A 72,089-nucleotide genomic window follows, 5' to 3' on the forward strand; every position below is an offset into this window, starting at 1 on the left:
ATGGGAGTCCAGCCTACTATGCTGGGAATGTAGTTCCATTGATGGGAGGGCAATATACACACATAGAAAGTGTATCATGGACTAATGGGACTTGCAGCAAACTTTTAAAGTTTATATCTGTAGCACGCCTCTAGAGAGGCCCGGAGCAAAACAGCAGGACATAGGCGCAGGGCCGGCCATGACGAGGTTAAAGAAAAACCCTGCCATGGTCTGGGGGGGAGTGGTCAGCAAGGAAGGAGAGCGGAGGGAGGGAGGTTATAAATTTCCCCTCCCACGCTTCCCGGGTCAACGCACGTGGGGCGAAGTTTGCTGCTGGGGACTCTGTGCTCTGCCAGATACGTCCGGGGAGAGGTAGGCCGTGACCGGGGACTTTATTTTTCGTCCGATCGGTGGTGCAGGTAGTCGCTGCTGGGGATCTGTGCTCTGCCAGAGAAGAAAAAAAAACTAGCGCTGCTAGGCCGCGGCCGGGGACTTGATTTTTTCTTGCACATCCATCTGCCTGCTACTATGGCTGGGGTTGAGGCGATGCTCGCCCAGCTCAGCCAGGAGGCGGATTGCCGCGGCGAGGGGTGGCTGCAGTCGATGCTGGGGCCACTCCTCCCGCCCGGGGACACTGGAAGCGATTCACCCATTTGGGGGGGGACCCCGCGAGCGGGGGGGGTCTCGGCCTGCAGATCGGGAAAGTACTGACAATTCACCCGTGGGGGGGGAGGGGTACACCCCGCGATCGCGGGTGTCCCGGCCTCCTGTCCGGTATTCCCCAGGACCATCCACCCGGTCCCATAGGAGGGAGGGCAGCCCCATCCGGGCCCCCCCCGCAAAACGGACAGCGTCAGCGGCGGCGGGGCGCCAGGAGAAGGCCTCCGATCGGCAGCGTGGGGCAGGGAGGGGGCGGCCAGGGGGCTCTAATGCGGCGGCCAAGTCCGCTCGGCGAGAAGATCGGAGGGATGCGGGCTCCAACCCCGGTTTTGCACCGGAGGGCCGAGAGCCTCGGCAATGCACATCTGTAACTGCGGTGGCTAGCTCTCCAGCATCCGCGGCTAGCCACCTCCAATCAAGCCCCGTGGTGAGGGAGCGAGGGGGAGGGGAAGACGGCAGAGTGTACGAGGCGCCACGGAAAGCAACGAGGAAGTCGGTGCACGGGTCCAGGGTGCGCAGCGAGAGCGAGTCCAGCTCTAAGCCCGCGGCTCCCAAGCCCGAGTCGCCTGGTGGGCTTTCATCTGGGGAGGAGGGTCGGCCTGGAGATCGATCGGAAGGGGAGCTGTCGGAGTCAAGCCGGACGGCTGGTGGGATTGCTTCCAGACAGCCCGGTGAGTCACTTTTGGCTTTTTCTTCTACTGTACAAAATGTGGGGGTGTCAGTGGGGGGACAGGGGGGGGTCGCCGTAGTCGGTTAGGGGTGCCCGCGGGGGTGAGTAGTGGTGGTTTGGGTGCACTGGGGGAACAGTCGGGAGAGGATGTGGGTTTGCACTGGTTTCTGGCTGGTCTGGAGGCATTGGTGAGCCAGCTGAAGGGTGGGGTCAGCCCCGCCGTTAGCCCGGCGGCAGCATGGGGTCAGGCGGGGGGATCCGGGGTGACGTCACCTGCAGTAGCAGTCGCTGTGTCGGGGGCTGTGGTGCCTGTGGACAAGGTGCAAGAGGTAGGGGCGGTGGTGGCAGGTACTGTGGTGCCGCCTACGGAGAAGGGGGATGAGGGGGTTGATTCCGCGAAGAAGATGGAGTTGGTCCGGTTGGCAGACGCGGTGAAAGGGGAGGTTTATACGTGTTATGAGGCTCCGCTGGGTTCGCATTTGAAGCCGGAGGTGCGGGAAAAGATTTGGAAGAGTGAATATGTAGAGATATTCGCGTTGTTACCGCTTGAGAAATTTAACCTGGATAGGGTTAAGCCGGAGGTGTCCAAGAAAGAGGACGAGGAGAAGAGGAGGTATAGGCTTATACCTAGGACGTTTGCGAACTGGTCGCAGGCCTACTCGATCATGGCGAGCGTGATCGGGGAGAAGAACCCCGAACATTGTTCGGCGCTTTTCAGTTACCAGGAGGCGATTAGCGAGGCCTACCGGTGTTACGGGGGCACGGGGTGGCTCCGGTATGATGAGCAGTTCCGGCAGTGCCGGGCTATCAGGCCGGATATTAGGTGGGACACTAAAGACATTGGCCTTTGGATGCGGCTTATGTCGGCCCCACGGACGTCCACGACGTTTTTTCAGGGGGGGGGGCAGTTCAATGAAGGAAACTGCAAGTTCGGAGGGTCTTGCCGGTTTATGCACGAGTGCTCCGGCTGTGGTGGCAACCACCCCTCTTCCCGGTGTTTTAAGCAAGGCAAGGGACGTCCTGGAGATTCTTCAGGTAAGAGGGAGGACTCCGGTGATGGTGGAAAGGATGCAACCGTTTCTCGGTAGATATCCTGACAGGGCGGCCGCCCTGTCGTTGGAAAGGGGATTCTCTGTGGGTTTTAGCATTCCATGTAAGTTGTCTGTGGTCCCCCTGGTGGCTAAGAATTTGCGTTCCGCGTTACAACACCCGGAGGTGGTTTCGGAGAAACTGCGGAAGGAAGTGGCGCTGGGTCGGATGGGGGGCCCATTTGTCTCACCTCCCTTGGACGACTTGGTGGTTTCCCCATTGGGGGTGGTGCCTAAGAAGGAGCCAAACAAATTCCGGCTCATTCATCATTTGTCGTTTCCAAAGGGGGGGTCGGTCAACGACGCTATCAGCATGGAGGAGTGCACAGTGAGTTACACCTCTTTTGATGCTGCAGTGGGCTGGGTTAGACGGTATGGCCGGGGGGCCTTGATGGCCAAGTCGGACATTGAGGCGGCATTTCGGCTCCTGCCGGTCCACCCGGATAGTTTTCGGCTTTTGGGCTGCCATTGGGGTGGGGAGTTCTACGTAGACAAGTGTCTGCCGATGGGCTGCTCCATTTCCTGTGTGCTGTTTGAACGGTTTAGTTCTTTCCTAGAGTGGGTGGTTCAGGATGTGTCCGGAGTGAGCTCCGTGATCCACTATCTGGATGACTTCCTCTGTGTTGGCCCAGCGGGGTCGCGGATTTGTGCAGTGTTGTTGGCCACATTGGAGCACGTTGTGGAGCGATTTGGTGTGCCGCTGGCACCCGAGAAAACGGAAGGACCGAGATCGGTCATCCAATTCTTGGGCATCGTGATAGATTCGGAGGTGATGGAATGTAGGTTACCGCTGGACAAGTTGGAGGGCCTCAAGGCTGAGATTCAGGAGATGGTGGGCTTGCGGAAAGTGCAACTCCGAGCGCTGCAGTCGCTCCTGGGGAAGCTCAATTTCACGTGCCGCATTCTCCCCATGGGGAGGGTCTTTTGCAGGCGCCTATCGGCGGCCACAGCGGGGGTTAGGTCACCCAGGCACTATGTGCGCCTGGGGAAGAAACATAGGGAGGATTTGTTGGTGTGGCACTCCTTTTTGGAATCTTTCAACGGCAGGGCCTTGTGGATGTCCGGTCCGGTTAGTAACTTTGACATGGAGTTGTTCACGGATGCAGCCGGAGGCGCGGGTTTTGGGGCATATTTTCAGGGGCAATGGAGTGCGGGCTCTTGGCCTCAGGCCTGGTTGGAGGCGGGGTTCACAAAGAACTTGGTGCTGTTGGAATTATTTCCGGTGGTGCTGGCAGTAGAGTTGTGGGGTTCGGCCTTCCGGGACCGGAAGGTGCGGTTCCACGGTGATAATATGGGGGTGGTCCAAGTGATCAACAGAGTGACGGCTTCCTCTCCTCCAGTTATTCGGTTGTTACGGCACCTGGTGCTGCGCTGTTTGCAGATGAACATCTTTGTATATGCGGTGCATTTACCGGGGGTGGAGAATGTAGTGGCTGACGCTCTGTCTCGCTTTCAGTGGGACAGGTTCCGGGAGCTGGTGCCGGAAGCAGAGGAGCAAGGGGTCCCATGTCCGTTGGAATCGTCTCCAGTTGGATCAGAAAGTCGGTAAGTGTGAGCACTTGGAGTGCGTATGAGCACTTGGAGTGCGTATGAGAAGGTTTGGGCGGAATGGCAGACTCTGGTTAGGGAGGCAGAGGTGGACCCGGCCGGCCCCGAGGTCAAGGGATTGGTGGTCTATTTCTTGGCTAGGAACATGGAGGCCGGGGTGTCTCAGTCCATGTTGGACAAAAAGTTGGCTGGCTTGGCTTTCCTGTTTAAGTGGCAAGGGTGTCCGGACTTTACTAAGGAATTTTGTGTCCGGCAGGCTCTTAAAGGTTATAGGAAGCAGGGGCGTCGGGCGGATTCCCGGCGCCCGGTGTCATTTGAAATATTGAGGGGTATTATGGGGGAGTTGGGGACATTGTGTTCGTCCTGGTTTGAGGTGTTGTTGTTTCGGGCGGCCTTTCTCGTTTGCGTTTTTTGGAGCTTTTCGAGTAGGGGAGTTGGTTAGCCCCTCGAAGACAGTACAGGGTGGTATGTTAGCGGGTGACGTGGTGTTTACACGAGAATGGGTCGCATTGTTGCTACGTCGGTCCAAGACGGATCAGAAGGGGAAGGGCAAAGTGGTGCGAGTTTTTCCTATCGAGGGGTCGGAATTATGCCCGGTTAGGGTGGTGCAGAAATTTTTGGAAGTACGGCCAAAGTTGGGCGGATCATTCTTGCTGCATGAGGATGGGTCAGCTTTGTCGCGGTATCAATTCGTGACGGTGTTCAGAAGGTGTCTGGGGGCTTTGGGCCTGGTGGCTCAGGAGTTCTCGGCGCATTCTTTTCGGATTGGGGCCGCGACGGAAACGGTACGTTGTGGCTTGGATGAGGAATTGGTGAAGAGAATTGGCAGATGGGAGTCAAGGAGGTTTCGGCTATATGTTAGACCTCAGCTCATGGTTGAATTAGGGGTGAGCGGGGGGGCAAGCAAATAGACGTCCCGGGAAAAGTTAAGGGGCCACCTCCGATGTTGGTGGGGAGTGGACCGGGGTTTTTGGTTAAGGGAACATGTTGGTGGTCGGGGATGGGAGCGTCTCCCGATGGGCTTGTTTGTGATGGATTTCTTACTTACTGTCTTTCAGGTGCGGGACAAGGACTGGTCTGGATAATGGGCCACTCCTTCGTTCATAGGGGGGCTGCTAGAGCGGATATGCGACCGGATGGTCGCCAGCTGGGGGTCCCAAGACAGGAAGCGACGGTGCGGTGGTTGGGGTTCCCGGGGATGTTGTGGAGCAGGGTGGTGCCGGAAGTGCACAAGTTTGCACGGTTGGATCGACCGCCGGACATTTTGTTGATCCATGCGGGGGGTAACGACCTTGGGGTTCGTACTATGTTGGATGTCGCACGAGATATCAAGTTTGATTTTTTAAGAATTCGCATGTCCTACCCGGAAACGGTAGTGATATGGTCTGACATTGTGGGTAGGTCATCATGGCGGATGGCTAGATCGTGGGAAGGTGTGAACAGGGCCAGGAGAAAGATCAATCGGGACGTGGCTAAATTTGTGATCAGGAATGGCGGGTTGGTGGTTAGGCACCCTGAGTTGGAGGTGGATACGTGGAGGTATCAGCTGAGAGATGGAGTTCATTTGACCGACGTGGGGATTGGCATGTGGGTGTTGGGCCTGCAGGATGGGATCCAGCGAGCATTGAGGGTGTGGAGGTGCGCCCAAAGGTAAGGAGTTACCTTTGGATGCTGGTGGCGGGTGTTTTGGACTTTGCAGGAGAAGAAATTACCCTAAAGTGGATGCCATTACCCAGAGGTGGTATGGGTTCTGAAGGGGCTGTTAGTCCAGTCTACCAAGGTGTAGCTGGGAAGTGGTTAATGGGGGCACTGCGGTCAGTTGGTCATCTCTGAGTCAGTTTGTCGGCTTGAGGCCTAAGACCAGAGTTAGGTACCGCAGTGCTCATAAAGGTTTAGAAGGGCCTGCAAAGTCCAGCACCAGTAGGGTTAAAATGGTATCGCAGGTATACATATGGTTATGTGTAAAAATGTTATTTAATGTTTATTTAATATTTAAAAAAAGGTTATTTAAAATAAATGGAGGCTGCTACGGCCAGTTTTTTACTCCAAAGATTACAGTAGTGGTTTCAGTTATTTATTAAGGTAAAGGTTGAGTAAAATATGGGGCTTAGCAGATAAGGGTTAATGTATGTATACCATAGTCAAGAGAGGCCCGGAGTAAAACAGCAGGACATAGGCGCAGGGCCGGCCATGACGGGGTTAAAGAAAAACCCTGCCATGGTCTGGGGGGAGTGGTCAGCAAGGAAGGAGAGCAGAGGGAGGGAGGTTATAAATTTCCCCTCCCACGCTTCCCGGGTCAACGCACGTGGGGCAAAGTTTCCCACCCACCCTACCTTTATTGGTATTTTAAGGGGGGCAATTGGTTTATTGGGGTGGTAACGGTATGTGATATGGTGTTTGTGGTTTGGGTGCTTTCCCGTTTTTTTGTTTCTCCACACAGGTGCGAACTTAAGGATGTCGTGGCAGCGGCGGGTGTTTTGGACTTTGCAGGAGAAGAAATTACCCTAAAGTGGATGCCATTACCCAGAGGTGGTATGGGTTCTGAAGGGGCTGTTAGTCCAGTCTACCAAGGTGTAGCTGGGAAGTGGTTAATTGGGGCACTGTGGTCAGTTGGTCGTCTCTGAGTCAGTTTGTCGGCTTGAGGCCTAATACCAGAGTTAGGTACCGCAGTGCTCATAAAGGTTTAGAAGGGTTACAAGTGTGTTAATGTGCCTGCAAAGTCCAGCACCAGTAGGGTTAAAATGGTATCGCAGGTATACATATGGTTATGTGTAAAAATGTTATTTAATGTTTATTTAATATTTAAAAAAAGGTTATTTAAAATAAATGGAGGCTGCTACGGCCATTTTTTTACTCCAAAGTTTACAGTAGTGGTTTCAGTTATTTATTAAGGTAAAGGTTGAGTAAAATGTGGGGCTTAGCAGATAAGGGTTAATGTATGTATACCATAGTCATGCACCATTATGTGTATTTGTCCAATCTAACTGGTTGATTTTTATTCACACAGTTCACTATCAATACTGTTTGTTTCAACTGTTTTATTTTTGTCTGTGAAGTATTAGAAATATGTACCATTGTGCACTAGGTTTTTTCCTTTAGCACTGATCACCAATACATTCAGCCCACTGCTGGCCTGCACAAGATCCTGACCTTGCACATAGCAGCACACCAGAAAACGTACACATTTATCACTTTTATGTTTTTTCTTTTCTCACGTGGCACATGATACCTGGAAACCAGCGGATCCAGATGTAGCCACCACTTCCTGGTACATATACATATAAATATTTTTGTTCACCATTATTATTAATAGGGTATCCACACACCCATTTTTACGCAGTGGGTGCGTATAGGGAATCCATAACCCATTGGATTGGGCCCTACTATAGGATACCCGACACAGGCACTTCTGTCCTTGGGAACCGCCCCTTTCTCTCTGCACTTGGCATCCCTTCCGCCAACCAGCAGCGCCAACTACCCCTTATTTTCAGTGGGGTAGATTCAGGTAGCTTTGCGCAGTTTTTACGGAGGCGCAGGGCACCGTTTTTGCCCTGCGCCCCCGCAAATTATCTGCGCTACCCTTGATTGACGGAGCAGTAGCTCTGTAAATTGTGTGGGCGCTCCGGCAAAATGCCCGGCGTAAGCGCGTGCAATTTAAATGATCCCGTAGGGGGCGGGAATCATTTAAATTAGGCGCGTTCCCGCGCCGAGCGTAGGGCGCATGCTCCTTCGGGAAACTTTCCCGACGTGCATTGCGGCAAATGACGTCGCAAGGACGTCATTTGCTTCAAAGTGAACGTGAATGGCGTCCAGCGCCATTCACGATTCACTTACACAAACGACGTAAAATTTAAACTTTGTGACGCATGAACGACGGGTATACGTAGCATTGGCTGCCCCTGCTATTAGCAGGAGCAGCCTTACGCGAAACCCGACGGACGGAAATGACGTAAACTGCGTACGCAGGGCTCGCGTAAAGCTGTGAATCGGCGTTAGTATGCAATTTGCATACTATACGCTGACCACAACGGGAACGCCACCTAGCGGCCTGCGTAAGAATGCAGCCTAAGATATGACGGCATAAGGAGCTGCAGTCGGCGGTCAGCGTAACGAGGTTCCTGAATCAGGAGCATTCGTAACGCCGGCGCAGGTAAGCAATTGCGCTGCGTAACTATGGTTACTCAGACGCAATTGCTCTTTGAATCTACCCCACTGTTATCTTATTCAGTTTCGTTATTGGAATTGCTCAGGGAGGCAGCAGCTTTGTTCAACTACCCTTAGCGCGGATTGATCTAACTTTTCTTTTTTCAATATACACACATACTGGGCAAGGGGACTGGTCATATAGAGTAAAATATTCTGTGTTGTGAGGGGCTGCTATGGCTGACCTGACCTTAAAGGGCGCACGGGCGCCGCCCCCTCTCTCCTGCCACCTGTCTATCACCATAGATAGATTCATGCATTGCATGAATCTATCTATGGTCACCGCTGCTGCCCCCTATTCAGGTGCCCGGACACTTTTTGGGCGCCAGGCACCTGAATTACAGCAGCAGGGTATTTTTTGGAAGCACCGGATTAGAGCCAAAGGCTCTAATAGGCGTCCAAAAGGGTGAATAGCGGGCGCCATGCTGGGCGCTTGCTGTTCACTCAGCGTTGTTTTAGGAAAGCGTTTGAATTTTCACTTTCCTAACACTGAACCGCCTCTCAGTCAATTAGGTGCTCAGGTCTGTTACCTGTCACCTGATTGGCTGAAACGACAGGCGCTGTGATTGGACTCCTATCAGGCATCCAATCATAGCAGAGGACAGGAGAAGACATCGAGGAGCGTGGAGGACACCTCTGCCCCACGAGACAAGGTAAGTGCTGGGTGGGGGATGCAGACTGCCAGCATTTGATGGGCACAGTAGCGGCAATTGATGGGTACAGTGGCTGTTTGATGGGCACAGTGGTGGCAATTGATGGCACAGTGACTGCGCTTGATGGCACCGTGACGGCAATTGATGGGCACAGTAGCTGTGTTTGATGGGCATAGTGGCTGCATTTGATGGCACCGTGACGGCAATTGATGGGCACAGTAGCTGTGTTTGATGGGAACAGTGGCTGCATTTGATGGCACCGTGACGGCAATTGATGGGCACAGTAGCTGCGTTTGATGGGCACAGTGGCTTCAATTTGATGGGTTTTCTTTTCATTTTTTTCGCGCCCCCCAAAAATTTTAGAAATACTTATTGTCTGGTTTAAAGGGGAACTCTGCAGACTCTGGGGTAAAAGGGAACTCTGATGTAAGTGGGATCTCAGTGGACTCTGTGGTAACCAGAGACCCCCTCACATCAGAGCCCCCTCCCTTTACATTACAGTCTGAAGAGCTTCCTTTTGTGTCAGAGCCCCCCCTTACAGTGTATATAAATGGGGAATTTGATCAAAGTGGGGAAATCCTGATATAAGAGGAAATGCTGGGGACTCTAGTGACCTAAGACCCCCTTATATGACAGTTCCCCTTTACACCACAGTCCACAGCATTCTTTACATCAGGTTTCCCAGTTTAAAGGGGAACTCTGGGGACTCTGATGTAAAAGGGGAAACTGTGAGATAAGATGTAACACCATTGATTCTGGTGTAAGGAGGAATGCTGTGGACTCTGATGTAATGGAGGACTCAGATTTGAGGGGGGAACTGTGACATATGTAGGGGCACATTCACAAATGCTTTGATTTCTGAAGAGCGATACGCAAACAAATCGCTCTTCATAGAGCATTTTAGAGGTGGCAAGGAGGTGTTGTATCGCCTCCACACCACCTGTTTTAACCCCTTGAACCCCACACTGCACATAGTTGCGGGGAGCTTGCAAAGTGCCGTCATTCACTTGACTGGATCAAAGTCAACGGGTGCTACACCTGCTGAAAGCAAAAAGGGGTATAATTGCAGCTGCTGCATTTGCCTCTACAGCTAAAAGGTGGTAGCGGTTGAGGGGTGGTAAAAGAATGGCTCCGCTGCAGAGTTTTCCTGCCCCTCAACCACCCAGTGTAAACAATTAAATGTTTTAATAAGTAAAAAATAAAGTGTTTTATTTTTATTTTTTAACATTGATAAGTGATTGTAACGGATCATGGACTATGCTGCCGGGACAGTTATAATCTTCATGAGGACTACAAGGAACTGCATGGCTTGTCACAATTGGATGTACCACATTGTATTCTGAGCTCAAAGGGTTAATTGGACAAGTCTCTTTCATGGCTGAATGCTAATGTACCCTTCGCATAGCTAATGAACTCTTTTGTGGAGGTAACAGCCTCCTGTGAGGTGTATGCTGATGGGGATTATGTGTGAGTGATAATTGTTTTAAAGGTTAATTGAATTCTATTGTCTGATCAAGTTAAGGAGCCAAAACGGCTAGCGGCTGATTGGCTCAAGGGAGTGTCATTGTTTCAAAGTGTGTGTATTGAAGTCCCCCCTGGGTGGGAGTGTCATTTGTTTCTGTACAGTTGTAACCAGATATAAGGAGGAAAAATGTGGCAAATAAAGTCAGTCTGCTTGACCCTTCAAACGTAGCCCGTCTCGTTTCTTGGAAGGGCGTTCGATGGGATATACCGGCGGTACCTGCATATCGTAGCTTGCCAGGGAAAAGGACGTCTCCAACGGCTGAGACCCTCACACTACATGGGTAGCCGTTACAGTGATAACATTGATAAAAATGCTTTAATGCATTTTAAAATGTTTGTTCACATTTATTTATAAGGTTGTGTGTGTGTGTGTGTATGTGTATGTGTATGTGTGTGTGTATATATATATAAAAATATATACACACACACGTGTGTTTGAGCTTTGGGGTGCACACCCTAATGCAATAGGCTGCGCACGCCTATGCGACCAGCCTAAGTCAGAGATACGACGGAGTATCTGGAGATACACCGTTGTATCTCTCTCTGAATCTAGCCCACTGTGTCTCTATCTATCTCTCTCTCTCTAACTGTCTGACTGATCTCTTTAACAAAGCCGTAACACACTACACGAGGCCGCCTTGCAGGCTGCCTTTTATAGTGTGGGGCGTGTACTAAACCCCCTGAGCCATAATTGGCCAAAGCCACCCTGTCGTTGGCCAATTATTGTTCTTCGTTTTTTGCACGTTGGGATTGGCCAAGCATGCAGGGTCAGGTGCATGCTTGACCAATCAATCATCAGTGCGCCATGCCGCAGTGAATTATGGGCCGTTTCGTTTCACTCGAACTTTGCCGCGAACGATCGTTTTTGTTCGAATTCGTCGAACGATCGAACGGCCGATGTTTGAGTCGAACATACGATCGTTTCGAACGCGAAGCTCACCCCTAGTAATGGATAATGGCCAACCGGCCCTCTTATCAGACCCAGCGAAATCGCAACAGTGATCCTTCTGGCTGGACGATCGCTGGCTTCTGATTAAACTGATTCCTGGCCCCCTTCGCACCCGGCGCGAGCCATTGCACTTGCACTACTAAGCAGTGATCGTAGCTCTGCGTGCGGGAGTCGGGCGCAAGTGCCATTTTCGTGAGGGGGAGGGGGGGCGGCCGCCCCCCGCAAAGTCCCGCCCTAGGCCTGGGCCTTGTCGACCTAGGCCAGAATACATCACTGCTCACCAGCCCTCTTGGCTGCCTCTGTGGTACTCCTGGAGACTTGCCCAGCAGTGTTATCCCACTGTCCTCAGTGGCTCCTCCTGTGCCTCCTGTCCAGGGTACTTCCACGTTTTCTTGGAGGGCCCCTTCTGCACCCAAGCCCAGGCCCAAGGTATCCCCCCAGACTGGGGAGCTCCCTCAAAGGCCCCAACAGCACTCCATCTCCATTCTTACATCCGATCAACTCCTACCCAGCTGAGCTGACTCTGCGTATTTAAGGAGGCCCGCCCCCTGCCAATCTATGTTGGCGATTGGTCAGGGCTAGGGATGAGCCAAAAACCCCCCGTTCAGTTCGCACCAGAACCTTCAAACGGACCGACCGTTCGCGCGAACATTTAGAATCCCATTGACGTCTATGGGACTCGAAAGTTTGAATTCAAAAGTGCTAATTTCAAAGCCTAATATGCAAATTATTGTCGTAAAACAGGTTTGAGAACCCGGGTCTTGCCCCAGGGAACATGTATCAATGGAAAAAAAGTTTTAAAAAAGGTAGTTTTTTATGGAGCAGTGATTTTAATGATGCTTAAAGTGGAAAAAAAGAAAAATTCCTTTAAATATCGTACCTGCTGGGTGTCTATAGTAGTGGCACATGTTTAGAACTGTCCCTGCACAAAATGAGATTACTATAAGAAAAAAGTAATTCAAAACTGCCTGCGGCTTTAATGTAATGTCTGGTCCCTGCATTATGGATGAAAATCATTGAGAAACATAGCACAGACAGTACACACACCACGTAGCTTTAGGTGCACACTACAGAGGACAATGGCAGTACACACACACCACGTAGCTTTAGGTGCACACTGCAGAGGACATGGGCAGTACACACACCACGTAGCTTTAGGTGCACACTGCAGAGAACACAGGCAGTACACACCACGTAGCTTTAGGTGAACACTGCAGAGGACACGGGCAGTACACACACCACGTAGCTTTAGGTGCACACTGCAGAGGACACAGGCAGTACACACCATGTAGCTTTAGGTGCACACTGCAGAGGACACGGGCAGTACACACACCACGTAGCTTTAGGTGCACACTGCAGAGGACACAGGCAGTACACCACGTGAGAATACTGCAGCTAGCACAATCACCTGCTAAACTATACAGTATATAAATATATATACAACACCTGGGATGCATATATATCCTCTACACACCTGCAGGCGGCCTTTTATAGTGTGGGGAGTGTACTAAACCCCCTGAGCCATAATTGGCCAAAGCATGCGCTTTACGATCGGCGCGGGAACGCGCCTAATTTAAATGATTCCCGCCCCCGACGGGATCATTTACATTGCGCACGCTTACGCCGGGCAATTTTGCCAGCGCGCCCTCGCAATTTACGGAGCTACTGCTCCGTGAATCGAGGGCAGCGCAAAATATTTGCGGGGGCGCAGGGCAAAATCGTTGCCCTGCGCCTCCGCAAATAGAGCGCAGATCTCTTTGAATCCGGGCCATTGTCTCTACTTCAGTTTCGCATCATTTGTGGTTATCTATACTGTTTTTTATATTTATCGTTTTACTTTTTTTTCTTCCCTCTCCTTTTTTCCTACTCTTCCTCTTCCTCCCCCCTCCCTTCCTCACCCCCCCCCCCAGTCTCCTAATGGTTTGTTCCTTTCTTTCTATTCCTCCATTATTTTCCCCAAATATTCCTCCGAAGTTTTAAAGTCTTTCCACTATCTCCATTTTTTATTATGTTTATTGAGTTGGCTCACGTCGCAGCTACATAGATATTCCATCCTGTTGTAGTTTTCAACTCTTTCAAACCATTCTTTTATGTCAGTTTTTTTTTTTATTTAGCCAATTTTTTGGTATTAGTCCTTTTGCGGCATTTATTAATGGTGGGATTAATGTTTTCCTGTATCTTGTATTTGATTTTTTTGGTTCATGGCAGAGGCGGCTCTCTCATTAGGCGGCCGCCTTAGGCCTCGCCCCCCCAGGGGCCTCGCGGCCTCCTAATTTGCCTAATGTGTGTGGGAGTTGGAGGGAATGTTCGCCAGTCGGTGTCCCCAGGGCCGTCTCTCTGCCCCACTATTACTTTTATTGTTGTCAGAGGCGGACTGTTCACTTTAGCACTGCACTGCCAGAGGTGACGTCCGGGATTCAGTGGGCGGCTGACCGTCGCTCCATGTACTTCCCTCCCCCGACTCCTCCTCTTCTACCGGGCTCTGCGGATCTCCTGCCATGTGCAGAGCCTGGATAATGCCAGCAGCGACCGAGCAGCTCTCACTAGTCTGATCCACTCTCTGGAATGGACATCTGTAATGGAGGACCTCACCTGCCAGACCACCAGGCACCTGGTGATTATCGGGGAAACTGTCTGCCGCCGAAGCTTCAAGGTACAGCATGCCCGCCGGTCCTGCCCGATACTGACACATCCTGCGACCGTGCAACGTAACCCCTGACCGAGGGCGCTTCAATAATTACTGCTGCCAGCCGCCCCACACACAGCCCTGATGCTATGTATGCCATCTGGCATATGATGGCAGCTACAGACCCCCTGTCATCACCATTATCCTCCTAATCCCTGTGCCTGACATCCCACCACCCCATCCCTGTCATCTTCAACCCCCTGCATCTGTCTGTCAGCTTCTCACCACCCCATCCCTGTTATCTTCATCCCTCCTGCACATGTCTGCCATCTTCCCACCCCCACCCCCGTCATCTTCATCCCCCTGCCCCTGTCTGCCAGCTTCCCACCACCTATCATCTTCATCCCCCTGCACCCGTCTGCCAGCTTCCCTCCACCCCATCCCTGTCATCTTCATCCCCCAGCATCTGTCTGTCAGCTTCTCACCACCCCATCCCTGTTATCTTCATCCCTCCTGCACATGTCTGCCAGCTTCCCACCCCCTGTCATCTTCATCCCCCTGCACCCATCTGCCAGCTTCCCACCACCTATCATCTTAATCCCTCCTGCACCCGTCTGCCAGCTTTCCACCCTCTGTCATCTTCATTCCCCTGCACCCGTCTGCCAGCTTCCCACCACCCCATCCCTGTCATCTTCATCCCCCAGCATCTGTCTGCCAGCTTCCCACCACCCCACCCCCGTCATCTTCATCCCCCTGCACCCATCTGTCAGCTTCCCACCACCCCATCCCTGTCATATTAATCCCCCTGCATCTGTCTGCCAGCTTCCCACCACCCCACCCCTGTTATCTTCATCCCTCCTGCACATGTCTGCCAGCTTCCCTCCCCCGTCATCTTCATCCCCCTGCATTTGTCTTCCAGCTTCCCAGCACCTATTTTCTTCATCCCCCCTGCACCTGTCTACCAGCTTCCCACCACCCCATCCCTGTCATCTTCATCCCCCTGTACCCATCTGCCAGCTTCCCACCACTCCATCCCTGTCATCTTCATCCCTCCTACACCCATCTGCCAGCTTTCCACCCGTTGTCATCTTCATCTCCCTGCACCCGTCTTCTAGCTTCCCACCCCCTGTCATCTTCACCCCCTGCACCCATCTGCCAGCTTTCTACCACCCCATCCCTGTCATCTTCATCCCTCCTGCATCTGTCTGCTAGCTTCCCACCACCCCATCCATGTCATCTTCATCCCTCCTGCACCTGTCTGCCAGCTTCCCACCACCCCACCCCTGTCATCTTCATCCCCCTGCACCCATCTGCCAGCTTTCCACCACCCCACCCCCTGTCATCTTCATTCCCCTGCACCCGTCTGCCAGCTTCCCACCACCCCATCCCTGTCATCTTCATCCCCCAGCATCTGTCTGCCAGCTTCCCACCACCCCACCCCCGTCATCTTCATCCCCCTGCACCCATCTGTCAGCTTCCCACCACCCCATCCCTGTCATATTCATCCCCCTGCATCTGTCTGCCAGCTTCCCACCACCCCACCCCTGTTATCTTCATCCCTCCTGCACATGTCTGCCAGCTTCCCACCCCCCGTCATTTTCATCCCCCTGCATCTGTCTTCCAGCTTCCCAGCACCTATTTTCTTCATCCCCCCTGCACCTGTCTACCAGCTTCCCACCACCCCATCCCTGTCATCTTCATCCCCCTGTACCCATCTGCCAGCTTCCCACCACTCCATCCCTGTCATCTTCATCCCTCCTACACCCATCTGCCAGCTTTCCACCCCCTGTCATCTTCATCTCCCTGCACCCGTCTTCTAGCTTCCCACCCCCTGTCATCTTCACCCCCTGCACCCATCTGCCAGCTTTCTACCACCCCATCCCTGTCATCTTCATCCCTCCTGCATCTGTCTGCCAGCTTCCCACCACCCCATCCATGTCATCTTCATCCCTCCTGCACCTGTCTGCCAGCTTCCCACCACCCCACCCCTGTCATCTTCATCCCCCTGCACCCATCTGCCAGCTTTCCACCACCCCACCCCCTGTCATCTTTATCCCCTCTGCACCCGTCTGCCAGCTTCCCACCACTCCATCCCTGTCATCTTCATCCCTCCTGTACCCATCTGCCAGCTTCCCACCACTCCATCCCTGTCATCTTCATCCCTCCTGTACGCATCTGCCAGCTTCCCACCACCCCATTCCTGTCATCTTTATCCCTCCTGCACACGTCTGCTAGAATCCCACCACCCCACCCCCTGTCATCTTCATCCCCCTGCACCCGTCTGCCAGCTTCCCACCACTCCATCCATGTCATTATCATCCCTCCTGCACCCGTCTGCCAGCTTTCCACCCCCTGTCATCTTCATTCCTCTGCACCCGTCTGCCAGCTTCCCACCACCCCACCCCCTGTCATCTTCACCCCCATGCACCCATCTGCCAGCTTCCCACTACCCCACCCCCTGTCATCTTTACCCCCTGCACCCATCTGCCAGCTTCCCACCACCCCATCCCTGTCATCTTCATCCCCCTGCACCCGTCTGCCAGCTTCCCACCCCCCATCATCTCCATTCCCCTCCACCCGTCTGCCAGCTTCCCACCACCCCACCTCCTGTCATCTTAATCCCCCTGTACCCATCTGCCAGCTTCCCACCACCCCATTCCTGTCATCTTCATCCCCCCTGCACCCATCTTCCAGCTTCCCACCACCCTAACTGCACCCATCTGCCAGCTTCCCACCACCCCACCCCTGTCATCTTCATTCCCCTGCACCCATCTGGCAGCTTCCCACCACCCTATTCCTGTCATCTTCATCTTCCCTGCACCCGTCTGCCAGCTTCCCACCACCCCACCTGCCAGCTTCCCACCCCCCATCATCCCCCTGCACCCTTCTGCCAGCTTCCCACCCTCCGTCATCTTCATCCCCCTGCACCCATCTGCCAGCTTCCCACCACCCCACCACCCGTCATCTTCACCCCCCCCCCCCTGCACCCGTAATTGGTAATTGTAAGAGTAATTGGTTAGAGAAAATTCTAGAAATTGCAAATGTATAGTTTATAGGATTTAAGGCTTTTAAAGTGGGGGTTCACCCTAAAAACAAATTTCTAACATTAGAGCCAGCATACTAAGGACATTTACTGTATGCAGGTCTTTTTTTTTTCTCCTTACATACCGTTATATTCTGATTTTGTCCAGGGCTTCCGGGTTCTGATGACTGTGGGACTGGGTGTTCCTATCCCTGCCTCAGGGTTCTGATGACTGCGGGACTGGGCATTCCGATCCTTGGGTTAGATGATTGACGGCTTGTGAAACAGTTCCCCTGTCGCACAACGCGCGTCACCAGATTTCCGGAAATAGCCGAGCTGCGAGTCGGAACTATACGGCGCCTGCGCAGTCAGCTCTACACGGCGGGCACCGTATAGTGCCGACTCACAGCTTGGCTATTTCCGGAAATCTGGTGATGCGCTTTGTGCGACAGGGGAACTGTTTCACAAGCCGTCAATCATGTAATCCAAAGATAGGAACGCCCAGTCCCGCAGTCATCAGAATCCGGAAGCCCTGGACAAAATGACAATATACCGGTATGTACGGAGAGAAAAAAAATGACCTGCATACAGTAAATGTCCTTAGTATGCTTAGTATGCTGGATGTAATGTTAATAAAAGAAATGTGGGTGAACCCCCGCTTTAATTTATGCAATTTATACAGTTATTTTTTTATCGCTTGATTTATTTTTCCCATTTTGAGCGTAAATGGGGCCTCATATCTAAGATTTGCCTAAGGCCTCACAAAGTCTAGAGCCGCCTCTGGTTCATGGAACACACAAGCTTGTATGCTATTAGCTATCTTTTCTCCAGATATTACTTCCACATATTCCCGAATTTCCTTCCAATATTCCTTTATCTTTGGGCAGTCCCACCATATATGTGTACCGTAGTTGTTCCAATCTGTCCACATTCTCTCCAACACAGTGGGGTTTTATCTTTATTAAATTTATGGATCACTTTGGGTGTCCTATGCCATCTTGAAATACATTTATAGTTCATTTCAATTGTATTCATATCAGTTGCGGTGTTATGTACGGATGCTATTATTCTTTCAACTTGTTGGTCCTCGAATTCCTTGCCTATTTCTTTTTCCCATTTCTCTATAAAATAAGGTTTTCCTTGTAGCTCATAACCGCAGTCGATCTTACTGCACGTTTGCTGTGTTTTTGCCCATAAATGCAGTCGATCTTACTGCATGTTTGCTGTGTTTTTGCCCATAAAAGCAGTCGATCTTACTGCACGTTTTCTGTGTTTTTGCCCATAAGTGCAGTCAATCTTACTGCACGTTTGCTGTGTTTTTGCCCATAAACGCAGTCGATCTCACTGCACGTTTGCTGTGTTTTTGCCCATACTGGACAGGTGCTATTTATTTCTGATTTTGTCCTGTGCAGGCAATAAAATGTCAGGAAGGACAACAAAGAAAGGCAAAGAGTCACGAGGGCAAGCAGGCTCTGCATCTAGAGGCAACGCTGGTGGTGGACACGGTGCATCCTCTTCAGGACGTGGCCATCTGACAAGCTCGTCCTTCTTTTCGGGAGCTGGCCGTGTTGAACCTCAACATGCAGAGAAATTAGTAGAGTGGATGACCAAGCCGTCCTCATCCTCCTCATCCTCTCTCACCCCTACTGAGCTTAGTTTATCTGGCAAAGCAGCTGCCAAGGCGTCCTCTTCCTTCTGCACAATGGCATCACACAATCCTTCCCTAGTCCCACCATGTCCTCCTGAGGAGTCCCCCGAACTGTTTCAACACAGTGTTGGGTACATGCTACAGATGCGCAGCGTTTTGAAGACTCCGATGACAGAACACAGATAGAGGAAGACATTGATGTGAGCCCAGAGAGAGCGGGTGCCCGAGAGGGACAGCAATCTGGCAGTCATGTTCCCCCAGCTGCAGCATACTGCCAGGTTTTCGACAGTGATGAGGAGGGAGGGGATGATGAGGTCACTGACTCTACCTGGGTGCCTGATAGGAGAGAGGAAGAGGAGGAGGAGGAGTAAAAGGCACAGGCACATCTCCAAAGAGGCAGGGTGCCCTCCAGGGGACAGCTTAAGGGTAGCACACCAACTGCATTACATCGCAGAGCTACGCCTGTGCAGGGCGCTGCTGCGTCTCAACGGTACTGCAAAAGTTCTTTGGTGTGGGCCTTTTTTTGAGACATGTGCATCAGATCGCACCGTTGCTATTTGCAACATATGTCTCAAGCCTATCTCGCGTGGCCAAAACATCACCCGCTTGGGCACCACATGCTTGACCAGACATATGTCGACCTGCCATGCAGTTCATTGGCAAGCATGCCAGAAAGACCCACACCAAAGAACAAAGCGGACCTCCCCTTGCCCCTCATCAGCTGGGAGCTCCAACCCCACTAGACCCTCAGTCCTCTCTGAAGCCTGCACTGATAGGACTGAAGGTGTAGAAATAGGTGTGTCACAACCTAGTAGTACATGCGGGAAATCTACTGATGGTAGCAGACAAATTTCCCTGCCCCAGCTGATGCAGCGCCGAAAGAAGTACTCTCCCAGCCATCCACGTGCCCAGCGGTTGAATGCTAGCTTAGCGAAATTGCTAGCACTTCAACTGCTACCTTTTCAGTTGGTAGATTCTGCCCCCTTCCGTGAGTTTGTGCAATGTGCGGTACCTCAGTGGCAAGTACCCAAACGCCAATTTTTCTCATGGAAGGGGATTCCCGCTCTCTACCGGCATGTGGAAGGCAATGTCCATGCCTCGCTGGACAGGGCGGTCAGTGGTAAGGTGCATCTTACCGCTGACTCATGGTCCAGCAGGCATGGACAGGGACGTTACCTCTCTTTCACGGCGCATTGGGTGACTCTGCTGGCAGCTGGGAAGGACGCAGGGCAAGGTACAGTAGTGTTGAAGGTTGTTCCGCCACCACGCCTCCAAAACACTACTACTGGTTGTGACACACCTCTCTCCTCCACCCCCTCCTCTTCTTCTTCCTCTGTGGCCTCTTACTGTGCTGATGTTTCCTCTGAACCAGCCGTGCTCCGTAGGCGTACGAGGGGCTACACAGGAATGCAGGCCAAGAGATGCCATGCGTTGCTAGAGCTGGTGTGCTTGGGAGACAGGAGCCACACTGGGTCAGAGGTTCTGTCAGCTCTACAGGGGCAGGCTCAGAGGTGGTTGATGCCATGCCAGCTTAAGCCAGGAATGGTGGTTTGCGACAATGGCACCAACTTCCTCTCCACCCTGCGACAGGGACAACTGACCCATGTGCCCTGTTTTGCTCATGTCCTTAACTTGGTGGTGCAGCGGTTCTTGGGCAGGTACCTGGGCTTACAGGATGTCCTGAAGCAGGCCAGGAAAGTCTTTGTGCATTTCCGATGGTCATATAATGCCAGTGCTCGGCTGGCAGACCTCCAAAAGGAATACAACCTGCCCAAGAACCGCCTAATCTGTGATATGCCCACCAGGTGGAACTCTACGTTGGCCATGCTGCAGCAGCTGCACACGCAGCAGAGGTCCATCAATGAGTATCTGTGCCAAAATGGCAGCAGGACAGGGTCAGGGGAGCTTGTTTTTTTTTTTCCTCAGGGATGCATGCACTGTCCTGTCACCATTTGAGTAGGCCACGAGGATGGTGAGCAGTGACAGTGCATGCATCAGTGAGACTGTCCCTCATATTCACAGTTTCCAGAATAGACACGATACTCCAGTCCTTGAAGTATTAAAAGAAAATTGGGGAGAATAAACTGAGCGGGTATTAGCCAGCTCCGAATAATTAGGACCTTATTGGAGAAAATGTGTCTATTGATAGGCGAGCATAGATAACACAGAGGTTTTTATACAAAAATAAAAATGTTATTAAATAAATTTAAAATTCCATAATAAAATCATTTTTGCCCTGATAGAATGCTGATGACAGAGTGATTAGACGGAAATAGACCAGCACTATTTCCGTCTAATCACTCTGTCATCAGCATTCTATCTGGGCAAAAATGATTTTATTATGGAATTTTTTTAACCTCTGTGTTATCTATGCTCGCCTATCAATAGACACATTTTCTCCAATAAGGTCCTAATTATTCGGAGCTGGCTAATATCCGCTCAGTTTATTCTCTCAAATGTCCTCTTATTCACTTGTTGGAGCACATGCTGCATGGAATAATGGACAGGGCCCTTGAGGCAGAACAGAGGGAGGAAGAGGAGGGCTTCCTTACCTCTCAAGGCCCCCTTTATCCAGACAGTGTTCCTGCTTGCCTGCCTATCACACAGGAAGAGGACGAGGAGGAGGATTGTGTCAACATGGAGGTGGAGCCTAGCACTCAGCATTAGCAGCAGTCTTCAAGGGATCAATTACAGTCCCAAGGAACCCATGGACTTGTACGTGGCTGGGACAAAGTGGCTACGGATCATGTCGTCCTCAGTGACCCAGAGGACTCTGCACCGAATAGCTCAGCAAACCTATGTCGTATGGCCTCCCTGATCCTGCAAAGCCTGCGGAAGGATCCTCGTATCCGTGCTATCAAGGAGAGGGATCATAATTGGCTGGCAACCCACCTTGATCTACGTTACAAGAGTAAGGTTGCGGACCTTATCTTGCCGGCACAGAGGGAGCACAAGATGAACCATCTTCGGGAGGCCTTGCAGAAAGGTCTGTGCAACACGTTCCCAGATACTGGGAGGTTACAAAATCCTGGTCCTGGACAACGTGTTGCTCAGGCTTCAGTCAGTCACAGAAGGAGCGGTGAAGAAGGTGGCCGCCTGAGCGATGCATTCTGACAATTTTTTAGTCCGCAGCCCCAAGGTATGACCGGTTCCAGCAACCATTGCCAGTGTCTGGTTTACATGGCGCAGGAATACCTAGGGGCAAGATCAGACTTGGACACCTTTCCCACCGAAAATCCTCTGGCTTACTGGTTCTTGAGGATGGATCACTGGCCAGAGCTTGTACAGTACGCAATTGATCTACTGGCTTGTCCTGCATCCAGCGTTCTTTCAGAATGCACATTAAGTGCTGCTGGAGGCTTTGTAACCGATCACAGGGTGTGCCTCTCCACCGACTCGGTCGATCGACTGACCTTCATAAAAATGAATCAGGCTTGAATCACCACCAGCTACCAAGCACCTGATGCTGATGTAACTGAATATTTTTTTTTTAAATGTCAGATCCCTTCAAGACTGCCTATGCTGATGCTGAGTGACTATCCTGTTATGCTGAGTGACTATCCTTTTCCTCCTCAATGATCATGCTGATAGCTTGTAAGAACATTTTTGGTTCTGGGCACCAGCACCAGTGCCTAAGGCCCAATTTTTCTGCCCCTGTTTAACAGGGGCGTGTAATTACAATTTTTGATGCAATACTTTGCAGCAGGCTCATTCCTGCGCTCCAACTAGAGTATCTGTGAGGGGTTGCAGTGTTGTGGCACCAGCACCAGTGCCTAAGGACCAATTGTTCTGCCCCTGTTTAACAGGGGTGTGTAATTACATTTTTTGATGCAATACTTTGTAGCGGGCTCATTCCTACGCTCCAACTAGAGTATCTGTGAGGGGTTTCAGTGTTGTGGCACTAGCACCACCACTACCACCAACAAAGGCCCAATTGTTCTGCCCCTGTTCAACAGGGGCATGTAATTACAATTCTTGATCTAATATTGCACAGCAGGACCCATTCCTGCGCCCACCAAAAGTAACTGTGAGGACTTACAGTGTTGTGGCACCAGCGCCAGCACCAAAGGCCCAATTTTTCTACCACTGTTCAACAATGGCATGTAATTACAGTTCTTGATATAATACTGTAGTTAACAGAGCAGGGCACTCCAGCGCCCACCAAGACTAAATGTGAGGGCTTACAGTGTTGTGGCAACACCAACACCTAGGGCCCAAATTTAGGCAGAGTATATATGGTAAGCCCCTACTTTCAAACATTCAACTTACAAATGACTCCTACTTGCAAATGGAAGGAGACAACAGGAAGTGAGAGTAAATCTACCCATAGGAAGGGAAATTCTCTTCTATAAGAGGTGTCTCCTGTCCACTGATGCTTTATCACCAATCCTTGTTTCACAAAAAAAAACATTTTTTTTTAAAAATCATTTGTCATTGGGACAGAAAGTGAATTGCAATCTTCCGAACAGATGCACACAGACAGCAAAACAAATGTTACAGGGGTGATAACCCTTCTCTATGTTTTCAGAAAAGCTTAAAAATAGATTTTATGGCTGGAGCTACACTTTAAAAAAAGTACCAGTTCACAATTACAAACATATTCTACTTAACAACAAACCTACAGTCCCTGTCTTGTTTGCACCGCCTATATACTGCTGTTCAAAGTATATAGGGCCAAAGGGGCTTGTAATGACCTGGGGGGAGTTGGGGGAAACCCATGCTATTTTTCTCAATGATTTTAATCCATATTGCAGGGACCAGACATTACATTTAAGCCGCAAGCAGTTTTAAATTTATTTTTTTCTAATCTCATTTTGTGCAGGGACAGTTCTAAACATGTGCCACTTCACAGGCATACTATAGACACCCAGCAGTTACGATATTTAAAGGAATTTTTCAATTTTTTTTTTCATTTTAAGCATCATTAAAATCACTGCTCCAGAAAAAACGACCATTTTTAAAACTTTTTTTTCCATTGATACATATTCCCTGGGGCAAGACCCGGGGTTCTCAAACCCGTTTTCCAACAATAACTTTCATATTAGGCTTTAACCACTTAACCCCCGGACCATATTGCTGCCCAAAGACCAGAGCACTTTTTGCGATTCGGGACTGCGTCGCTTTAACTGACAATTGCGGGGCCGTGCGACGTGGCTCCCAAACAAAATCGGCGTCCTTTTTTTCCCACAAATAGAGCTTTCTTTTGGTGGTATTTGATCACCTCTGCGTTTTTTATTTTTTGCGCTATAAACAAAAATAGAGCGACAATTTTGAAAAAAAATAATATTTTTTACTTTTTGCTGTAATAAATATCCCCCAAAAACATATAAAAAAACATTTTTTTCCTCAGTTTAGGCCGATACATATTCGTCTACATATTTTTCGTAAAAAAAAAATCGCAATAAGCGTTTATTGATTGGTTTGCGCAAAAGTTATAGCGTTTACAAAATAGGGGGTATTTTATGGCATTTTTATTAATATATTTTTTTTACTAGTAATGGCGGCGATCAGCGATTTTTTTTTTCGGTACTGCGACATTATGACGGACACTTCAGACACTTTTGACACATTTTTGGGACCATTGGCATTTTTATAGCGATCAGTGCTATAAAAATGCATTGGATTACTATAAAAATGCCACTGGCAGTGAAGGGGTTAACACTAGGGGGTGGGGAAGGGGTTAAGTATGTCCCTGGGTGTGTTCTTACTGTGGGGGGGGGTGGCCTCACTAGGGGAAACACTGATCTTCTGTTCATACATTGTATGAACAGAAGATCAGCATTTCCCCCGCTGACAGGACCGAGAGCTGTGTGTTTACACACACAGCTCCCGTTCCCCGCTCTGTAACGAGCAATCGCGGGTGCCCGGCGGCGATCGAGCCCGCCGGGCACACACATGGGAGTCGGGGGCGAGCGGGGGGCGCGTGCGCGCGCCTCCGGCGGTGCGCACGCGCCCCTCCGGCGGTGCGCACGCGCCCCTAGTGGCCGCTCAAAGAGCCGCCGTATAGCTACGGGCTCTCGCCCAGGAGAGCCGACCTGCCGCCATATAATGACGGTGGCTGGTCGGCTAGTAGTTAAAATTAGCACTTTTGAATTCGAACGTTCGAGTCCCATAGACGTCAATTAGGTTCTAAATGTTCATGCAAACGTTCGGTCCAGCATGCCCCTTTAGAAACTTTTGTTCGAACAGTTGACATGGGCTCTCGAAAGGTATATACCAACAAACAAAAATACAAATGATTGTTCCAAATAAGGATATTTTCATTTGATTTTCTAGGTTATTTTCTATTTTCTAGGTGATTTTCTAGGTTACTTTCTCAATTATTTAAATGTTCTTTATAATTTCTCGTCAAATGCTCTCATGGCAAATATCCCCCAGGATCGAATGTTAGCAAATGTTAAATTTGCTTGGTGAAAGTTGACAAATATAAACTGACATTACATACATATTAAAAATAGTACGGGTATTACAGTATATGTAGCTTTTGTGAAAGACATGTTGCTGAAACATTAAAAGCAGGTTGTTATGCCTAGGACACTAGCTGTAAGATCTAAAAAGAATAAACATTTATAAACCAAAAAGAATAAACATTTATAAACCTCATTAACCAGTTATTTTCTTCTTTTTACAGACACAATCATTTCCAAAAATACAGATAAATTTGGATGCACTGTAAAAACTGTTTGCAATGAAAAATGTGTTATTGAGGAACAACGAGAAGGAAATTGCCCTGTATCTTCCACCACAGCACCAACCACTCGCTCTACCACTTCCCCTACATCAACAACATCAACTACTCGCTCTACCACTTCCCCTATTTCAACATCAACTACTCGCTCTACCACTTCCCCTACATCAACAACATCAACGACTCTCTCTACCACTTCCCCTACATCAACAGCATCAACCACTCTCTCTATCACTTCACCTACATCAACAGTCTCAACCACTCTCTCTACCACTTCCTCTACATCAACAGCATTAACCGAACTCTATCCCACCATCCCTACATCAACAGCCTCAACCACTCTCTCTACCACTTCCCCTACCTCAACAGCATCAACCACTCTATCTACCACTTCCCCTACATCAACAGCATCAACCACTCTCTCTACCAGTTCCCCTACATCAACAGCCTCAACCACTCTCTCTACTACTTCCCCTACATCAACAGCCTCAACCACTCTCTCTACCACTTCCCCTACATCAACAGCATCAACCACTATCTCTACCACTTCCCCTACATCAACAGGATCAACTACTCGCTCTACCACTTCCCCTACACCAACAGCATCGACCACACTCTCTACCACTTCCCCTACATCAACAGTGTTGACCACTCTCTCTACCACTTCCTCTACATCAACAGCATCGACCACTAGCTCTACCACTTCCCCTACACCAACAACATCAACCACTCCCTCTACCACTTCCCCTACATCAACAGCATTAACCACTCTCTCTACTACTTCCCCTACATCAACAGTATCAACCACTCTCTCTACCACTTCCCCTACATCAACCACTCTCTCTACCACTGCCCCTACATCACCTACTCGCTCTACCACTTCAACTACATCAACAACATCAACCATTCCCTCTACCACTTCCCCTACATCAACAGCATCAACCACTCTCTCTACCACTTCCCCTACATCAACAGCATCAACCACTCTCTCTGCCACTTCCCCTACATTAACCACGCTCTCTACCACTTCCCCTACATCACATACTCACTCTACCACTTCCCCTACATCAACAACATCAACCACTCCCTCTACCACTTCCCCTACATCAACCACTCTCTCTACCACTGCCCCTACATCACCTACTCGCTCTACCACTTCAACTACATCAACAACATCAACCATTCCCTCTACCACTTCCCCTACATCAACAGCATCAACCACTCCCTCTTCCACTTCCCCTACATCAACAGCATCAACCATTCTCTTTATCACTTCCCCTACATCACCTACTCACTCTACCACTTCCCCTACATCAACAACATCAACCACTCCCTCTACCACTTCCCCTACATCAACAGCATCAACCACTCTCTCTACCACTTCCTCTACATCAACCACTGGCTCTACCACTTCCGCTACATCAACAGCATCAACCACTTCCTCTACCACTTACCCTACATCAACAGCATCAACCACTCCCTCTACCACTTCCCCTACATCAACAGCATCAACCACTCTCTCTACCACTTCCCCTACATCAACAGCATCAACCACTCCCTCTACCACTTCCCCTACATCAACAGCATCAACCACTCTCTTTATCACTTCCCCTACATTAACCACGCTCTCTACCACTTCCCCTACATCAACAGCATCAACCACTCTCTCTACCACTTCCCCTACATCAACAACATCAACCACTCCCTCTACTACTTCCCCTACATCAACAGCATCAACCACTCTCTTTATCACTTCCCCTACATCACCTACTCGCTCTACCACTTTCCCTACATCAACAACATCAACCACTCCCTCTATCACTTCCCCTACATCAACAGCATCAACCACTCCCTCTACCACTTCCCCTACATCAACAGCATCAACCACTATCTTTATCACTTCCCCTACATCACCTATTCGCTCTACCACTTCCCCTACATCAACAACATCAACCACTCCCTCTACCACTTCCCCTACATCAACAGCATCAACCACTCTCTCTACCACTTCCTCTACATCAACAGCATCAACCACTAGCTCTACCACTTCCCCTACATCAACAGCATCAACCACTCCCTCTACCACTTACCCTACATCAACAGCATCAACCACTCCCTCTACCACTTCCCCTACATCAACAGCATCAACCACTCTCTTTATCACATCCCCTACACCATCTACTCAATCTACCACTTCCCCTACATCAACAACATCAACCACTCCCTCTACCACTTCCCCTACATCAACAGCATCAACCACTCTCTCTACCACTTCCTCTACATCAACAGCATCAACCACTAGCTCTACCACTTCCCCTACATCATCAGCATCAACCACTCCCTCTACCACTTACCCTACATCAACAGCATCAACCACTCCCTCTACCACTTCCCCTACATCAACAGCATCAACCACTCTCTCTACCACTTCCTCTACATCAACAGCATCAACCACTCTCTCTACCACTTCCCCTACATCAACAGCATCAACCACTCCCTCTACCACTTCCCCTACATCAACAGCATCAACCACTCTCTTTATCACTTCCCCTACATCACCTACTCGCTCTACCACTTCCCCTACATCAACAGCATCAACCACTCCTTCTACCACTTCCCCTACATCAACAGCATCAACCACTCACTTTATCACTTCCCCTACATTAACCACGCTTTCTACCACTTCCCCTACATCAACAGCATCAACCACTCCCTCTACCACTTCCCCTACATCAACAGAATCAACCACTCACTTTATCACTTCCCCTACATTAACCACGCTCTCTACCACTTCCCCTACATCAAAAACATCAACCACTCCCTCTACCACTTCCCCTACATCAACAGCATCAACCACTCTCTTTATCACATCCCCTACACCATCTACTCAATCTACCACTTCCCCTACATCAACAACATCAACCACTCCCTCTACCACTTCCCCTACATCAACAGCATCAACCACTCTCTCTACCACTTCCTCTACATCTACAGAATCAACCACTAGCTCTACCACTTCCCCTACATCAACAGCATCAACCACTCCCTCTACCACTTACCCTACATCAACAGCATCAACCACTCCCTCTACCACTTCCTCTACATCAACAGCATCAACCACTAGCTCTACCACTTCCCCTACATCAACAGCATCAACCACTCTCTCTACCACTTCCTCTACATCTACAGAATCAACCACTAGCTCTACCACTTCCCCTACATCAACAGCATCAACCACTCCCTCTACCACTTACCCTACATCAACAGCATCAACCACTCCCTCTACCACTTCCTCTACATCAACAGCATCAACCACTAGCTCTACCACTTCCCCTACATCAACAGCATCAACCACTCCCTCTACCACTTACCCTACATCAACAGCATCAACCACTCCCTCTACCACTTCCCCTACATCAACAGCATCAACCACTCTCTCTACCACTTCCTCTACATCAACAGCATCAACCACTCTCTCTACCACTTCCCCTACATCAACAGCATCAACCACTCCCTCTACGACTTCCCCTACATCAACAGCATCAACCACTCTCTTTATCACATCCCCTACACCATCTACTCAATCTACCACTTCCCCTACATCAACAACATCAACCACTCCCTCTACCACTTCCCCTACATCAACAGCATCAACCACTCTCTCTACCACTTCCTCTACATCTACAGAATCAACCACTAGCTCTACCACTTCCCCTACATCAACAGCATCAACCACTCCCTCTACCACTTACCCTACATCAACAGCATCAACCACTCCCTCTACCACTTCATCTACATCAACAGCATCAACCACTCTCTCTACCACTTCCTCTACATCTACAGAATCAACCACTAGCTCTACCACTTCCCCTACATCAACAGCATCAACCACTCCCTCTACCACTTACCCTACATCAACAGCATCAACCACTCTCTCTACCACTTTCCCTACATCAACAGCATCAACCACTCTCTCTACCACTTCCCCTACATCAACCACGCTCTCTACCACTTCCCCTACATCAACAGCATCAACCACTCTCTCTACCACTTCCCCTACATCAACCACTCGCTCTACCACTTCCCCTACATCAACAGCATCAACCGCTCTCTCTACCACTTCCCCTACATCAACAGCATCAACCGCAAGCACTGCTCCAACAACACCAGAAGTCTGCCTTTCGAGAAAGGTATTTATAGTTTGAAAATTTGGTACTCTTTTTAATTTTGGTGATCTCAACTTTTTTAGACCTCTGATGATGGTTAGTGAATATTTATCACTGAATATATACAAATATAATGTAAATCTATATACTGTGAGGCCCTCGCTGGCTGGCAAGTTTGTGGACGGTGTACATCTTTCATCTAGGTTTCTCATCTAACCATGCTGAGGGACTCCAGGATTTGTGTCTGTTATGGAGATGACAATCTTTTTTGTTTTCTCATATTTTAACTAATTCTGGTCTGAATCCTGACGCCCAGAGGCTTTATTGTGTTTTGTGTGGGATAAAGCATCCATTCTTCGGGCCACATTTTAACTGTTAGCCAGAACTTACTTAGCTCTCTGCAAAGGCCTATAGTATATGTGAGCTGTGTAATGGTTAAGCCTAGTACACACAATGATAAACTCAGACAATAATCTGATCGTTAGTACACAGCTTTCGAAAGCCAAACCTAACAGTTTATCCAAAGTATCCGAATGAACAAACATGAAAATTTTTCTTGTTTGATACCAGATCGTATGATTTTTGTGTAATCAGTACAGTTTTTGTGCGAAAACGAAAGAATACATTATAATACAATACAATACATTGCATCACTTCTGAAGTTGTAACCTGTTGTACAAGAATTTTCGTAAGTTGAGTAACTTCTTCATTTTTGATATGAGACTAGTATGCAAAAAATAGGACAATTGTCTCATAAGTGTCTCATAAGGTTTAAGTGGCACTTTCTTGATCACTCTCTCTGCTATGCGAGTGTCTGCTGCTGAATATTGAAAGGCTGGCTACTGACAACACCAAAGGCACATGCGCTCCCTCTTAGTGAACTTTAATACGTTTTGTTAGTGCTTTGGACAGGGAGCTATTTTGTTTGTTTTATGCTATGGGCATCCTGTAGAAAGCGTTCATGGATTGAACTGTGTGTGTTTACTGCTTTTCTGAAAAAATAGTGCAGAATAAATATGCTTGGACTGTTCCTGAGTGTGCCCTGTCTTGTACCAGGGTAGCGCTGCCACTACCATTTCAGTGTGTCTGCCTTACTACTTGGTGCTTGAATATGAGCAGCACCTTCAACTGGCTACATGGACCTTTGCCAATCCCTTCCAGACTACAACAACCCTCAAGTTTATCGGCAAGTCCTTGTGATATCTTCCTTTGATTGGTCCAGATCTTTCTGACTTTAGAAGTAGCCTGATCTGATTACCCAATTTTATATATGGTTTTATAGTTGTCTTTCTATGTATCTATTAATGTAATCTAAATAAAATGCATTATTTTAATGTAGCACCCTCTAGTGTGTGCTAGAAGAGAGAAAAGAAAATGTATAGTTTAACTCAGGACTAAGCCTGAGCTATGGAATCTGGGTCAGGGTTTACTAAGGTTCAGGACTGGGTGACTCATCCAGGCAGTCCTCTGCTGCCTCCCCATGGTCTAGGAGATTGGAGCATCTTCTATAATTAGTGGATAGAGGTTAGGAAGAGCTGCCTTGAATATTTATGGAGCCTCAGCCAATGCTCAGAGTTATGCCGCGTACACACCATCACTTTATGTGATGAAAAAAAACGAAGTTTTTTAAAAACGTCACTTTAAATGACCGTGTGTGGGGGAAAACATTGGCCCAGATTCAAGAAGCACTTGCGCCCGCGCAACCATAGTTGCGCGGCGCAAGTGCTTACTTGCTCCGGTGTAACGAGTGCTCCTGATTCAGGAACCTCGTTACACCGAATGCAGCCTAGGATGTGACAAACATAAGCCTTCTTATGCCTTCACATCCCAGGCTGCATTCTTGCGTTGGCCGCTAGGGGGCGCGGCCTTTGTGATCCGCGTGTAGTATGCAAATTGCATACTACCACCGATTCACAAAAGTTGCGCGGGCCCTGCGTACGCAAGGTACGGAGTTTCCGTACGGCGCCTTTAGCATAAGGCTGCTCCTGCTAATAGCAGGCGCAGCCAATGCTAAAGTATAGCTGCGCCTCCCGCCCGTGAAATTTAAATTTCACGTCGTTTACGTAAGTGAACCGTGAATGGCGCTGGATGCCATTCACGTTCACTTAGAAGCAAATGACGTCCTTGCGACGTCATTTGCCGCAATGCACGTCGGGAAAGTTTCCCGACGGAGCATGCGCTGTTAGCTCGGCGCGGGAGCGCGCCTAATTTAAATGATTCCCGCCCCCGGCGGGATCATTTACATTAGGCGCCCTTACGCAGGGCTAATTAGCATAGCGCCCGCGCAATTTACGGAGCTACTGCTCCGTGAATCGCTGGGCAAATGGAAATATTTGCGTGGGCGCAGAGAAAAATCTTTGCTCTTTGCCCACGCAAATATTGCTCCATTCTACCTGAATCTGGGCCATTGTTTTATGTCTTGTGAAAAACGACAAAAAAAAATTGAAGCATGCTTCAATTTTATGTGTCGTTTTCAAAACGTCGTTTTTTACTTCACAGAAATTGACCGTGCGTAGCAAGAAACGACGTTTAAAATGACGTTTTTACACCCGCGCATGCCCAGAAGCTAGTTATGAAGCGAGCTTCAATGGAAAAAAGTGGTGAACATAACCTCGCTTTGCTAGAGCATTGTGAAAAAACGATGGTGTGTAGGCAACTTCGTCTTTGAAAATTGAAGTTTCAAAAACGTTGTTTTTTACTTCACAGAAAATGTCGTTTTTTTTCATCACATAAAGTGATGGTGTTTATGCGGCATGAGGCTGGCAGGGGACTGAAACCACTTCATAAATAAGGATGAGCCGAACACCCCCCTGTTCGGTTCGCACCAGAACTTGCGAACACACCAAATGTTCGTGTGAACTTTAGAACCCTATTAAAGTCTATGGGACTCGAACGTTTGAAATCTAAAGTGTTAATTTTAAAGGCTAATATGCAAGTTATTGTCCTAAAAAGTGTTTGGGGACCTGGGTCCTGTCCCAGGGGACATGTATCAATGCAAAAAAAATTTTAAAAATGGCTGTTTTTTCAGGAGCAGTGAATTTAATAATGCTAAAAGTGAAACAATAAAAGTGAAATATTCCTTTAAATTTCGTACCAAGGGGGGGTGTAAAGTTAGCATGTGAAATAGCGCATGTTTCCTGTACTTAGAACTGTCCCTGCACAAAGTGTCATTTCTGAAAGAAAAAAAGACATTTAAAACTGACTTGCGGCTATGATGAATTGTCGGCTCTGGCAATTCAGAGCGAATTCATTCATAAAAAGAAAAAGAGGGAGGGGACAGATTCTGATAAGCCCCCCGCCCGCAGACTCCCACAACCACCGGGCAAGGGTTGTGGGGATGAGGCCCTTGTCCCCATCAACATGGGGACATCCTCCCCATGTTGAGGGCATGTGGCCTGGTATGGTTCAGGAGAGGGGGGGCGGACTCTGTCCCCCCCTCTTTTCTGCTGCCGGCCAGGTTAACGTGCTCGGATAAGGGGTCTGGTGTGGATTTTTGGGGGAACTCCACGCCATTTTTTTTTTACATTTGGGGTGGAGTTCCCCTTAAAATCCACACCAGACCTGAAGGGTCTGGAATGGATATTTGGGCGGAACCCCATGTCATTTTTTTTAAATTGACAGCGGGGTTCCCTTAATATCCATACCAGACATGAAGGGCCTGGTAATTGAATTTGGGGGGACCCCCACGCTATTTTTTTTATGAATGAATTCGCTCTGAATTGCCAGAGCCGACAATTCATTATAGCCGCAAGTCAGTTTTAAATGTCTTTTTTCTTTCAGAAATGACACTGACAATGCAGAGACATTTCTAAGTACAGGAAACATGCAATATTTCACATGCTAACTTTACACCCCCCATAGGTACGAAATTTAAAGGAATATTTCACTTTTATTGTTTCACTTTTAGCATTATTAAATTCACAGCCGTTTTTAATACTTTTTTTTGCATTGATACATGTCCCCTGGGACAGGACCCAGGTCCCCAAACACTTTTTTAGGACAATAACTTGCATATTAGCCTTTAAAATTAGCACTTTAGATTTCTCAAATAGACTTTAACAGGGTGTTCCACGGCTTTTCGAATTTGCCGCGAACACCCCAAATTGTTCATTGTTCGCCGAACAGGCAATGTTCGACTCGAACTCGAAGCTCATCCCTATTCATAAATAGACATGGGCCGTGCCAGCAGGGGCAGTCGGTGGAAGATGGAGAAACAGTGCTGAGGAGGCTGTCAGTGGCCCTCAGGTGTGCCCCTAGTCTAGGGGGGGGGGTGTCCTGCCTTGGGCTTGGGCTCAGGTGGTGGAAGTATCCTTCTAAGTCCTCTTTCACACTTATACGACTTGTCTCACGATTTTGTACTGCAAAATCGTATGACAAGTCATTCTCCATGATTTTCAATGAACACCATTCATACTGGCACGACTTTAAGTAGTGCCGACTTCAAAGTAGTCCATGCACTACTTTGGTCCAACTTCCATGCGAGTTTATGTCCATAGACCTCAATGTTAAACCCTCAAGTAGCATGCCAATTGTACCTGAATAATATAGACACAATTTCAGTACGATTTCAGTACAACTTTGTAAGCACAAGCAGCTTTTTAACCCTTGTCCCACCCAATCCTTTCAGCATAGAAGCCCCTCTCAAGTACATTTTTCCACCACACATTCACTTCCTGATTATTCCCTCAGGAACAATGTGCTCCAAACAGGCAAAAAAAAAAAAGACGTCCTCGATAATGAGCAAATCATTAGATTTATCCGTAAGTGCCCAGCTATTTATGATTTGTGCAAAAGGTGATAATGTCTGCGCTGTGAAGGAAGACACTGCCAATGGGTTAAGGGTAATAAAAGGGAATAAGCCCATGGGGGCAGTGAGGTGAAGGGAAATACCTCTAAGTGACAAACAAATAAGCAATACAAACGTCAATCCCAGTGACAGAGTGAATCAATACATTGAATGAACATAGTGAATTAATAAATTAAATTCAGTTCCCCTGATGAAGTCACGTGGTGTGACGAATACGCGTCGGGATTGGAGCACTGGACTGTTTGCAGCACCTGACGGACGGTAGACGAGCTCGCAGCTCGTGGATGTGTGACCGCCTCAGACTGCTCCATGTGAGTGTTTTTTATTGATGTTGTTGTTTAAAATAAATCGTTACTGTGTCACGCGATGTGCCCTCCTCTTCTTCTCCCCGCCCGCATCACCATCGTTTGAGTCACTGATGGGATTGGTGTGAACATAGAAAGTGTTACCAGAGAAGAATTAGGACACTGACGAGCTCGCCGCTCGTGGAGATAGGCAGCCCCTCTTAGAACCTTGTGTAAGTGTACACCCATTCATCTCAGTAGAGGTTCCCTAGTAGTGACAGGACTACGCAATATTGTCTTTTATTGTGTCTCCCACATGCATCACCTGGGACTGGGACCTATTAGATTCATCATCCCACCTTCCAGGAAGTTATCCATCCACTAGGAGGCTGAAGCATTTTCCTTTGGTTTGGCTATATGTGATAGCTATGAGGTAAGCTGCTAGGATCACAAGAGGTGTGGGCTGCACGCTTTGGATTTGTTTGCTGCGTCTTTTCACAGACCTGGTTGTTGGAATCCTCACTTCAGACTCTTTATTTATTTATTCATCCATTCCACATGCTTTACCTGGATTCTTCTTCCTTTTGATCGTGGGACCGTGACTGTCATGCTTATTTAATTTATTAATTCACTATGTTCATTCAATGTATTGATTCACTCTGTCACTGGGATTGACGTTTGTATTGCTTATTTGTTTGTCACTTAGAGGTATTTCCATTCACCTCACTGCCCCCATGGGCGTATTCCCTTTTATTGCCCTTAACCCATTGGCAGTGTCTTCCTTCACAGCGCAGACATTATCACCTTTTGCATTCATCATTTTTGTCTATCAGGATAGACCCTTTTTTGTTTGCTGCAGTGCACCCACTCCCCATTTGCTACCCCTTTCCCCTTTGCCCTCCTTTCTTCACCCACCGATCCAGTACAGTGCAGGAGTTTCATCTATTACTATTTATGATTTGTGTGACCCAAACTACAAAGACAAACTACAAAGACAAGATAAACTACAAAGACAATATCCCACTGACCACCAATGAAGGGGACATTCTTTCCACTGACCACCAAGGTAAGAAGCATTCTTCTCACTGACCACCAATTTAAGGAGCATTCTTCCCACTGACCACCAATGTAAGGGACATCCTTCGGAGCATTCTTCTCACTGACCACCAATGTAAGGAGCATTCTTCTCACTGACCACCAATGTAAGGGACATCCTTCCAACTGACCACCAATGTAAGGGACATCCTTCCAACTGACCACCAATGTAAGGAGAATTCTTCTCACTGACCACCAATGTAAGGAGCATTCTTCCCACTGACAACCAATGTAAGCAGCATTCTTCCCACTGACCACCAATGTTAGGAGCATTCTTCTCACTGACCACCAATGTAAGGGACATCCTTCCCACTGACCACCAATGTAAGGAGCATTCTTCCCACTGACCAGCAATGTAAGGGACATTCTCCTCACAGACCACCAATGTAAGGAGCATTCTTCCCACTGACCACCAATGTAAGGAGCATTCTTCCCACTGACCACCAATGTAAGGAGCATTCTTCTCATTCTTCATTGTAGAGGACCCAAAATTGCCCCCTATCTTCACGATTGGCAATGATGGGATGTACCCAATATCAACGTCTTCTCCGCCTCCGCTTCTCCTCCTCTTCTTCCTCATGCACTGCTACTACCGCAGCAGCAATGGCAACTGCAGTGGCAGGAAAAGGAATTTCCTCACACCATGTATGTTTTTATTGGTTAATGCCAAAGTAGTGGCAAAGTCGAAGTTGTACTGATCCCAAATCGCGGCAAAATCGCGGCCGCAAAATCGCACGACTTTGAAGTCGTATAAATGTGAAAGGGGCCTAAAACACACAGGAGGAGTATTTCCTGAGGAAGGGAGCAAGAGAGAGGACAGAGTTAGTAGCCAACACCACAGAGACTAACAAGTGGGGAGACTGCCACATGTAGCCAGATTCCTTTAACCACTTAAGCCCCGAACCATTTTTTTGGTCAAAGACCAGGCCACTTTTTGCGATTCAGCACTGTGACGCTTTAACTGACAATTGCGCGTGCGACGTTGCTCCCAAATAAAATGTACGTCCTTTTTTTCCCACAAATAGAGATTTATTTTGGTGGTATTTCATCACCTCTGTGGTTTTTATTTCTTGCGCTAGAAACAAAAATAAAGCGTCAATTTTGAAAAAAAATGCAATATTTTTTTATTCTTTGCTATAATAAAAATCCCCAAAAAATATATTTAAAAAAAACTTTTTTTCCTCATTTTAGGCCGATACGTATTCTTCTACATATTTTTTGTAAAAAAAAATCACAATAAACGTTTATTGATCGGTTTGCACAAAAGTTATTGCGTCTACAAAATAGGCGATAGTTTTATGGCATTTTTATTAATATATATTTTTTTACTAGTAATGGCGGCGATCAGCGATTTTTATCATGACTACGACATTATGGCGGACACATTGTACACTTTTGACAAATTTTTGGGACAATTGTCATTTTTACAGCGATCAATGCTATGAAAATGCACTGCTTACTGTGAAAATGACACTGGCAGTGAAGGGGTTAACCACTAGGTAGCGCTGTAGGGATTAAGTGTTTCCTACTGAGTGCTTCCAACTGTAGGGGGAGGTGGGCTGTGTGTGACACAACAGTGATCACCGCTTACGATTACAGGAAGCTGTGTTTACTGTCCTGTCACTAGGAAGACTGGGGAAATGCTTGTTTATAGTACATAAGCATTTCCCCCTTCTTCCTCACCGGGACCCGTTTACATAGAGTCCGCGGGACCCACGGTCGTATTCACGAAGCTTGTGGCGGGCGGGCACGTGCGCGTCCACAATTCCGCTTCTTAAAGGGGATTGTGAGGGGGTTAGCCCATCAGCGGGTGTGTGTGACCCCCTGGACGGGTTCAGCACACAAAAAAGTTAGGCACAGCAGACAATGGTAGGAGGAAAACAAAAAAGGTGTAGTTTTATTTGAACTATATACAAAAAGAAATGTGACAGAAAACAAAAGAAATACAAAAATAAATCCTGGTCAACTTAAACCTGCTCGCTATACACGTAGGTGTCCCTGACTAGCAACTGGGTACAGGCTTGTGCTGCCCCAGTCCCTATGGGCCAGATCCACAAAAGGGATACGACGGCGTATCTGCTGATACGCCGTCGTATCCCTGTTTCTATCTATGCGACTGATCCACAAAGCTTTTTCCCTTCGTTAAGTCGCCGTAAGTGTTAGTTTGCCGTCGCAAAATTAGGGCTGCTTTTACAAAGTGTAAACTTAGTACACCATGTAAAAGTATACCCTTCTTTCCCGCGTCGCTGTCAAATTTTTAAAAACATTTTTTTTTCCCGCCGCATCTCTTTTTTACACGTCGCGATTCACAAAACTCGGCGCAACGTAACATAACGCAAAGCATGTCGGGAAAATAGCGTCGGGAGCATGCGCAGTACGTCCGGCGCGGGAGCGCGCCTAATTTAAATGGGACTCGCCCAATTTGAATTGGCCCGCCTTGCGCCGGACGGATTTAGGATACACCGCCGCAAATTTCAAGGTAAGTGCTTTGTGGATCGGGCACTTTGCCCGAAAATTTGCGGCGGTGTAACCTAAATAGGATCTGGCCCTAAGAGTTTTTTTAATAGTAGCCACACAGGCTTTGTCTCACCGCACAGAGATCACACTCCCCAGACTATTCAAACAGATCTGGTTCCAGGTTGGAGCATCTCTCTTAGCATGCTGGGAGTTTTTGTAGAGAACCTAACGAGCCCACCTGATTCAGCTGGGCTCATCAAGTCCTCCCAGCAGGACTCCCAGCACTCCCCCTAGAGGTACAAACTAGCATAAAGCCTGAACCTAGGAGATATATATACGGCATTGTGGATGCAACCAGGGGATTTAACCTGCCTACTGTCACAGGGGGCAATATTCTCAAAAAAGTTACGCCAGTGTATCTACTGATACACCGGCGTAAATCGAATTTCCCACCGGCGTATCATTGTTTTGTATTCACAAAACAAGATACGCCGGATTTAGGCTAGGATCCGACTAGTGTATGGCCCCGTACACACGAGGGGATCTCCGCTGGAAACGGTCCGCCGGACCGTTTCCAGCGGAGATTCCTCCTCCGGATTTGAATCCAATGGCTTGTACTCACCATCGGATCAAAATCCGTGCGGAATTCATCCGCGGTGACGTGTCGCGCCGTCGCCGCGATGATGACGCGGCGACGTGCGCGACGCTGGAAGGTAAGTACTTCCACGCATGCGTCAAATCATTACGACGCATGCAAGGGAGGGGAGCAGACGGATTGATCCGGTGAGTCTGTACAGACCACTGGATCAATGCGCTGGTCCCGATTCAAGCGGATAGATTTCTTATCATGCTAAGAAATTTCTATCCACTTGAAATGGTCCGGCCCGAGGAATCTCCGCGGATAAATATCCGCTAGGCCGTACAGACGACCGGATTTGTCCGCTGGAACTGATCCGCGGATCAATTCCAGCGGATAGATCCGGTCGTGTGTACGAGGCCTAAGTCACTTACACTGTCGGATCCTAAATGTAATTCGCCGCCGGCCGCTAGATGGCGTTTACGTTCAGGTCTCATTTGTTTATGCAAATGAGCCTGATACGCCGATTCCCGAACGAAATTGTGTCGCGTAACCATTGCTTACGTCGTTTGCGTAAGCGTGAGGTTACCCCTGCTATATGAGGGGTAACCTTACGCCAGTCCCACGTATGCCATGTTAAGTATGGCGTCGGGTCCGCGCCGTTTTTTTCCCGTTGGGTACGTCGTTTTACTAAGTCATTCTTGAATACGACTTTTGAATACGTTTTCTGTCGAGAACTGGAGCATGCGCACTGGGCTATTTTAAGCCCGGCGCATGCGCAGTTCGAATGGCACGGGGGCGCGCTTAATTTAAATACAAGCCGCCCCCTTGGAATTACGTGGGGATACACCGGGCCAATTACACTACGCCGCCCCAAACTACGGAGCAAGTGTTTGGGGAATACAGCACTTGCTCCTGTAAGTTGGGGCGGCGTAGTGTAAATGGCTTATGCGCCGCCGCCGCAGAAACTACAAGAATCTGGCCCAGGATGTATATATACTTCCTCTTGCCTGCCTGTGACATTTTGACGATGTATAACTGCATGCGGTGGTCGGCATGTGGTTAAAGACAGTGGTGTGCTTAACCACTTAAGCCCCGGACCAATACGCTGTCTAAAGACCCAAGGTGTTTTTACAATTTGGCAATGCGCTGCTTTAACTGGTAATTGCGCGGTCATGCAATGTTGTACCGAAACGAAACTTGCGTCCTTTTCTTCCCACAAATAGAGCTTTATTTTGATGGTATTTGATCGCCTCTGCGATTTTTATTTTTTGCGATATAAACGCAAAAAGACCGTAAATTTTGAAAAAAAATGATTTTTCTTATAACAAAAAGTAAAAAAAATCGAATAAACTAAATTTTAGTCAAACATTTAGGCCAAAATGTATTCAGCCACATGTCTTTAGTAAAAAAAATCGCAATAAGCGTATATTTATTGGTTTTCGCAAAAGTTATAGCGTCTACAAACTAGGGTACATTTTCTGGAATTTACACAGCTTTTATTTTATGACTGCCTATCTCATTTCTTGAGGTGCTAAAATGGCAGGGCAGTACAAAACCCCCCCAAATGACCCCATTTTGGAAAGTAGACACCCCAAGGAAACTGCTGAGAGGCATGTTGAGTCCATTGAATATTTAATTTTTTTGTCCCAAGTGATTGAATAATGACGAAAAAAAAAAAAAAAAAAAAATGTTTACATTTGACAAATGTGACAACTTTGTGCAAAAAAAAATCAGTTTGTCATATTCCCGCAACTTGTGTCAAAATATAAAATATTCCATGGACTCGACATGCCTCTCAGCAAATAGCTTAGGGTGTCTACTTTCCAAAATGGGGTCATTTGTTTTTTTTTTTTGCTATTTTGGCATTTTATGGCCTTCGAAACCTTGATAGGTAGTGAGGAGTGAAATCAAAAATTTATGTCCTTAGAAATCTTGAAGGCGGTGCTTGGTTTTCGGGGTCTCATACGCGGCTAGGCTCCCAAAAAGTCCCACACATGTGGTATCCCCGTACTCAGGAGAAGTAGCAGAATGTATTTTGGGGTGCAATTCCACATATAACCATGGCATGTGTGAGAAATATATCATTTAGTGACAATGTTTTGTACATTTTTTTATTTTAATTTTTTTTGGTCATGATTCAATCACTTGGGGCAAAAAAATTAAATATTCCATGGACTCAACATGCCTCTCAGCAAATAGCTTGGGGTGTCTACTTTCCAAAATGGGGTCATTTGGGGGTTTTTTGTGCTATTTTGGCATTTTATGGCCTTCGAAACTGTGATAGGTAGTGAGGAGTGAAATCAAAAATTTGCGCCCTTAGAAATGCTGAAGGCGGTGCTTGGTTTTCGGGGTCCCGTACGCGGCTAGGCTCCCAAAAAGTCCCAAACATGTGGTATCCCCGTACTCAGGAGAAGCAGCAGAATGTATTTTAGGGTGCAACTCCACATATAACCATGGCATGTGTGAGCAATATATCATTTAGTGACACATTTTTCTTTTTTTTTTTTTTTTTCTCATTATTCAATCACTTTGGACAAAAAAAAATAAATCAATGGACTCAACATGCCTCTCAGCAGTTTCCTTGGGGTGTCTTCTTTCCAAAATGGGGTCATTTGGGTTTTTTTTGTGCTATTTTGGCATTTTATGGCCTTCGAAACTGTGATAGGTAGTGAGGAGTGAAATCAAAAAATTACACCCTTAGAAAGCCTGAAGGCGGTGATTGGTTTTTGGGGTCCCGTACGCGGCTAGGCTCCCAAAAAGTCTCACACATGTGGTATCCCCGTACTCAAGAGAAGCAGCAGAATGCATTTTGGGGTGTAATTCCACATATGCCCATGGCATGTTTGAGCAATATATCATTTAGTGACAACTTTGCGCAAAAAAAAATATATATATATATATATATTTATATTTCCCGCAACTTGGGTCAAAATCTAAAATATTCCATGGACTTAAGATGCCTCTCAGCAAATAGCTTGGGGTGTCTACTTTCCAAAATGGGGTCATTTGGGGGGGTTTTCAATTGTCCTGGCATTTTATGCACAACAATTAGAAGCTTATGTCACACATCACCCACTCTTCTAACCACTTGAAGAAAAAGCCCTTTCTGACACTGTTTGTTTACATAAAAACATATTATTTTTTTGCAAGAAAGTAAAGTTGAACCCCCAAACATTATATATTTTTTTAAAGCAAAGGCCCTACAGATTAAAATGGTGGGTGTTGCAAAAAAAAATTCCACACAGTATTTGCGCAGCGTTTTTTCAAACGCATTTTTTGGGGAAAAAATACACTTTTTTTATTTTAAAGCACTAAAACACACTATATTGCCCAAATTATTGATGAAATAAAAATTATGATCTTAGGCCGAGTACATGGATACCAAACACGACATACTTTAAAATTGCGCACAAACGCGCAGTGGCGACAAACTACATACATTTTTAAAAGCCTTTAAAAGCCTTTACAGGTTACCACATTAGATTTACAGAGTAGGTCTACTGCTAAAATGACTGCCCTCGATCTGCCCTTCGCGGTGATACCTCACATGCATGGTGCAATTGCTGTTTACATATGACTCCAGACCGACGCTTGCGTTCGTCTTTGCGCAAGAGCAGGGGGGGACAGGGATGCTTTTTTTTATTTTTTTATTTTTTTATATATTTATTTCGCTTTTTTTATTTTATTTGTTAACTGTTCCTTCCATTTATTTATTTTTTTACCATTTTTATTGTTATCTCAGGGAATGTAAATATCCCTTATGATAGCAATAGTTAGTGACAGGTACTCTTTTTTTTTTTTAAATGGGGTCTATTAGACCCTAGATCTTTCCTCTGCCCTCAAAGCATCTGACCACACCAAGATCGGTGTGATAAAATGCTTTCCCATATTCTCAATGGCGCCGTTTATATCTGGGGGGGGGGACATTCCCTCCCACTGAATGTAAAAGCAGTCTAGAGGCTAATTAGCCGCTAGGACTGCTTTTACATGAAAGCCGACCGCTGGCTGAAAAGAATGATACCAAGATGATGCCTAAACCCGCAGGCATCATTCTGGTATAACCATTCAAAGTCCTGCAACATACCAGTACGTTGATGGTTCTTGTTGGACATGTATTGTAATCTTTTTTTTTTTCATGCAGTCTGTTGGCTGAACAAAAAAAAGATTGATCGGTGGGTATGCCCACCATTAGAATACCTCCCTTCATCCACCCACTTCTAATGATGGGCATACATGCACCATTTATATATGCCGAAGCATGGGGTCATCCTCCCGCAAAAAAGTTATGCCGCGTACGGTCGGACTTTTCTATGCCGCGTACACACGGTCGGACTTTTCTATGCCGTGTACACATGGTCAGACTTTTCCACAGGAAAGCCTCCGTAGGAATGTCAACCGTATGTACGCGGCATTAGGAGCAAAATCGCTCCTCCGCCCCTAATGCCCCCATGCTCCGGCATATATGCTCTTTTTTGAACTGTAGTGGTGAAATCACCTCCTACAGCATTGGAGTCGCGGCTTTATATATCGTGGGAGCAAACGCTGTTGCTGTCACGCTAAATAAATCCGCACTGCAACTGAATGGCGTACCTGCTAAGCAAATGATGGTTAACATTAAAACAAAGTAACATTCCAGTATAACAGTAAGATCATACCATACCTGCAAAGCAAATACCTATAAAAAAACATAGTAAAAAATAAAACATTTTTTAACGCAACCTGTGCCTAAAATATATATATGCCAAAGCATGGGGGCATCCTCCCGCAAAAAAGTTATGCCGCGTACGGTCGGACTTTTCTATGCCGCGTACACACGGTCGGACTTTTCTATGCCGTGTACACATGGTCAGACTTTTCCACGGGAAAGCCTCCGTAGGAATGTCAACCGTATGTACGCGGCATTAGGAGCAAAATCGCTCCTCCGCCCCTGCTGCCCGCATGCTTCGGCATATATGCTCTTTTTTTTAACTGTGGTGGTGAAATCACCTCCTACAGCACTGGAGTCGCGGCTTTATATATCGTGGGAGCAAACGCTGTTGCTGTCAAGATAAATAAGTCCGCGCAACAGCTGAATGGCGTACCTGAAAACAGTAAAATAAATTACATACCTGAAAAGCAAGCATGAAAAAACATAACAACAATAAAACTTTGCAGAATAGAATACAGTAATAAAGAGCAGAACAATAGAGAGAGAATAGAGAGGGAGAGAACAATAAAACGACAACTATTTTTGGTTTTTTTATTTTATATTTTTTTGTGTGTTTTTATTTTTTACTTTTTTTTTTTTTTTTTTTTAACACTTTTTTTTGTAACTGTGAACTGTAACTTCAACTTTTCGGTTCCAGGTTTGGGTCTCTCAAAATGCGATGGCATCTTGGGAGACCCTGTGTGAGTGTGCCTAGCCTGTGAAATGTTTCACCCTACACTAATAATTAACGTGTGTGTGGAAGCGTTCAAAACATTCACCAATACAAAGACCAGGATTGCCAGGACATTTGGGACAAAAATAACGGGTGTCACGCCTAAATCCGCGCTTGGTACAGACACGACATTTTCTTTGGGGGGCTCGTTGGGTAGGGGTACTCGGGAGGACATAAGAAAAATGCCTCTCATGCAGTCGGCTTACTGCATTTGGTAGGAGATGGTGAGGTACAATACCGCCTGGATACAGGAGTTCTGTGATGATATCCCTCTGGAATTGAAGGAAGGATTCATTCCGTCCTGAAGCTCTGTATACGACATGAGCATTCAGTAGAGCCAATTGAAATAAATGTAGAGACACTTTTTTGTACCAGCGTCTCGTCTTACGGGCAATATGATACGGCGCCATTAACTGGTCGTTGAGGTCCACCCCTCCCATGTTTTGGTTATATTCGTGGACACAGAGGGGTTTCTCCACAACACCAGTCGCCGTACGAATTTGGACTGTCGTGTCTGCGTGAAGGGTGGTAAGAACGAAAACATTCCTATTGTCCCGCCACTTCACAGCGAGCAAATTTTTACATCTGCAGCAGGCTCTCGCCCCCGGCCTAACACGGGCATCTACAAGCCGCTGGGGGAAGCCCCGGCGATTAGGTCGCACGGTGCCACATGCTCCAATCTGTTGATCAAATAAGTGGCTAAAAAGTGGCACGCTGCTGTAAAAATTGTCCACATACAAATGGTACCCCTTTCCGAATAAGGGTGACACCAAGTCCCAAACAATCTTGCCAGCGCTCCCCATGTAATCTGGGCATCCTTCCGGCTCTACCTGACTATCTTTTCCCTCGTAAACCCTAAAGCTCCATGTGTAGCCTGTGGCCCTGTCACAGAGCTTATAGAGCTTGACCCCGTATCTGGAACGCTTGCTGGGAAGGTACTGTTTGAAAGACAAGCGGCCAGCAAATTTAATCAGGGACTCATCAACGCATACAACCTGCTGGGGATTAAATAAGGCTGCAAAACGTTCGTTGAAATGGTTTACGAGGGGCCGAATTTTGTAGAGCCGGTCAAATTCAGGGTCTCCACGTGGACGACAAAGTGCATTGTCACTGAAATGCAGGAACCGCAGGATCGCCTCGTATCGTCTCCTGGCCATGTGAGCAGAGAAAATGTACATATGGTCAATGGGATGTGTGGACCAATACATCCGCAATGACGGAAATTTGTGTATGCCCATGTTGAGGGTAAGGCCCAGAAAGGTCTTAAATTCGGAAACCTCGAGAGGTTTCCATTGTTTGGCAAGGCGAGACTGGGGGTTAGCGGCGATGTAAGTACCAGCATATAAATTAGTCTGGTCCACAATAGATCTATAGAGATCTTCCGTGAAATACAGCGAATAAAAATCAAGTGACGTAAAGTTCGCTGTATCCACCTGAATACCGGGTTGGCCAGTGAATGGGGGAAGTACAGGTGCTGTAGAAGTGGTGGGGACCCAATCAGGATAGGCAAATTCTACAGGAAGGGCACTATGGGCACGACGGGCCTGTCTCTGTCTTCTTCTTGGTGGCAGCGGGACACTACTTGTGCTTGCCACATCGCCAGCTTCAACTGCACTTATGGGACTCGCCACGTCACCAAGTGTTACTGCAGTGCTGGATAAACGACCAGGGTGTACTAGGCCGCTGGTGCTTGCCAATTCACCAGAAGGAATAGCGGCGCTAGTACTGGATCTCTGCTCCATACGAGGGTCCTGCGGTTCTTGCTGCTCAACAACATCAGAATGGGATCGGGTACGCCTGGCCTTAGCAGGGACCTCAACTTCGTCGTGCGAGCTATCTGACATGGAGCCGCTGTCGTAAATGGGTTCATATTCTGAGCCAGAATCTGTCAGATGCGTGACCTCCTCCTCTTCACTATCTGACATGCACATGAACTCCAAGGCCTGCTTATCATTGTACCTTCGGTTTGCCATTTTGGACTCTAAATTTAGTGGTACAATGGTAAGGATTCACAGGTAAAAAAAGCACCTGACTATAGAAAAGCAAATGTAGAAAACGCTTAAAAAAAAACTGTAAGCGATCGCAGGGATCAGGCCTGTCTCTGCGAACGCTGCAGTTATGTGTCTTGTGTTTTGTAAGTGACAGTGATCGATCGATACTGCACTTGGGTGGGTTGGGCTGGGCAGAGGGGGAAAACGCAGGTGCTAGCGGGTATCTGGGCTGATTCCGCTAACAATGCGTTTTTGGGTACCCTAAACTGCTGGGTACGCTAGTATAGATCTGATCAGATCAGGTATCGATCCGTTCAGATCCTATACCACTAAGGGGGGTGTATGCTTAGCGAGTGGGTGTAAGCGGTACTGGCTCTAACCTAACGCTGCCTGGGGCGACGCAGACCCTGACTGGCGCTAAAATTAAATTTATATCACCCGCCGGGTGATCAGGGGGTTAAACCTATTGGGTTATATACGGCGGGTGCTCTGATGCTATAAACAGCAAACTAACCAACCAGCGTCAACCGTAACACTTATACGGTGATCACTGGTGAAAGGGTTAACTAGGGGGCAATCAGGGGGTTAAAACCTTTATTCGGTAATATATGGGGGTACCTAACGCTTTCTAAAAACCTGGTGGCGAACCTAAAATAACTAAATAACTAACTGGCTAACCACGTCACCAGTGACACTTATACAGTGATCAGTGGTGAAAGGGTTAACTCTAGGGGCAATCAGGGGTTAAAACCTTTATTTATGGGGGTACCTAACGCTATATAAACCTGGCGGCGAACCTCAAAAAAAACTAACTGCCTAGCGGCAACAGTGACACTAATACAGCGATCAGAAACCGATCGCTTAGTGACACTGGCAATAGGGGTGAAAGGGTTAACTCTAGGGGCAATCAGGGGTTAAAACCTTTATTTATGGGGGTACCTAACGCTATATAAACCTGGCGGCGAACCTCAAAAAAAACTAACTGCCTAGCGGCAACAGTGACACTAATACAGCGATCAGAAACCGATCGCTTAGTGACACTGGCAATAGGGGTGAAAGGGTTAACTCTAGGGGCAATCAGGGGTTAAAACCTTTATTTATGGGGGTACCTAACGCTATATAAACCTGGCGGCGAACCTCAAAAAAAACTAACTGCCTAGCGGCAACAGTGACACTAATACAGCGATCAGAAACCGATCGCTTAGTGACACTGGCAATAGGGGTGAAAGGGTTAACTTTAGGGGCAATCAGGGGTTAAACCTTTATTGGGGGGGGGGTAGGGGGCTACCCTGGACCTAAAGGGGCCTAAACCTAACTGCCCTGACACTTTTTTCTGTCACACTGACACTAAAAGCAGTGATCAGAAAATAAATGATCACTGCAATCAGTGACACTGTGACAGGGGGTGATCTGGGGGTGCTGGGGGGGTGATCGGGGGGGGTTATGTGCCTATGTGTGCTGTGTCAGTGTGCTGTTGGTGCAACTCACAGTACTGACGTCTTCTCTCCTCTGGAACCGGACGAAAAGACCACCAGAGGGGAGAAAACGTCACTTCCTCCCTGCCTGTGTTTACAGTTACACAGGCAGGGAGGGCTCAGGTGCAATCTGATTCGCCGAGGGAGATCGAGAGGGGACGGCTGGAAACCAATAGCCGCCCCCTCCTCCCGGACCTCCCGTACACCGTTCCCGGCCCTCGCATGTACCGGAGGGGGTCCCGATCGGACCCCCGAACCCAGGTAAGGCGGGGACGTACCTGTACGCCCATGTGCCTGTACGTGCCATATTGTGGACGTATATGTACATGCGGGGGTCGGGAAGTGGTTATAGGGTCACTAAAGGAATTTTTTTTTTAGCTAAATAGCTTCCTTTACCTTACTGCAGTCCTGGTTTCATGTCCTCATTGTTCGTTTTTGCTCTGATGTTGCTGTAATTCTTCTCTGTTCTGGACACTTCCTGGTTGTCTGTTTCCTAATGACCACAGTACTGGGAGATTCTAGTTTCATTTTCCAAACCATCACTGCTCTATGGCTCTGTCTAGCACAGAGGCAGGATAACATGCAAAAACGAAACTAGATGCAAAAATGAAACTAGATGCAAAAACCAAACTAGAGGTACATTATATGATTGATTTGTATCTATTTTTAATCAATTTTAAAAGGAATCAGTTAACTATTATGTCTCCATACCCTGTAAACAGTCATTTCAGCAAAAAAAAATGTTTTCCTTTACAACTCCTTTAAGTCTTCAGTCTTTCCCTAGAGATCTCCTGAGAGTCAGCCCAGTGGTGCAGTGAGGGAAGCACAGTGGTGCGGTGAGTAGCACTTTCGCCTAGCAGCAAAAGGTTCGCTGGTTCGAACCCCAACCACGACACCATCTGCCTGGAGTTTGCATGTTCTCCCTGTGTCTGCGTGGGTTTCCTCCGGGTACTCCGGTTTCCTCCCACACTCCAAAGACATGCTGGTAGGTAAATTGGATCTCATCCAAATTGGCCCAGTATATATGTATATATGTGTGTATGACTGTGTGTCCCTAGCGAGTCATGATCCTACAGGGTAAAAATGACCACACCAACCAAGCATATTCTGGCTGGAAAAAGCGCCCAGAGGGGATTCAGTTTGCATGCGTTGCGCTATACAAGTCATTCATTCATTCATTCATTCAGCCAGGTGGGCTTTTGAAGAGTCAGTCTGGTGGACTGGTGTGGAGAGTTAGACTGGAGGGCTAGTGAAAGCTGCAGTTGCGAGCCAGGTGGATGGGCAGTGCCTGAAGAGGTGGTACTGGGATCAATGACAAAAGAAGTTACAAGCTGTTTCACCGCCACTGTGCTGCACAAAGAGGGGTTATGAGTTCCTGCCTGTAATGGGCTATTTCTAATTTGACTGTGATTCAGCTGAAGCAAACAAGTGTGTGTAGGATGAAGGAGACTGTATAGTGCTGTGAAAAAGTATTTGACCCCTTCCTGATTTTTTATTTTTTTTTCATATTTCTCACACTTAAATGATTCAGATCATCAAACAAATTTTAATATCATACAAAGATAACCGGAGTAAATCCTAGATGTAGTTTTTAAATTATTATTTCATTTATTATGGGAAAAAAAGCTGTTCAAACCTGCCTGGCCTTACGTGAAAAAGTAATTGCCCCCTTCCATGCTGAATCAAGAAGGAACTGTAATTAACTAACGTTCACTTGCCATACCCAGGCCTGATTACTGCCAGACCTGTGGAAATCACATAAATAGACACTGTCTGACAAAGTGAAGCACGCTAACAGATCACATAAAGCCGCACATCATGCCACAATCTAAAACAAAATCAAGAGCAGGTTACAGACAAAGTAATGTATCAGTCTATGAAGGGTTTCAAAGCCATTTCCAAGGCTTTGGAACTCCAGAGAACCATGGGGAGAGCCTTTTATCCACAATTGGGGATAACTTGGAACAGTAGTGAACCTTCCCATGAGTGGCCAGCCTATAAAACTTACTCCAAGAGCATGACGATGACTTATCCAAGAGGTCATAAAAGAACCCAGAACAATAGCTAAAGAACTGCAGGCCTCACTTGCCTCAGGTAAGATCAGTGTTCACAATTTTACAAAAAGGAAGAGACTGGGCAAAAATGGTATCCATGGGAGAGTTCCAAGGCCAAAGCCACTGCCGACCAAAAAGAACTGAAAGGCTCATCTCACATTTACCAAAAAACATCTTGATTATCCCTGTAACAAAATGTCCCACACTCCTCTTGAGTGCCTTTGTCTTATACTGCTTCCTCCCAGTCTGAATATAGAAATCCGATATTACACCTGCTCACAAGCACAAACCAGATGATACTTGTTTAATGCTGAACATGGACTCTCTATTAGAACCAAAATACAAGTCTTATATACAGTAAAAGAGGAGGTTCCTACTTCCTGCTCATATTCCTCTAGCAATACACAAAAACATAAATTAACATGAGCTAATTAACTAATCCCTTAGAGCAGCCGTTGTGACTCCCTAACTGCAATACACATTATCATACATCTCAGCACAGAACTGCTTCATACAATTTCAGGGTTAATTAGCACAAGCAACAACTTAGCAGACAACTATATAATTAGCATATTATTTAATACAGCACTTAAGGCAGCCCAGGTGATCAGACAGTCCGTCTCCGGAGATCAATGATCACGTATTGTTCTGAATTAAATAAACCAAGAATAGTCTTTACATATATCCTGGGAGATATTGTGGATAAATATGATTGTCCCATTTTAAGTAATCCAAGACATATTATCTCATCCACCCTGTGCCAGGATGGCACAGTGTGACTTAGACATACAATGTGCATGGGGAGCTGAAACAAGGGTATCCCATACTTTCCAAGGGATTCTGGGTTCCACGGGCCCTCCCGTCACATCTCTCCCCTTTCAGCAGAAGACTAACACAGGAGAAGACCCCAGACGGGTTGACTCCAAAGTTAGTCCATAGTTCTAGTCCTGGTATCCACACAGTACCCCAAACAAATTGTTCCAAACATAGCATTACTCACGCAGCCAACCTTTGCCTCTCTCATAGAACATACCCGCTGTTGGGGGAAGTGCGGACTGGTTCTTCCCCCTGGAGTCCCTTTAGCCGCAGGAGAGAAGACAGGGTGGCTGGGCTCAGTCCATCCAGCTGTTGGGCATCTGGGCCAACTGCCCAGAATCCCTGGGGTATACAGGTGGAGACTGAAGTCCCATCCACCTTTACAGGAAATCCGTCCTCTGTTAGTGGAGGGCAGAGGCTAGCCCTTCTGCTGGAAAACCCACACCATCTGCTCCGGCTAACTGTTGGGGAGGAAGGCTGACTGCTCCGGCTCCCTGGAACTCTGTAGTTGTTGCCGGTGCTGGGTAGAGGTTGGTAGCCCGGTTTCCAGCGCTTCAACTGGGTTGGTGTCATCATTTTGGGGCACCGTCTGCTGTTGGAACTCCCTTTCACTGGTATTGTCTCCCAGGTGCACAAACCCTTGTTGGGGTGACTGCTTCTATTCCCTGCATCTCTGAAATCCACTGGGAAAGAGGAACCATCACCTTCTCACCTCAGGCCTCCAAAACTGCCACGGGTGTAGAGCTGGGGTCTGCAGTACTCTGTCCTGCTGCCAGTACTTGAGCAGGTGATGCATAATCTATAACATCCTCTGAACAGTCCATTAAGTCTATACATTCTGTAATCGGTGGCTGGAGAGATGAGCCGACTCCCTGGAACTGCACAGTTGTTGCCAGTACCGGGCAGAGTTTGGTAGCACTCTGCCCTGCTGCCAGCACTTCTGCTGGGGACTCCACATCATCCACTTCAGCTAGCCGTTGGGGCAGGAGGCTAGATTCCTCCCCTCCCAAATTGTGCAGCTGCCATTGGGGTAGTGAGCTGGCTGCTTCCTTTTCCGTTCCCTCATCTGGCTGCTGGGACGACGTGTCTATGGTACTGACACCCAGGTGCACAGATATTTGCTGGGGAGGAAAGACTGTGTTCTCCACCCTGGCCGACTGTTGGGGAGGGACAACAAACACCTCCTCTCCCTTTTCCCCCTGCATCTGCTGCAGGGAAGTGATTGCCAGCTTCTCACCCTGAGCCTCTGGAACTGCCACAGGTGTGGGGCAGAGATCTTGGACCCTCTGTCCGGTGACCAGCACTTCAGCTGGGGAAGTTCATTGCAACTCCACAGATACTGCTGTTGGTGCTGGGCAGAGCACAGTGAAGTTTGGTCCTGATACCAGCTCTTCTGCTGGAGGCTCATCATGTTGTTCTTCCTCAGCAGAAAAGTCTATCAAATCCCCTGTCTCTGCAACTGGTGGCTGGGGATAGAGGTTCACCATCTCCTGTTCGTGGAACCCAGAAGAAGCTACCAGTGCTGGGCAGAGGTTAGCAGAGCTATGCCCTGTTGTCAGCACTTCAGCTTTGGGGATGGCAATCTCCAGATTTTCCACTGCCAATTCTCTGGCATACTGCTGGACAGGTACATTCCTCGATTCAAGATCATCCCATGCAGAAACAGGATCATCAAGGTCAGTCAGCACTTGCTGCATCCATCATAAGACCTCCGCGTCCATAGCTGCGGGGGCAGGTTGGCAAAACACACTGTTACTCTGCCACATTGCCGACTCTTCAGCCAAGTTTTCAGAGTTGTCAACCGGTATTTCCTGACAGTCCCAGGCAAAGGGAGCCCAGCGCTGGCGCTGAGCAGAGTCTAGCAGCCATCTGTAGGCGATCTCCAGCTCCCATTCCTGAACGGCCAGAAAATCTATATCTTCCAGTGCCCAGTGCACTTCCAAGACGTTCAGTAACCCTTCTCTGTAATGCATGTTTTCGTCCAACCGCCACTCCAAATCACTCCCAAAGTTAGGGTCTCCTGTCAGCTTCACATACAACAGTCCCAGGCCACCATAGCCAAAGCCTTCTGTTGGGCTGCCACCTGCTATCCAAGGGTATGCTTGGGATACATGCCACCGGAGGGCTCTGTAGGTCTCAGCCAGCCGCATTTCTGCGACCAGTACCTTTCCTGGATGAAGGGGAGAACTTTCCCTGGTGTTGCTGCTCACGGGCTAGCGCTTCCTTCTAGAGTTCGCAGCGGATAGAATCAAACCATCCCGACAGGACATGCTCTGACACTGGTCCTCTGTGCTGTATCTTCATCACTTGCAACCTCCTTCTGAATTCCTCTTCCATGGCGGCTGGTATCTTTACATCTCCTCTCCTGTCCTGCTATCCGAACCTTGGATCCGGGTGGAGGTTGGATGTCCCAGACTGCAGGAAGCATCCCACTGCTTGCCACCAATGTAATGAAATGTCTCACACTTCGCTTGAGTGCTTTTGTCATATACCGCTTCCTCCCAGTCTGAATATAGAAATCAGATATTCCAAACGAGACGATACTTGTTTAGTGCTGAACATGGACTCTCTATTGGAACCAAAATACAAGTCTTATATAAAGTAAAAGAGGAGGTTCCTACATCCTGCTCATATTACCCTAGCAATACACAAAAACATATATTAAAGCGGGAGTTCACCCAAAAATCAACTTTCTGCAGTTAGATCCAGCATACTGCTGACATCTGCAGTATGCTGGTCTTTTTTATTTTATTTTGGTACTTATCGTTTTAGCAGTATTTGTTCTATGGCTCCGAGCGGGGATTACTTTCTGGTATAGGCGTTCCCGAAGACAAGCAAGTTGATTGACAGCCTTCGATAGCGCGTCACGGCTTCCGAAAATCCACACGAGTGACACTCGGCAATTTACGGCGCCTGCGCAGTCAGCTCTACACGGCAAGCGCAGGCGCCGTAAACAGCCAAGTGTCACCTCGGCTGTTTTCGGAAGTCGTGATGCGCTATCGAAGGCCGTCAATCAACTTGCTTGCCTTCGGGAATGCCCATTCCCCGCAGGATTCCCCGCTCAGAGCCATAGAACAAATACTGCTATAACGATAAGTACCAAAATAAGATAAAAAAGACCAGCATACTGCAGATGTCAGCAGTATGCCGGATCTAACTGCAGAAAGTTGATTTTTGGGTGAACTCCCGCTTTAACATGAGCTAATTAACTGATTCCTTAGAGCAGCCGTTGTGACTCCCTAACTGCAATACACATTATCATACATCTCAACACAGAACTCCTTCATACAATTGCAGGGTTAATTAGCACAAGCAACAACTTAGCAGACAACTATATAATTAGCATGTTAATTAATACAGCACTTAATGCAGCCCAGGTGACCAGACAGTCCGTCTCCGGAGATCAATGTGATCAGCTCTTTCAATGATCATGTATTGTTCAGAATTAAACAAACCAAATATAGTCTTTACATATATCCTGGGAGATATTGTGGATAAATATAATTGTCCCATTTTAGGTAATCCAAAACATATTTTCTCATTCACCCTGTGCCATCCTGGCACAGGGTGACCTAGACATAAGACGTGCATGGGGAGCTGAAACAAGGGTATCCCATACTTTCCTAGAGAATCTGGGTTCCACGGGCCCTCCCGTCACAAATTCAATAAACAAAAAGATATATACTGCGCTAAGAAGAAAAATTTGATAACTAAAAAATTGAATTTTAAACGGAAAGCTGCACACCTAAAAAACATGTGATATTCATGTGAACAAAATTTGGAAAAAAGGGGGGGTAGGTAGCGCTAAAAATCCACACTACTGAAGATAAGTGTGAAAATAAGTATAACTTAAACACAACATGAATCCGTGCAAATAATATAAATTAATATATAGAGTCTGTACCCCTCTCAAGGGATAATGACAAATGCCACACAAAGTGATAATAGATTCATTAAATTAATATCCAAACATGATGCTATTGGAATGTCCAATTCTTATGGAAACAACCGAAAAGAATTAAGTGAGGAGAAAAAGTCCACCACCGATTTAATTGTGAGTTGAATGGACAAACTGTTCCTCACGATCGCACCAAAAGTGGTAAGTAAACACCCTTACCAGAAGTGTTGGACCCGATGTTAGACAAGGTCATACAGGCTTTAGCATCCACCCGGGTGGGTAATGGGGGATCCCAGCGATAGTACGTAGCTCCTCTCCCTGCAGGTCCTTGCTTGGCTTCGGGCTATGGGTATTCCATCCAGATAGGAACCATCAGACAGATGATTTTCCTTCCACCAACCTGTCAGCTCCCTGTTTGTCTGCCCTCTTCACATGCCTCTACCTCCTCTAGATGTGCTCCTGACAGGTCAGATGGATGGAGTGTTGCTGCCCGCTCAGACTCAGCAGCCGATATGCTCCCCTCCGCACACAGCCTTTGCCTGCACCGCCAGCATGTCTTCCCTGGGCGTGGCCATAACAAGGTAGGGGGGGGCGTGACTCTCTCCAGAATCCGGATCTGCGCGGAAGCCACTGAGGAGGCGTGGAAAGGCGAACAAAAGTGAAATCCACCAGTAAGCGCTCCCATCACAATCCCCAAGACTTTTAGGCAAATATTCTGTGGACTGATGAGAATTTTTTTTACTTTTTGGAAGGTGTGCATCCCATTACATCTGGCATAAAATTAATATAGCATTTCATAACAAGAACAGCATACCAACAGTCAGACATGGTGATGATAGCGTGATGGTCTGGATCTGCTTTGCAGCTTCAGGACCCGAACAACTTACCACAATTGATGGAACCATGAATTCTGAGCGCTACCAGAAAATCCAAAAGGAGAATGTCCGGCCATCAGTTTGTGACCTCAAGCTCAAGAGCACTTGGGTTATGCAGCAGGACAATGATCCAAAACACAACAGCAAGACCACCTCCAAATGGTTCAAACAAAGCAACATTTTTTTTGTTCAAATGTTTTTTATTGGAAAGAATAAAACAGGTACATGTAATGACAATAGGAATAAAAATCCATGTATTTGGTACAAGTAGTCAGAAGATACATAGTTAAAATAGCTTATTATCATGTTGTCGTATAACAATTGCTATAGAAAGCAAAAAGATATTGAACATTGTAAAGTTGTATCATACTAATGTAAAATAACATAAAATAATGCACCTAGTGATATTATGGACCACCTTTGGATGACGATAGGGGAGTATTTCAGTTTAAGGTCAAGTGGGCCAAAGCAGGCCCACCCCCAACCCACACACCCCTAATGTGAACATACTGTGCGAGGGAGGGGGTAGTACTACCATATCTCAATGCAGTATTATAGTGAAATGTGTCCCCGATATCTAATATACAATGTTGTAGAACACATTTCTGGAGGTGCTTTAGGGTTGTCATGGGAGGATACAGCCTGATAAGGTCAGGAGCTTGACCTTGCATTCGCTGGTTAAAGCAATATCTACTAAAAAGGTGAGTACATATCATGAATTTATAGTCCTATTAGTCTACATCACAAACTGTGACCACCTCATTTAAAGTCCCAAGGGGGACTTTTTTCATTTTTTCTGTATTACTCTACGTCAAGGTATGGGGAAGGGTTCACCAGGAGAAATGCAGGGTTAAATGCTTAAATAAGGGAGTATGGCGTGCATTCCAACCAGGGAAATGGAGGGGAAGTATATGTTAAACGTTCTGTCATAGACACCATGGTGTAGAGTTATGAATTAAGTAACAACTCCTGAAACTCTGAGGAGTCTCTGAAGTGTATCCAACAGGCCCACTTATTCCGATATTTTGTCGGGTTATCTTTAGCCTGATGGATTAAGTCCTCCATCTCAGCGATTTTATCAATACGTTTTAGCCAATCGAATATTTTAGGGGGATTGGTGTTTCTCCAATATAGTGGTATACATTGTTTAGTGGCATTTATGAGATGGATCATAAGAGATTTTCTGTAAGTAGATTGCGGAAGCGAAGTGTGATGCAACAGATATTGAGCCTGGGTGAAGTCCAAAGTGTATGTCGTGATCTGGGCAATTGTGTTGTGTACTTTTTTCCAAAATGGTTTTATGTGTTCACAGTCCCACCAGATATGAAGTAGGGAGCCCAGTGGTGATACAGTTGAATCAATCAGTTGTGTTCAAGCAAACCCCCCATGCAAAAACACAAAACAAGCGCTGTTGGAAGAAAAAAACTAATAGGCGATTCAATGAGCCAAAAATCCAAACTAGCCACTCTAAATGACTGCAGCTGCTGCCATTATAACTTGGTTCACGGACCAGTTTAACACATCAATAGCTGGGTGAAAAAGTGAATAAAAACCTGAATATGTCAGAATTATATCACAATTAACCAGGCAGCGCTGGACATATGCAACATTTAGACTTTAAACAAATAAATATATAAATATTGAATATTGTCCTTGGAATAGAAAAGTTCTTAAATGAAGAATGGCAGTCTTTAATGCAAATACTGGACTGAACAATCCTTATTCAAACAAAGTCCACTATAGCCCAAGATGATAGGTTTGGAAAGACATCGCTTCACGTCTGTGCTCATAGAAGAAAGAGGGGGGTGTGTGAGAAAAGAGAACCCCCTCTTGAGTAGCCTCTTACCGCAAAGCAAATATATATCAGCGTGTCACATGTGCAATCTCAGCCTCAATCTCTGCTCAGCGTCTCTGGATGGCTCAGGGTTCATACATAGAAAAGATGATAGGAAACAGACACATAGCGTGATCCTGCTTAAAAATCTTTAATCGCCCAATAAAAACATCATCCAATACACTCACATGTATAAAACTTTAAAATGGCATATCTCACTGATTTACCCAGGTCGGGTCAGGCTTTCCACATCACCGAACACTCGTTGCTAATCAAGCTGCGAGGAGGGGAGTGATCTCTAATGCCGAATGACAATCAGACTGCTTCACTTGGTTCAGCCCTTGTCTGATTGTCAGTCGGCATTAGAGATCGCTACCCTCCTCGCAGCTTGATTAGCAACGAGTGTTCGGTGATGTGGATAGCCTGACCCGACCTGGGTAAATCAGTGAGATATGCCATTTTAAAGTTTTATACATGTGAGTGTATTGGATGACGTTTTTATTGGGCGATTAAAGATTTTTAAGCAGGATCACGCTTTGTGTCTGTTTCCTATCATCTTTTCTATGTATGAACCCTGAGCCATCCAGAGATGCTGAGCAGAGATTGAGGCTGAGATTGCACATGTGACACGCTGATATATATTTGCTTTGCGGTAAGAGGCTACTCAAGAGGGGGTTCTCTTTTCTCACACACCCCCCTCTTTCTTCTATGAGCACAGATGTGAAGCGGTGTCTTTCCAAACCTATCATCTTGGGCTATAGTGGACTTTGTTTGAATAAGGATTGTTCAGTCCAGTATTTGCATTAAAGACTGCCATTCTTCATTTAAGAACTTTTCTATTCCAAGGACAATATTCAATATTTATATATTTATTTGTTTAAAGTCTAAATGTTGCATATGTCCAGCGCTGCCTGGTTAATTGTGATATAATTCTGACATATTCAGGTTTTTATTCACTTTTTCACCCAGCTATTGAGGTGATACAGTTGGATTGAAAATGTGTATCTGTTCGGGAGTACGGTACCATGTTGAGTGAAGTTTGTAACTGTTTTCCTATGCTGAAATGTTAATCGATCCTTTATGGATATGTGTAAAGATACTGTCCCATTCCATGTTTGGAAGGTCCAACTTGAGTTCACTTTCCCATCTCTGGTTGACAGTGTTGGATTTATGATCGATTTCACCAAAGAGGAGCGAGTATACCATCGAGATCAGGTGCCTTTGAGGATTTGTACTGGTGCATAGTGCCTCAAAAGGAGTTTGGTCTCTACACCATTGTGTGATAGGTCTATCGCTATTATGAAAATGTTGGATTTGCAAAAATTTGTAGAAAGGAACATTGAGGTAACTTAATACGCCGATCCCAACAACAAATCAGCGGCTCCTGCGGGGGTAGCGCTACACCAGTTAAGCCTGTCTTCCAAACAAAACACATTTTCTATTTCTCTCTTTCTCCCTCAGCCAAGGTTTCCTCAACAGCTATTATCGCTTCAGAATGAGCAAACAAAAATAGGAAATAAGCTTTTAAGCCAGCCATAGATTATGTGATTTTCTTTCCTGCAACCACCAGTTGCAGGAAAGAAAATCTCTTGATTCCCCAATCAAAGGTGGAATCCCTCCTTTTGAGCTATTATGTTCTCCTAGCAGGGGGGCATGGGGAGCAGTCCCTGCCAGGAGAACACAGTGATTATTGCTAGCGGCTATAGTCACTGGAAATAATCACATGTAAAAATCCAGCATGCTAGTTGTACCCAAATTAATCGATGGATCGACTTAAAGCGGAGGTCCAGCTGGGAATTTTTTTTAAAAGTCAGCAGCTACAAACACTGTAGCTGCTGACTTTTAATAAGCACACTTACCTGTACAGCGTGCCCATGATTTCGGCCTCCCAAGGCCGATCTATGCACCGGATCGTGTGTCGGCGCCGCCATCCTCACTAAGGGAAACAGGCAGTGAAGCCTTGTGGCTTTACTGCCCGTTTCCTACTGCGCATGCGTGAGTTGCGCTGCGCTTTGTGAATGGGCAAGTGTCCTCTGGGAGACACACAGTTCCCAGAAGACAGCATGCCCCATTTCCCAGGAGGCAGCGCGAGGAGGAGAAGAGAGAAGATCACTGAGGACAGGTGGCAGATTAGGACGATCTGCCTAGCAACAGCCATTTCTGGTAAGTATAAAAAAAATATATGTTTTTTTTTCACATTTTTTGGAGCCTTTTTGGCTATTTTTTTTTTTTTTAGGGTGGACCTTTGCTTTAAGTACAATCAGCCTGCCCATAGAAGGTTTGAATCTCAGCCAATCCCTGCTAAACTGGCTGAGATTGGAACCATCTATGACTGGCTTTAGAATTTTGGCTGGCTTGCTTTTTCTTTTCTTTTTTTCTTTACAGCGGAACATGCAAAAATCGAAAAATGCCACAATCTTTTGCATAGGAACTTGCTGTGTAAACCCTTTTAAGTCCTGGCTTTTAGGCTCCATTCACACCTAGGTTTATTTACGCCCAACGCCCGACGCTCGATACGCTGGAGGGGAGAAATACTATTGCCCTCTATGGAGATGGTTCACATCTCCACGCCGAACGCCGAAACGCTGAACGCCTGAAGCTCAAAACAAGTCCCGGACCCTTTTTTTGAGGCGGCTTCGGCGCTCGGCATAGGAGATGTGGACCTGGGGGTTAATGGGGGTTAAAATCGCGGCATTTTGTCGCTGAAAATCGCAGTACAAAATGCCGCAATTTGTTGCTGCAATTCACGGGATAAAACGCCGCGATTAGGTGTGAATGCAGCCTAAAAGTGTTACTAAAACCCACGACAGTAAAATAAGTCTGTATGCAGTAAAGCATGCTTGTAAGGCTACTTTCACACTGGGGCGTTGACGTCCTTTTTTCCCCAGAATTAGAGCTTTCATTTGATGGTATTTGATCACCTCTTCGGTTTTTATTTTTTACGCTATAAACAAAAATAGAGCGACAATTTCGAAAAAAATGCAATATGTTTTACTTTTTGGTATAATAAATATCCCCCAAAAATATATAAAAAACATTTTTCTCAGTTTAGGCCTATACGTATTCTTCTACATATTTTTGGTAAAAAAAATCACAATAAGCGTTTATTGATCGGTTTGCGCAAAAGTTATAGCGTCTATAAAATAGGAGATAGTTTTATGGCATTTTTATTAATATTGTTTTTTTTTTTTACTAGTAATGGCGGCGATCAGCGATTTTTATCGTGACTGCGGCATTATGGCGGGCACATTAGACACTTTTGACACCATTTTTGGACCATTGTCATTTTTTACAGCGAACAGTGCTATAAAAATGCACTGATTATTGAAAATTGAAGTGGAGGTGTGTGCCTTTCCTCCAATCAGCTGTCTTGGCTGTATGCCCAGACTTCACAGTGCTGAACAGGGGGAGAGAATCTCTATCACAATGTAAACTTTATAAAGAATATATAAAGATGAAGACAGCAGATATACAAGTAAAACTTATGTAGGGAGATTTCTTTCATCCCTGTGTATCATCTTAAGCCCTGTACACACGATCGGTTTGTCCGATGAAAACAGACCGATGGACTGTTTTCATCGGACAAACCGATCGTGTGTGGGCCCCATCAGTTTGTTTTCCATCGGTGAAAAAAAATAGAACATGTTATAAATTTTTCCTATGGATAAAAAACCGAAACCGATCGTCTGTGTGGAAGTCCATCGGTCAAAAATCCACGCATGCTCAGAGTCAAGTCGACGCATGCTCGGAAGCATTGAACTTCATTTTTCTCAGCACGTCGTAGTGTTGTACATCATCGCGTTTTGGCACTGTCGGATTTTTGACTGATGGTGTGTAGGCAAGACTGATGAAAGTCAGCTTCATTGGATATCCGACGAAAAAATCCATCGGATTAGATTCCATCAGATATCCGATCGTGTGTACAGGGCTTTAGGCTGTTGGGTATATGTAAGGGTTTACATACACTTTAAATAACATGCCTAGTGATGGACAGAAAATGCTGCAGCCACACTGACATTTAAAAAAGAAAATGTGTTTTAAATGGCTGGCTAATGACAATTTATTACTGAGGGTCTACTATGCATTTTGGGGTCCTTTGGATAAGTCTGTGTGCTGTTATTTGCCAACAATTTAAACTGTGTATATATATATATATATATATATATATATATATATATATATATATATTTTTAAAGCGGAGTTCCACCCATATAAAAGTCAGCAGCTAAAAAAAGTTTAGCTGCTGACTTTTAATAATCAGACACTCACCTGTCCCACGGTACAAGCTGTGTCACTCTACTGTTCTGCATTCATGGGGGGCTGCAAGTCCCTGCCTGTAATGGGCCATTTCTAGAGACTGTCAAATCATCACAGAGTGACATACCTAGACCAAGCAAGTGTGAGGAACAGGGGTCAAGTCCTGGAGAAAAAAGTGCAGGAACTCCGTTCCCACGCGTTCCCGCAGGACTTGAGCCCTGGTGAGGAATAAGTTGGGGCTGTATATAGAGACTGTATGGTATATAGGAAGAATGTCCCTGAAGTTTTACTGAAGCATCCCATAACTTCCCATCCCTATCCAAGTTATTAACCCTCAATAAATGCCAAATACAAAGGTATAGACTGTTCTCTGACTCTGCCTGTGAAAATTTGGTGTACCTGGCTGTGCAGGAGTGAGGGATCCAGTTCATCTGCGGCTCTCTGATGCCACGTACACACGATCGGTTCATCCGATGAAAACGGATCGAGGAATTTTTTCATCAGATATCTGATGAAGCTGACTTTCATCAGTCTTGCCTACACACCATCGGTTAAAAATCCGATCGTGTCCAACGCGGTGACGTAAAACACAACGACATGCTGAGAAAAATGAAGTTCAATGCTTCCGAGCATGCGTTGACTTAATTCTGAGCATGCGTTGATTTTTAACCAATGGATTTCCCCACAGACGATCGCTTTTTTCTATCGTTTTTTTAACCATCAGAAAATTTTAAAACGGGTACTATTTTTTTTCAAGGATGGGAAAACGGTTTCATCAGACGAACCGATCGTGTGTACAGGGCATAAGGGTTGCGCTACATTTGTAAATGTCAGTTTTTCTATTGTAGTTTGTATATAGATACACCACTTTGCATGCAGATTAGGGGCAATCCCCAGGTATTTTGTTTAAAGGAGTTTTCCATTTTCAATGTTTTACTTTAAATATTATTAACCAATTTCATATCGGTCCTATTCTGGCACTTCTCTCATTCATAATCATAATTTTTTTGCTCGAAAATTACTCAGAACCCCCAAACATTATATATATATATATATATATTTATTTATTTAGCAGACACCCTAGGGAATAAAGTGGCGATCATTGCAACTTTTCTTACTCGTACATCACAGGACACAGAGCGGCATATTCATTACTATGTGGGTTATATGGAGTACCTTCAGGTGATGGACACTGGCAATCTCAAACAGGAAGTCCCCTCCCTATATAACCCCCTCCCATAGGAGGAGTCCCTCAGTTTTTTCGCCAGTGTCTTAGGTGTTGGTCACAAATTAGCTTGGCCCCACGTCCTTGGGACCAGGGCAGGCTAAACGGATCTGTCCAAAGGGCCTCAGTGCTAAGGTGGACAGTACCCAGGCCCCAAGTCGTGGGGTGTTGCCTATAATGCTTCTCCTAGGAGGGCTGGACCCTGGGCCCAGGACTTTGGTTTTTCAAGATCAAAAGTTCCTGTTGCAAGGGTGCTGTATAGGTCCAGGGCAGAGGTGTTCCTTGGTACCAGTACCTGAAGGTCTAGTACGCTACCCACGGAGAAGGGAGAAGATTGGACCACTTGCTATGCAAACTGTCCTGCAGCTTGGAGCAGGTAAGGGGGGGTTTGCGGGACTTAGATTCTGGTGGTTCAGGGGGAGATTCTGGTGGTTCAGCCTGGGTATGCTCTGCATGGGCGAAGAGGTCCACTATGTCAGTCTAAATGACAGGATGGTCTAAGGTCACCCCAGTACCTAGCCCCCCTTGTTTTGGTTTGTATGCTTATTTTTTTCTGCTGCTATTCCCTGGCTGCTATGACATCAGGTCTAGGACCAAAATTGTCTTACCTCCAGGGTTGTTTTCCAGCGCTCCATGAGAAGGTGCACATGGCTCCAGCTTGGCGTCCTCCTTCCGTACGGCACGGGTGTGCACGCGTACAGCGCGGGTGTGCGTGCGCACGAGACGTCGCATTAATACAGGGCGGCGGGGAACGTGCCGTTCTGTGTCCCCTTGGCGCGCACCGCTGTGCGCATGTGTAGAGGGGAGGCGTCGATTGTCAGGAGGAGGGGGGCGTCCCCTCCTCTCTGTTATCTTCAGCTCAGTGAATGAGCTGAAGTGCTGCAAGACGAATGCAGAGCGCTGGAGCTCCTAGGGTGATGAGCCTGACACCTAGTGACATGAAAAGGGTATTGCAAGTCCGGAGTTTTCTCCCCAAGGACTGATTTCTCTGTAAAAGCCTAGACCCTTGCAGCAGCTGGCAAGCACACAAACTTGGGAACAGTAAAAAAAAAAAAAAAGAGAATGGCTGTCTTTTCCCAGTAGCAGGGATATTAGGTAACCTATTTACCCTAGCTAATTTATTATTTATTCCTTGCTACAACAGTGGGTTGTTGTTTCACGGAGTGCCTCAGTATTGTGTCATGGCTCACAAGGGTTCAGGAACCAGGGCAACAAAAGCTGCAAAGAAACCTAAGGGTTCCCCCTCTGGTTCTGAGGATCTCAGTCAGGCTATGCCAGGACTATCCTTGTCTAATAATCCAGAGGAAGTTGCCTCGGATGAGCCATCGGGTGCGTCTGGTGCTTTGGCTGGCCCTAACCCGCCCATCCCTGTGTTTGTCACAGAGGAAAAGCTAGCTGCCTCTTTGGAAGGGCTAGAACAAAGACTGACAGCTATGTTCAATAGTACTTTCCCAGGCAAAAAACAGGCTAGATCCCCATCGCCTAAACCCGCATCCTCGGATGCTGAGGTTCTTTCTCCTGAGGAATATGAATCTCAGGAGGATCAAGGAGAGCAGAACCTGGAGGGTTCAGATATTGAGGAGTCCACCATAGAGGAACCATTTTTAGCCTCCCAAGCGGAGAGTCTGTGGATCCAGTCTTTGACAGACATGGTCTGTTCGGCATTTAAATTGCCTCTGATAGGGCCTCAAGTCCCTACAGTATCTTCCTTGGGCTCCTTAAAGGCTCCACTAAGTAATGCTCTGTTTCCAGTCCATCCTCTCTTAGAGGATCTGTTATTTAAAGATTAGGTACGACCGGACAGAATATTCATACCCCCTAAGAGGTTTGATGTCCTCTACCCTATGGAAGAAAAGTTTTCCAAAAGATGGGCGCTCCCAGCTGTGGACGCAGCCATTTCCTGCGTGAATAAGTCGTTGACTTGTCCAGTGGAGAACATACAAATGTTCAAGGACCCTGTCGATAAATGACTGGAAACTCTCTTGAAGGCTTCTTTTACCATGGCTGGAGCAGTGGTGCAGCCGGCTGTGGCTGCTATTGGCGTTTGTCAAGCATTAAAAAAACAGACAAAGCAGATGTTAATGGATATTCCGGCCGAGCAGGCACGAGAATTAGCCGACCTTCCCAGAGCGCTGTGTTTTGCGGTGGATGCGATTAAGGATTCCATCCAGCAAGCTTCCCGTTTGTCACTTTTCTTTTTACACATGCGAAGGCTCTTGTGGCTAAAGAATTGGTCGGCTGAGACTCCATGTAAAAAAATCTTAGCAGGCTTCCCCTTTCATGGAGGAAGGCTTTTTGGTGAAGATCTGGATAAATATATTCAGACAATATCTAGTGGCAAAAGCACTCTTTTGCCGGTCAAGAAGAAACCTCGAGGCCCCGCGTTTAAGCGGCAGCTGTCACCAACTCCGGGGCCTTCAAACTTTAGGCAGTATCGACGGCCTCCTGCACGATCAAATTTTGGTAATAAGTCGCAGGGTCAGGCCTCAGGTGGCAAGAGACCGTGGGCTTGTAAGCCAGCAAAACCAGCCCCCAAATCAGCCCAATGATGGGACGCCCCCGCTCTATCGGGTGGGGGGAAGGCTTCGGTTCTTTGCAGAAGTTTGGGAAGCCAATATCCCCGACAAGTGGGTTCTTTCCTTGGTCGCCGCAGGGTACAAGATAGAGTTTCTGGAGTTGCCTCCTCTTCATTTTCAGGAATCAAGGATTCCAGAAGATCCAGTAAAGAAAGCGTGTCTGCTGGCAGCTTTGGATCGTCTACTATTCCAGGAGGTAATCATAGAGGTGCCAGCCCAGGAACAGGGGCTAGGCTTTTACTCCAACCTGTTTATCATTCCAAAGCCCAACGGCGACGTCAGACCAATCCTGGATCTGAAGGGTCTGAACTCTTACCTAAGGGTGCGCACCTTTCAGATGGAATCCGTTCGGTCGGCGGCAGCTGCCTTGCAGCAAAACGATTATTTAGCCTCAATAGATATAAAGGATGCATATAAATAAATGGTGATTCTGCGCAACATATCACACTAATGGAATAGTGATATCACATAAACAAGATAAATGTAAGAGCTGACAAATAATCAGCATATAGTATTAAATGCAAAGAGAATAGTGAGTCCAAATATAAATATATATATACTCAAATAGTGAATAGTGAGTCCAAAATATATAATACTCATAAGGCGAATGTGCAAAAATATATAAAGAATATTGTGCAAAAAAACCGGAATGGAAGTTCAATCCCAATAGTAAACACAAATCAGCTGTCAGGGCAGATATTCTGAATGCACTGGATGAAGGTGAGCACCAGCTCTATGGTGTGAGTGCACGGCCGTGCGATAGAAGATAAACCAGATCCCTGGCTGAGCTCCCGGGACTCTTACCTCTCAGCCCTCCTAAATGGGCATTGATGTACAGGTCACTCGCAGCCTTCTATGGGTGGTCCCTGATGTTTCCTCTCTTGATCTGATGGATCCTTCCTTAATTGGGACAGATGCTCCTCGAAACCAGATGGATGATGTGGGTTATAAGAGAGAGAGAGAGGGGACTCCCATAGTGAGGTAACGTTTGGTGCAGGTAAAATATGTTTATTGAGGAAAAACCTGCACTTACATTAAAAGAAAAATAAAAGTGCAACGAGGAAACAAACAGGCGGCGTTTGAATCGCCAGCTTACGTCACTCCGGGTGTACGTCCTCCAATTCCTACGCGTTACGACACCACGTGTCTTCGTCTGGGGGACGAAGACACGTGGTGTCGTAACGCGTAGGAATTGGAGGACGTACACCCGGAGTGACGTAAGCTGGCGATTCAAACGCCGCCTGTTTGTTTCCTCGTTGCACTTTTATTTTTCTTTTAATGTAAGTGCAGGTTTTTCCTCAATAAACATATTTTACCTGCACCAAACGTTACCTCACTATGGGAGTCCCCTCTCTCTCTCTCTTATAACCCACATCATCCATCTGGTTTCGAGGAGCATCTGTCCCAATTAAGGAAGGATCCATCAGATCAAGAGAGGAAACATCAGGGACCACCCATAGAAGGCTGCGAGTGACCTGTACATCAATGCCCATTTAGGAGGGCTGAGAGGTAAGAGTCCCGGGAGCTCAGCCAGGGATCTGGTTTATCTTCTATCGCACGGCCGTGCACTCACACCATAGAGCTGGTGCTCACCGTCATCCAGTGCATTCAGAATATCTGCCCTGACAGCTGATTTGTGTTTACTATTGGGATTGAACTTCCATTCCGGTTTTTTTGCACAATATTCTTTATATATTTTTGCACATTCGCCTTATGAGTATTATATATTTTGGACTCACTATTCACTATTTGAGTATATATATATTTATATTTGGACTCACTATTCTCTTTGCATTTAATACTATATGCTGATTATTTGTCAGCTCTTACATTTATCTTGTTTATGTGATATCACTATTCCATTAGTGTGATATGTTGCGCAGAATCACCATTTATTTATATTCCTGTTTTATGTCATGTAAACATAATTAGGTTTTGCTGCACTATATATTTTTGGTGGATTCACTCATTTAGGATCCATTTTAGCGCAATAGCACTTTTCACTTTATAAAGGATGCATACCTACATGTACCAATCTTTCAGGGGCATCAGAGGATCCTGCGCTTTGCAGTCGCAGAACGCCACTTCCAATTTGTGGTCCTGGCTCCCATCTTAGCCAACCTAAGGACCCAGGGAGTCTCGATCCTAGCCTACCTGGACGACCTCCTTATCATAGACCACTCTGCTTCCAGCCTAAATCGAGCAGTAGCCCTTATGGTCCAATTTCTCGAGGTATTCGGCTGGGTTTTAAAGCGAAATCAGCCTTGCAACCCACAAAGCGGTTGGAATACCTCGGCATGCTCCTAGACACGGAACAACAAAAGGTGTTCCTACCTTTGGCAAAGGCCGAAGGTGTCAGAGAGTTAATCCGGTTGGTTCAGAGCAAAAGAGAACCAACAATTCGCTTATGTATGCGATTACTGGGCAAACTAGTAGCCACCTACGAGGCGGTACCTTATGCTCAGGCTCACACTCGAGTCCTACAGGCGGCCATTCTGTCAGCTTGGAACAAAGATCCAGCGGCCCTGGATCTTCCCTTGACCCTCTCGTCAAAGGTCCGTCAAAGTCTCTGCTGGTGGTTAAACCCTCAGAATCTAAAGAAGGGAAAATCTTGCAGTCCAATTATCTGGAGGATAGTGACCACAGATGCCAGCCTACGGGGCTGGGGAGCAGTTTGGGACGGGCAGACTCAGCAGGGGACGTGGGCAGAGGCAGAGAGACTTCTGCCCATCAACGTTCTGGAAATCAGAGTTGTACGGTTAGCCTTAAAAGCATGGACATCCGAGCTACAGGGGTCTCCAGTGAGAGTGCAGTCCGACAATATATAAATCACCAAGCGGGCACGAGGAGTCGAGCCGCCCAGAGGGAGGTGAATTTAATTTTTATGTGGGCAGAGGCACATGTGCCATGCATCTCGGCAATTTTTATTCCCGGAGTGGACAATTTGCAGGCGGACTTCTTAAGTCACCAGCAGCTGGTTCCAGGGGAATGGTCGCTCCATCCCCAGGTCTTTCAGGAGATCTGCCAGAAATGGGGATTGCCGGACGTAGACATCATGGCATCGAGGTACAACAAGAAATTGAACAAGTTCATGTCCCAGACAAGGGATCCTCTGGCCTGTGGAACCGATGCTTTGGTTTGCCCTTGGCATCAGTACAATCTACTGTATGCCTTCTCCCCGTTGCAGATGTTGCCCTGCCTGCTGCGCAGGATCAGGGGAGAGAACAAACCGGTCATTCTGATAGCCCCGGCATGGCCCCGGAGGTCGTGGTTCTCACTAATCGTGAGAATGTCAGTAGGGGAGCCCTGGACCCTCGTCCAGACCTAGTCTCACAAGGCCTGATCCTCCATCCTGCCTTACGGCATCTAAATTTGACGGCCTGGCGGCTGAATCCCTGATTCTCAGGGGTAGAGGTCTATCCAGCCAGGTGATTTCAACTCTGATTAAGGCAAGAAAGCCAGTTTCCAGAGTAATTTATTACAGAGTTTGGAGGGCCTACGTGGTCTGGTGCGAGTCCCAAAGGTGGCTCCCTCGCAAGTACACCATTGACAGAGTGTTAAGTTTTCTCAAACTAGGAGTGGACAAAAACTTGGCCTTAAGCACTATCAAGGGACAGATTTCTGCCTTGTCAGTTTGGTTTCAGAGGCCTTTGGCCACTCACTCTCTGGTTAAGACTTTTTTGCAGGGGGTCTTACGTATTAACCCCCCTATCAAATCTCCGGTTTGTCCGTGGGATTTGAATCTTGTGTTGTCAGCTCTACAGAAACAGCCCTTTGAACCTCTGGCAGAGGTTCCCTTGGTATTACTAACTATGAAGTTGGTATTTTGGTGGCTATGGCTTCTGCTAGATGAGTATCAGAGCTGGCAGCCTTGTCTTGTAAAGAACCATACCTCATTCTGCATAACGACAGAGTGGTTCTCCGCCCACATCCGTCTTTTCTGCCTAAGGTGGTGTCCAGTTTTCACTTGAACCAGGATTTGATCCTACCATCCTTTTTTCCAAAGCCCACTTCGAGCAAGTGCTTGCTGCACACTTTGGATGTTGTTAGGGCCATGAAGGCCTACCTCAAAGCTACAGAAAAGATTCGAAAGACGGATACATTGTTCATCCTGCCGGAAGGACCCAAGAGAGGTCAGGCGGCAGCTAAAGCTACCATCGCTCAATGGATTAAGCAGTTAATCAGTCAGGCCTACGGCTTGAAGGGGTTGCCCCCTCCTTTATCAGTTAAAGTCCATTCTACTAGGGCCATGAGCGCCTCCTGGGCACACCACCAGATCTCTATGGCTCAGGTTTGCAAGGCGGCAACCTGGTCATCGGTCCACACGTTCACAAAATTTTACCAATTGGACGTGAGAATAAGGGCCGATGCAGCCTTTGGACAGGCAGTGCTGCAGGCTGCGATTTGAGATCCTCGGGATCCGGGGCACCCGTGATTAATTAATGAATTAATTAAATTAATCAGATTAATTATTTTTTGTTGGATTTAATTTGGATTTATTATGATTTAAAGGATACTTTCTGAATTCAATCTCCTGGTTCGAGATGTCTCCCTCCCCTCATTCTAAGCATTGCTTTGGGACATCCCACATAGTAATGAATATGCCGCTCTGTGTCCCGTGATGTACGAGTAAGAAAAAGGGATTTTTAATACAACTTACCTGTAAAATCCTTTTCTTGGAGTAAGCTGTATTTCCTCAATAATTTTTCATACGCCTTTTTTTGGGAAAAAAAACTGTTAGCCCAAGTTAGCCCAATTTTGTTGTATAATGTGAAAGATGATGTTATGCCAAGTAAATAGATACCTAACTTGTCACGCTTTAAAATTGTGCACACTCATGGAATGGCGTCAAACTTTGGTACTTAAAAATCTCCATAGGCGGCACATAATTTTTTTTACAGGTTACCAGTTTAGAGTTACAGTGGAGGTCTAGTGCTAGAATTATTGCTCTCGCTCTAACACACGGCGATACCTCACATGTGTGGGTTGAATGCTGTTGACATATGTGGGTGGGACTTGCGTTCGCTTCTGAGTGCGAGCTACTGGGGACAGGGGCGTTTACATTTTTTTTCTTTTTCATTTTATTTTACTTAATTTTTTTTAATTTTTACACTTTTTTTTAACATTTTTTTTTATCACTTTTATTCCTATTACAAGGAATGTAAACATCCCTTGTAATAGGAAAAGTGTGTGACAGGTCCTCTTTATGGAGAGATGTGGGTCAATAAGACCCCACATCTCTCCTCCAGGCTGGAAAGCATGAGATGGGGAAGAAAAATTCACAATCTCATGCTTTCAGCCGCGATTGTGGCTTTGTTTACTTCCGGATTCCAGGCATCCAACGGTCATAGAGATGAAATCTCTATCCTCCTCATCCGGCGGCGGCTGATTCATTCTCCGGGCCTCGGAGAGAGCCCGGAGAAGCACCGGATGGCGGCGGGAGGGGGGACGTCCCCCCTCCCGCCGCTTATAAGAATGATCAAGGGGCGGAACCGCTGCTATGGTCATTCTTATGGTGCGCAGAATCACTGTCTGAAAAGAAGAATGTCTGAATGATGGCTGTAGCTGCAGGCATCATTCAGATACCCCCCCCCCCCTCTAAAGTCCAGGACGTCATATGATGTCTTACGGTAGGGAAGTGGGCCCTGCCAAACTGAATGTAAAACATATTTATTTATTTGCTTTGGTACAAGGCAATGCCAAAGTGAAGTTTAATCCAGTCACAGCTGTCACTGAAAGAGATGTCCCCACTGGAAGGCCTCGTACACACGACCGGTTTTCTCTGCAAAAACCAGCAAGAAAACTGCTGGCAGAGCTTTCTTGCAGAGAAAACCATTCGTGTGTACGAGGCTTTCAGGTTTCTCGTAGGGAAACCTGGCCAGAATCTCAACGAGAAAAATAGAGATCCTGCTCTCTATTTTCTCGTCGAGATTCTTGACGGCCTGTTTCCCAACGAGAAACCCGAGAGTGTGTATACTTACCTGTCGCCGTGGAAACCCGCGTTTGCGTGAAATGACTTTGACGCATGCGCGGTAGCTTCCACGGCAAAGGTAGGGTGAAGCAAGATGGTGGCGACGGCATCGAATGAGACTAATGCATGCTCGTCGTACGCGATGACGTCACCGCGTTCTTGCCTTTCAAGAGAACCGCGGTTCTTTTGAAAGCTCAGTGTGTACACTCGGGCGGCAAGAGATTCTTGCCAAGAATCTCAGCGGGAAAAACAAGGTTTTTTTCCTGACGAGATTCTTGCCCGTGTGCACGAGGCCAAAGACTTATCCTCAACTCAGTTCTTGTGACAAAATTATAGATAACCTGTTACTTTCTGCCCATGAAAAATGGTCACCTGGGCAAATAGAGGGGTTAAATGTCCTGACTCCTGTAGTATGTAATTTTGTAAAACAGGATTTCAGCAGTTTCACAAAACTACAAAGCTTCCAAATGTTACATATTAAAAATATTAATTATATGTATCAGGATGATGAACCAATGGGAACTTCGACAGGTAGCTTTTCCAAAAATGCCAGAAGGCCTAGTTCATACTGTTCTGCTGTGACAATTGCAATGCTTGAAAACGTGTTATGCACATTAGTGCACTGGGTTACCATACATTCTTAATGCCACCCGAAAGCACTGCAGTTTATGGTAATGTCTTACTGTGTGCTATGGTGCACTATGCTACAAAAATAGTGCATTTACCTTTTCTTGTGTGTTTTGGTGCATCAGTCAACCCATTCAAATGAGTGTTATGCACATACATCCAGCCTTTATATTGACAATAGCAAATTGCCAGCAATATTAGATCACTTTAATCAAATATTTATTTAGTTTGATACTGATGGGGTGCTGATCATGTAATATAGTCAGCTGAAATGAAAAGTAAGCGCAGGACATACATGACAGGAAGTAGCTACCAGAACTAGCTACCAGAAAAGAATAGGTTAATAAAAAAAGGGGTGATTAGTGAAAATAACTTGCTCTTACCGGATTGGAGGTCATGGAGAGACAGGGAGGAGTTGTATAG

At 46.9% G+C, this 72,089-nt stretch overlaps 1 protein-coding gene across 1 annotated transcript; it reads left to right on the top strand.

The window, feature by feature from the left end:
• Positions 1–1,713: 1,713 nt before the first annotated feature.
• LOC120916796 (mucin-2-like) lies at positions 1,714–30,624 on the top strand. Its single transcript, XM_040327733.1, has 5 exons — positions 1,714–2,132; positions 2,410–3,466; positions 3,779–3,938; positions 25,202–29,448; positions 30,481–30,624. The coding sequence occupies exons 1-5, from the start codon at positions 1,714–1,716 to the stop codon at positions 30,622–30,624; spliced, it is 6,027 nt and encodes a 2,008-aa protein (XP_040183667.1).
• The last annotated feature ends 41,465 nt before the right edge of the window (positions 30,625–72,089 follow it).

Source organism: Rana temporaria, chromosome 11, assembly GCF_905171775.1.
Source record: "Rana temporaria chromosome 11, aRanTem1.1, whole genome shotgun sequence".
NCBI classification, from domain to species: Eukaryota; Metazoa; Chordata; class Amphibia; order Anura; family Ranidae; genus Rana; species Rana temporaria.

What these genes read in the sequence shown, in the direction of transcription:
- LOC120916796 (XM_040327733.1), top strand. Translation starts at nt 1,714, where the DNA reads ATGGAGTTGGTCCGGTTGGCAGACGCGGTGAAAGGGGAGGTTTATACG. An exon ending in GCTATCAGGCCGGATATTAG is followed by an intron (nt 2,133 to 2,409) that starts GTGGGACACTAA and finishes ATATCCTGACAG; the next exon opens with GGCGGCCGCCCTGTCGTTGG. An exon ending in GTCTCCAGTTGGATCAGAAA is followed by an intron (nt 3,939 to 25,201) that starts GTCGGTAAGTGT and finishes TTCTTTTTACAG; the next exon opens with ACACAATCATTTCCAAAAAT.